The sequence below is a fragment of the Pelophylax lessonae genome (assembly GCF_965119305.1).
Source record: "Pelophylax lessonae genome assembly, chromosome: 1".
Taxonomy (NCBI): domain Eukaryota; kingdom Metazoa; phylum Chordata; class Amphibia; order Anura; family Ranidae; genus Pelophylax; species Pelophylax lessonae.
In genome coordinates this window covers 596,141,180-596,213,268 of record NC_138768.1, presented here as the reverse complement: position 1 = coordinate 596,213,268, position 72,089 = coordinate 596,141,180, and the positions used below count along the sequence as shown (strand labels likewise).

Genomic DNA, 72,089 nt, shown 5'->3' with positions numbered 1-72,089 from the left:
GTCAATTACCTGTAACAAGCAAGTAGAAAACAACTGCTGACTCTTCTCCAATTTTCTAATCTGCATTCTTGTTCTAGTAAAAGTACTGAAAGTATGGAAAATGAGTCAGCATGAAAGCCAAGTACACTATATTACCAAAAGTAGTGCTTTACATGCATATTAACTTTAATGGCATCCAAGTCTTAGTCCGTAAGGTTCTATATTAAGTTGGCCCACTCTTTGCAGCTATAACAGCTTCAACTCTTCTGGGAAGGCTGCCCACAAGGTTTAGGGGTGTGTGTATGGGAATGTTTGACCATTCTTCCAGAAGCACATTTGTGAGGTCAGGCACTGATGTTGGATGAGAAGGTCTGGCTCGCATTCTCCGCTCTAACTCATACCAAAGGTGTTCTATCAGGTTGAGGTCAGGACTCTGAAGGCCAGTCAAGTTCCTGCACCCCAAACTCGCTTATCCATGTCTTTATGAACCTTGCTTTGTGCACTGGTCCAAATCATTTGGTGGAGGGGGGGGGGGGGTTATGGTGTGGGGCTGTTTTTAAGGGGTTGGGCTTGGCCCCTTAGTTCCAGTGTAGGTAACTCTTAGGACAACAGCATTACAAGACATTTTGGACCATTTCATGCTTCCAACTTTCTGGGAACAGTTTGGGGATGACCCCTTCCTGCTCCAACATGACTGCGCACCATTGCACAAAGCAAGGTCCACGAATACATGGATGATTGAGTTTGGTGTGGAGGAACTTGACTGTCCTGCACAGAGTCCTGCCCTCAACCCGATTGAACACCTTTGGGATGAATTAGAGAGGAGACTGCAAGTCAGACGTTCTCGTCCATCATCAGTACCTGACCTCACAAATGCGCTTCTGGAAGAATGGTCAAACATTCCCATAGACACACTCCTAAACCTTGCGGACAGCCTTCCCAGAAGAGTTGAAGCTGTTATAGCTGCAAAGGGTGGGCCAACTCAATATTGAACCCTACGGGCTAAGACTGGGATGCCATTAACGTTCATGTATGTGTAAAAGCAGGCGTTCCAATACTTCTTGTAATATAGTGCATTTAGTATTTTCAGAAGGAAATCAGCTCAGCATTTAAGTGCTTAAGCTCAGCTTTTAGAGGCAGAAAAAAAAACCCTTCTGGATTGTATTTTTGGGAGCAGTTTTCTGGCAGAGAAAAAACACTAAACACAACAAAACGTGCCTAAACGCCTGTACAAAAACGCTTTGTATGAGCATTTTTTTCTGCCAAGGGAATTGGAGTTTTTTAGGTCCAGTGTGCATGGCATTCAAAAAAAAAACCCATGTGATTGCTCCCTGCACTGGACTTATGTAGATTAATTTGCGATTTTGGGTCCATAGACTTCATTGGAAAGAAATTAAAATGTAATGACGTGCGTTTTTTATGCATTTTGTAGCATGACAACAAGACACTTCCTCCTAACAACTACATCTACTCTACAGACTGCACATGACAGGGAAGTGAGAAGGCCACAGCTAATCCGGCTGGTGAGAGCATGACCTCTCGTCCATGACCCATACGATAATGTCGACAAAGATTGCACCAAGCGTGAGAGGGCATTGCAGGACATTGTAGGACATTGCCCGTGAGTTGGACGAGGATTGGGCAGTTACTCAATCAACCACACAGGAAAAAAAAAACAAAAAGCTTCCTCTGGGCATAACTTAAAGTCTGGGTTCACACTGATGCCATGCAAATGGGTGTGATTCTCATGCAGATTTTTGCTGGAGTTCAATGCGATTTTGCATTGCGATTTGTGCTTAGGACAGTGCCATTGTAATGCAAATGTTATGCTTTTTTGAACATCAGACAGGAATTGGTAAATGAGGAGAGGAGGAGCAGGGGGGGGGGGGGGGGGATATGTAAAAATCGACACAGAAAAAGCATTATTCGCACACATCTGAACACAAGATGCGATTTCAGTGCGGTTTCAATTAATGTCTATGGAGAGGAAAATCGCACCGCACCCCAGTAAACTTGCACAGGACCCTTTTTGTTGCCACATCGCATTGTAATCGCAACGCCTTGATATGAACGGCCATCATTGAACACATTGGGGTTTATTTACTAAAGTTAGAGAGGGACAAAAACCAGTCACACTTCTGCAGAGAATCCAATCAGCTTCCAGGTTTTAGTGCTAAAGCTTAATTAAACAAGCTGAGGATAGAAGTTGATTGGTTTCTCTGCAGAAATGTGACTGATTTTTGCCCTCTCTAGCTTTAGTAAATAAACCCCCAATTCGTTTTTGGATGACATGCGAATCTAGGCTTTTTGTAACGCATCAAATTTGCAACAAACTTACATCAGTGTGAACTGGCACTAAGGCCCCTTTTACACGGGCGTCATCCCTTCAGTAATGCTTTTGCAAAGAAAAAAACGGATTCTGTTTACATCAGTTTTTCATCCATTTTACATCTGTTTTTAATCCTTTTTTTGTAAATTTTTCATGCTGGATGAGAGTATATGAAAATATTGAAACTCTATTATAAAGTCACACTGTGTTACACTAGGCATAAAGGAGATACATACAATGCTTCTCCTCCTGCTTCTAACTTGAGCCCCGTACACACGCGTCTAAAATTGGCAGGGAATTTTCGTCCGATGACCGATCTGCTGATTTTCAGCTTGTTAGTATGATGCTTCCCACAACCAACTCCGACTTTTCGGCCGAAAAAAATCTGGTGTGCAGATTATAAAATTTTTGTTGGCCGTCAACACAACGGCCGATTTTCGTGCAGTCAGTACAGATTTGAACAGGGAAAAATCTGATGAGCAAGTCTGGCAGGGCTGGCCTAAGACATTGTGCTGCCTGGGTCCAAGAATGAAATGCTGCCCCCCCCCCCCGAAAAAAAATTCACGCCCTCCAAGAGGCCCCCACATTCTATAGGACTATGAAAGCAGTCAGAGGAGTGTGAGTGTGTACAGAGTGACAGCAGGAGCAGGACAGAGAAGTAGACACTGGGCAGATGAGTGCACCAGGCTTTCTACTGTCTATAGTGCCACACTGCAGGGCTGCGGGCATGGTACAGGAAAATGCAGTGCTGCGGGCATGGTACAGGAGAATGCAGGGCTGTAGGCATGGTACAGAAAAATGCAGTGCTGCGGGCAAGGTACAGGAGAATGCAGGGCTGCGGGCATGGTACAGAAGAATGCAGGGCTGTAGGCATGGTACAGGATAATGCAGGGCTGTGGGCATGGTACAGGAAAATGCAGGGCTGCGGGCATGGTACAGAAGAATGCAGGGCTGTAGGCATGGTACAAGATAATGAAGGGCTGCGGGCATGGTACAGGAGAATGCAGGGCTGTAGGCATGGTACAGGATAATGCAGGGCTGCGGGCATGGTACAGGAGAATGCAGGGCTGCGGGCATGATACAGAAGAATGCAGGGCTGTAGGCATGGTTCAGGAGAAGCTGGGTCAATTTCAGGACTGGATGGACAGAAATACAACCCATGCCTTATATCACTATAAGTTTTCTTTGCAGGTTAAAGAGGAGCTGTCCCTCTGTCTGTACAATGTCATGGTCCAAGTGAAGGGTGTGACTGTAATCCTCTGTGGAGAGGAGGGGTTGCTATGATTGTATATGAGAAGCACACGGTACAATGTGAAACTCCTCCACACACAGAGCCGCCAGCTGACAGGGACAGACTGGGAGCCCTCCATACACACGGGGTCATTTCATGGGGTGCAGCACACAGGGCTCTCCCGGGCCCCAACTAGCTGTATGTCTGTGAGGGGCAGCGCCCTCCACCACCCCAAGACCGACCACATTCGCCGCACACACCCCCCCGATCATCTCCTGCCATCTGTCCTACCTGAATTTTCCTCCGCCCGGCGGTGTTCTGCCTGTGATGAGCTGCCTTGCATGTTGACACTCTGTTGTCACTTCTCAGAACTCTTCCGCCCTTACTGGCGCTTTCTGCTCCTCTTCCGTCCATACTACTATAGTAAATAGCGACAGAACACCGGCGGCCGCGGACCTTTTTTTTTTTGTTTTTGAGCAAAAGCAGAAGAAGAGAAGAGGCGGCCTAGGGCCGCCCCTCCCTAAGTGCCGCCTGGGTCCCATGGTCCCACCGGGACCCATGGTAGGGCCGGCCCTGAAGTCTGGGCATGCTCAGTGAAGAAAGAACACAAAGAAAGCAACCCAACACATGACATCACTTCTGAAGTAGAATTTTGTTGGGCGAGAAAATTTGTGTGCAGTCTAGGCACATTCCAACCAACAAAACACAACTCTGGACAAAAGACTGACGATCGGTCGGCCGATAATCGTTGCGTGTGTACGGGCTTTAGAGATGACCAATTAGGTATTGCTGCCTGAACCACCTCTGTCCAGAGCTGTTGCTTTTTCACTCTATCTCTGTGGTCATGGAATGAGGTGTCCCCATACCTCCCAACTTTTTGAGATGGAAACGAGGGATACCTATTACCAAAATATATAGGCATAGGACACACACCCTGCCACGCCCACTTAAAGGGAGAATTATACAAAAAAAATTATTAGTTAAACCCGCAGGTCTTTTTTTTACCACTACTATTCCTTTATACTGGCCTTTGACATGTACAAATGCAACAGTTTAGAATTTGGATGAAATGTTTAGCACTGGGAAACACTTTTTGAAAGACAAATAGTGCATTTTATATACAACTATATACTATGCTGGAAAATCTCTCTGCAACCTATGTGGTGGAGCGGGCACAACGGGTACCAACAGGCCGGCGCCCCCCTGGTTCCCCCCCCCCCGCCAATTCCTTGTTCGGCTGCTTAACTACCGGGACCGGGACAGGATTTTGGCTGAAGCTCGGAGGCATGCAGAGTTGCCTTATGAAAATACCAGAGTGATGCTGTTTCCGGATTTCTCAGCTGAGGCGCAGAAACGCCGTAGATCTTTCAATGCCACCTCCGGGAGAAAGATATCAAGTACAGTATGCTATATCCTAGTCAGCTGCGGGTGGCCCATCAAGGAACAGTGCGTTTCTTTGAATCTTCTTCTGATGCCAATGACTGGATTGATTCCCTGGCTGCTGCTGCCTAACCTGCTCTCTTCTACATGCCTTTCTTGTTTCAGGGAAGTTGTGCCTGTTGTGTGCTGGTTTTTCTCTGTACGACTCCTGCTCTTTCCTGTGGCTATGATGGATACTGTCCTGAGTCTCCTTACCTGGAAGCTGCCAGTTAGGTCCCGGGCCCTTCTCCACCTCCGGTGGGGGTGGACGGGGGGGACTGGGACATCTTTTTCCTTACTCTGCCCTATGAATATTGTTGCCTATGCACGGAGCTTAAGTGGACTATGATTTTTTATTTTTCTTGTTTTTGGTTTCGCTGCTCACTGGCCCCTGCTGTGAGTTTGTGGACCTTCTGTCCTTGACTTTTACCTTTTTTGCCTTGCTGAACTACTTCAATTTTTTTGCTGGTGGTCTGGGGATGGGAGTGGGGGGTTTGTTCTCTACTTTGAGTTTCTGACCACCTGCATGGGACGTTGAGGCTATGCCCTGCTTTTTTTCTCTAGTTCTGGGATCAAGCTGCATGTATGTGTTAAGTTTTATACTGTGACAGGGGGGGGGGGTTGTTTTTGGGATGGGACTGTTTTTTGGTAGTGCAGTGGTTATTTTTTTCCTCCTCTCTGGGGGCCTGGGTTGGGTTCCTGTTGGGACGCTGCCCCTGTGCTGCAGTGTCTTCCCCCTTGCTTGGGGTTGGCTGATTTTCTTTTTTGATTTTTATGATGGCGGGTCCAGTGGTTGAGTTGGTGTCTTGGAACGTTAGGGGTCTCGATGATAAGTTCCGTCGGGCCCTGATGTTCCAATATCTCAAGTTAGTTAGACCCCATCTCATTTTTTGCAGGGGACGCATATGGATGGTAGTAGGATACTTGCTCTGCGCCGTCCCTGGATACATCGGGCACTTCACGCTACCTACTCCTCATATTCTAGAGGTGTGGCTATTTTGATTAGCAAGGCAGTACCCTGTACCATACATCGGGTTATTTCAGACCCTAAGGGTCAGTATCTGATCGTTGTTGCTGACCTCCACTCCTGTAAAACTGTTCTGGTCAATGTGTATGTGCCTCCCCCCTTCCAGGGCTGTGTGTTATATGAGTTACTGGATAAGCTAGCCCTTTTTCTGCACCTCTCCCTGATTGTAGCCGGTGACTTTAATGCTATTCTAGATGCGTCCCTGGATTCTTCCAACCCTGCTCGACCCACCTCTGTGGACTTACTGGTGTGGGCGGAGGCGGCAGCATTGACGGAAGTCTGGCAGTGGAAGAACCCGGGTACGAGATGTTATTCCCATTTGTCTAAGACCCAACGATCTTCCTCTAGAATTGACCTGGCCTTTGCCAGCGCCCCCATGTGACAACTTGTCAAGGGAGTCAATTATTTGGTGGGGGGCCTGTCGGATCATACGCCCTTGGCGGTCCATGTGGGTGTATCCTCTGGATCTCGGGGGGGGGGTGCATGGAAGCTTAGTCCTGGTTGGTTAGAGGTTAAGGAGGTGGCCTCTCGGGTCTCCTTGGCCATTGAGGGGTACTGGACTGATAATGAGTCTTCTGCTACTCCTCCAGTGGTCTGGGATGCCTTAAAGGCTTTCACTAGGGGCCAATATGTGTCTGCTATCAAACATGCTAGGAGGCAATTTAACTCAGTGTTGAAGGAATTACAGGACAGGGAGAGAGCATGCGAGTGAGCTCATGCGTCTGACCATTCAGATTCTACCTATGTGGCCTTATTGGAGGCTAGGCACCTTCTGGCTTTTCACTTTACTGGTCTCACGCACACTTCCTGGACTAGGCGGACGAGAATCTGTTTGAGAAGGGAGACAAGAATTGTAAGCTGTTGGCGGCCCTGGTGGCTGACCAGCGGATTCAAACTAATATCCCATGTGTCCGGGATGGTGGGGGCAGGGTTCTTATGGCCCCTGAGGAGGTCATGGATGCTTTTGTGTCCTACTATTGACAAACCTACTCATCACTCCCTCCTTATCAATTGCAGGACCTTGACTCCCTTCTGTGACCATTACAGCTTCCTCAGCTTATGAAGGGGGAGAGAGACAGCCTGGAGATGGACATTTCCGTTCATGAAATTGAGACAGCGATTAAAGCATTTCCACCGTGTAAGTCTCCTGGTCTGGATGGCTTGTGTGTGGAATGGTATAGGGCTCACATGGAGGTGGTGGTCCCCCAGATCTAGCGTCTGTTCCAGTACTGCTTGGAACAGGGGGCTCTCCCCCCTTCACTCATGGAGGATCAGATTGTTCTGATACCCAAACCGGGAAGGACCCCCTGGACTGTTCATCTTACCGGCCTATCTCTCTCCTCAACCAGGACCTTAAGATCCTTACAAAAATCCTGGCCACCCGCCTTTCTGGCGTTATCACCTCTTTGGTAAGTATTGACCAGACTGGCTTCATTCCCCAGAAATCGATGGATACCAACTTACGGAGACTGCATACTCATTTGCAGGTAGACCATATTACTGTTGGGACTCGGGTGGTCGTTTCCCTTGATATGGCAAAAGCCTTTGATTCCGTTGACTGGACTTACCTTCTGACTGTGCTCCGTCATATGGTTTTGGTGACAATTTCCTTAAGTGGATGACCCTGCTATATAGTGTGCCTATGGCTGCCATTCGTATTGGACTGGCAGTCTCAGAGCAGTTTGGTATTGGGAGAGTTACCCGTCAGGGGTGTCTGCTCTCTCCTTCTTTATTTGCTTTGGCTATAGAACCTGTAGCCGCGACCTTGCGGGCTTCGGCGGCAGTGGGGACTCTGGGGGTTGGGGGGCCCAAGAATCTCAACTTCCCCTTTAAAGTGGTTGTTAAGCCACTTTATACCATCCTGTCTAGTCTGTATAATAATCCTGTGTGCTTGTGCCCCGTGTCTGTGTTTTTTAAAAATAAGCCTTCTTTACCAGTTGTTAGAGTGTCAATTGCCGCTCATGTGACCCGCCGCCTCTCTCCTCTCCTCTCCTGTCTGACAGCTGCCTGCAGAAGGGGGGGCCGAGGATTCCCCATCAGTCAAGAGGGTAGAAGGAGAGAGGCGGCGGGTCAGGTGAGCGGCGATCAGGACTCTGAAAACTGGTAAAGAACGGCTTATTTTTTAGAAAACACAGACACAGGGGCACACAGGATTATTAAAAAGATAGTAGACAGGATATAAAAATTTAAATGAAATTACAGCGGCAGGAGGGGAGGAGGCTGGTCAGTTTACAGAGGGGAGGACATAGCCAGGCAGGATCAGCCAGGTATTTTAGGTGATAGAAGGGGCCAAATTACACAGCACAAGCGCTGTGCTGTATAACAAACTTTATGGGAACAGGATCAATATATATTTTTTTTGTTGATGTAGCACCCTACAAGGTAGGTGCTAGGTAAAGTGTAGTAGGTCTTGTCTGCTTATCAGCAGGGCCAAGATTTTCAGGTAGGCTGGCATGTGCTCCCAGGTGTGCCTGTTGAGTTGGGGAGTCTCCCCACTGTGTCTCAATGAGGGCTCTCATGTGGCAGTGGAGGAAACCTGACCAATAGCACACCAGGGCTTTTATCCATCCTGGAAGGGCAGATTCTGCGGCAGAGCATTCTGGGAGAGGATATACGTCTGTGGGGAGCACATGACAGATTGTCTTTGGCGAGAAGCAGAGTCCCAGGAGGGAGGGGACGGCTGTCTCTCCTCCTGGCAGGAAGGATCAGGTATCCCAGACGGCTTGACTGAGGGGGCACAGGGCTAAGCTGAGCTGCAGAGAGGATCCTGTGTGCTGAGGACCAGTGGAGCTGAGAGGGGATGAGTTTCAGAAAAGCATTCCCAGTCGTGAGTACTGCAAACTGCCCCTGGGAGTCTGCCTAGTGAGAGGAGAAAACTCCGGAGAAGGTCAGAGGGATCTAGGAGCTAGCTAGCCGGTGCAGGAGCAAAGTAAAGGGGGTGCCAGTGTTGACCCTGAAGAGTAAAAGGGGGTACCAGTGGTTGGGCCCTGAAGTGCAGAGTGTACAGTGCAGTGTGTACAGTGTTAAGAGTTGCAGCAGCATTACAAGAGGCTACCTCAGTCAGGAAGGACTGGAAGGAGCATTGTCAAAGACTTTTTAGCTAACCAGAGCATCAGAAGTTAGTCTTCAGTACAGTCAAGGATTTTTGAGCTAACCAGAGTGTCAGAAGTCAGTTTTCAATACAGTTCAGCAAGTCAGTGATTTCAAGCGCCAGCAAGCGTTGGTTGGCATCCAGCCGGCGTCAAGTCAGCACTGAAAGGCATTTTTTTCTCAAGTGTCCCAATTTGTACCTAGTTGAGCCAGAAGAGTATCCCACTCATTCCCTTCTCTCATCCCCATATAAAATAAACAAAACAAACCAAAGATGCAGAACTGTTCATCGTCTCAGTTATCACACTTGGGCAATCAACTTAAATGTGCTGTTGGTGTTACCAGTGACCATGGCAGGCCCACATCAGGCCCAATGCCTGGAAATATTGCTACATTAAGTTAATAAACGCTTTAAAAATAAATTCTGACATTTCCCCTTTAAAAATAAATGCTCAAAAATAAATATGACTAAGTCCCTCCCCTTCTTGACATTGTCTAAAAGGGGTGGAGCATGAGTGACCTTAAAATGATGCACCCCCCTGAAAACAGTTCACACCCATGCATCGTATAGGAGAGACAACCATTCTCACTAGGAGCCTCCTTTCTGATTACAGGTGGACATCTTCCCCCACAGGCACTGTTAAAGTCAGGGTCACTGTGGTATCTAGATCCATACAAATTTCATCCACTGAACTTTTTTTCTCCCCTCCTCCTCTTCTTTCTAGGCAGTATCCACCATCCCTCCTCTCCATCTCCAGAACTCGAGCTCCCAGGGGCTTGCACATAGAGGGACCCCCCTAGCACATTAAAATTGTCAGCATCGTATATACAGCTGTGGGAATCCATCGATGTGCAAGAGGCACCTGGCATCTGGCCAGCTGTACCCAATTGTATTCATGTTGTTTTGTGTCCTGTCTTAAGGTTATCAGGCAGAGATTTGTTCTGTCCACCAGGCTTTTATATACACGTATTCAATTGTAATAAAGCTACTTTGTATTCCTCACACATGTCCCACAGCCTACATTTTTTTGTCAGCATTATGGCTTCTTATTCCCTGTGTCTATACTGGCCATTTTTTGTATGCATTATTTAGCTATGCTGCCAAACACCAACAAGTGATGACAATGTTGGGATAATTTTGTCTCAAACTGGCCTGATTGCTACACTTTTTTTTATATTAAACATTTAGACAAGCCTGTGAAATACTGGGAGAATATAGTCTGGTCAGATGAGACTAAAATTGAACTCTTTGGATGCCATAGAACACAACATGTTTGGAAGTCAAATGGCACTGCACATCACCTCACAAACACAATAACAGCAGTGATATTTGGAGGTGGGAACATCATAGTGTGGAGCTGTTTTTCAGCATACGGTACTGGCAAACTTCCTGTTATTGAAGGAAGGATGAATGGAGAAATGTACCAAGACATTCTTGATACAAATCTGCTGCCATCTACCAGGATGATGACGATGAAGCAAAGGTGGACATTTCAGCAAGACAATGATCCCAAACACAAAGCCAGGGAAACTCTCAATTGGTTTTACAGAAAGAAAATAAAGCTGCTAGAATGGCCCAGTCAATCACCTGACTTGAATCCAATAGAAAATCTATGGAAAGAAATAAAGTTTAGAGTTAATAGAAGAGGCTCACGGAACCTTGAAGATTTTAAGACTGTGTGGAAGAATGGGCAAAAATCACACCTGAGCAATGCATGCGACTAGTTTCTCCATACAGGAGGCGTCCTGAAATTGTCATTACCAACAAGATCTTCTAGGTGTCTGTGAAGGTCTTTGAGTTGAATGGTGTTGGCATCTAAGGTCTGTTGTGCCTCGTGAATGGCAATGCCATATGGGTCAGTTGTTTCTTCTGCATCCTCCAGCTTAGTTGCTATCACCTGCATGTCTGGATGGAGATCAGAAAGTGCAGCTGAAAGCATGTCTTTTATGTCCGCTGCTACTGCTTTTAGGTAGTGGAAATGAAAGATTCAGGTGGCGATGTGTGAGCAACTGTTGTAGGACTCCTGCTCGCTGCTCGCTGCTCTGGAAGTGCCTGAGTACTGTGCAGAGGATGTCGCTTCCCGGGACTGAGATCTGAAGATCTCGGGAATGTTTTTGCCTAGCTGAGTGCCCGTGTCCCAGGGTGAACGGGAATGGGTAGCGGAAGAATTTCTCTCAGGTTTTCCCATGATAGTTGTGTTTTTCTCCCTCGAAGGGCTAAGATAAGGACTGCTGAATATTGGAGCGAGGAGATTAGACTGCTATCTTCTTCAGCGTCCAGCCCAACCCCCCCTGTCGTTATCAACAAAGGATTTTTTACGAACTATTAAATAAATTTAAATTAGCGTTTTCAATACTTTTTCCCAGTATCATTCAATTTTATTACAAATTACCTAATTTCTGAATTTATTAGTTGTGGTTTCTTTGCACGTATAGATTGGGTGTCTTGTTACTGACATGTGGTGAAAATGTAATCTCAATAGCAACTTTAGTAATATATTTACCTAGAAAAATGGTGACGTCTTCAATACTTATTTTACCCCCTGTATATTAGAAAAATGTACGTAGCAAAACCTCCCGAGGATAAAACGCTTTATTTGATGCTTTTGGTCTGCCTGTGCTGTTTTACCTTCCAAAACACTGGTCTAGTTGCCTATCATTTGAAGGTTACACACAGGCAACAACAAAGTAGTAAAGTGTTATGCATTAAAAAACTTTACAACATAATATATTGTAGTTTAAAAGATACGTTTACCTTTATTCCGGGTGTAACATGTTAAGAACAGACCTACCCCCGCACCTCCCTGATTCCCCTATCTAACAGCTAGGGGGTATCTTCTTCCCCCGCTAGCTGCCACAATTTAAAAAAAAGTGGGTTAGTGGGAGAATGGATTCGGCGGTGGTGCCGGTTTACCATAGAGCTGGCCTTGGACCCCAGATCTCTCCATAAAGAGGACCTGTCATGCCCTATTTCTATTACAAGGGATGTTTACATTCCTTGTAATAGGAATAAAAATGATCAAAAATTAAAGGGAAAATATTAAAAAAATAAAAATAAAATAAACAAAAAAAAGTAAAGTGCCCCATCCCCTCGTGCTCGCACGCAGAAGTGAACGCAATTTTAGGTCAACCTGCATATGTAAAGTGCATTCAAACCACACATGTGAGGTATCGCTGCAATCATTAAAGCCCAAGAAATTTTTCTAACACTAGACTTTCTTCGTAACTCTAAACCAGTAACCTGTAAAAAAATGTTAAATCATTGCCTAAGGAGATTTTTAAGTACCTTAGTTTGGCGTCATTCCACAAGTGTGCGCAATTTTAGAGCGTGACATGTTTAGTATCTATTTACTTGGCGTAACATCATGTTTTATATTGCACCAAAAAAATTGGGCTATCTATTGTGTTTTCTTGCATTAAAATTCATTAACCACTTCTGGACCGGAAGGATTTGCCCCCTTAATGACCAGGCCATTTTGTGCGATTCGGCACTGCATTACTTTACCGGACAATTGCGCGGTCATGCGATGCTGTACCCAAATAAAATTGATGTCCTTTTTTCCTACAAATAGAGCATTCTTTTGGTGGTATTTGATCACCTGTGTGATTTGTATTTTTTGCGCTAAAAACAAAAAAAGTGCGACAATTCTGAAAACAAAAAACACAATATTTTTCAACATTCCCAATAAAAAAAAAAAAAATGTAAAAATCAAATGTTTTCATCATTTTAGGCCAATTTGTATTCTGCTACATATTTTTGGTAAAAAATCCCAATAAGCGTATTTTGAATGGTTTGCGCAAAAGTTATCACATCTGCAAACAAGGGGAAAGATTTATGTCATTTTTATTCATTTTTTTACTAGTAATGGCAGCGATCTGCAATTTTTAGCGGGACTGGGACATTGCAGCGGACAGATCGGACCCCTAACTAACATTTTTGACAATTTTTGAGGGACCAGTGACATTACTACAGTAATCAGTGCTAAAAAATATGCAATGTTACTGAAATAACTACACTAGCAGGGAAGGGGGTTAACATTGTGGGTGATCAAGGGGTTAAATGTGAGCCTAGGGGAGTGATTCTAACTGTGGGGGGCGTGGCTTGTGAAATGATCATAGAGACCTGTGATCCTATATATAAGGATCACAGGGGCTCTGTGATCATTCCAAGGGGGTTAACTCAGGGGCGATCAAAGGGTTAAATATATGCCTAGGAGTGTTTTCTAACTGTGAGGGGGAGGTGCATGTGAAATCAACACAGAGACTTGTGATCCTAAATAGGATCACAGGCACTCTGTGTTCATTCCAGAGAGAACAACGGTCTGCTGTGTTTACAACAGCAGACCGTTGTTCTCTCTCCACGGGGAGCAACCGCGTGTGCCCGGTGGCAATGGTAGATCGGCTTCCCCGCTGCCTAATGGGGGCGCCCCCAGTAACGCTACTGCGAATCGACGTACCCATATGTCGGTTTGCGCAGCCGAGTCAGTTTGCCTGCAAGTTATCTGCGGCGGGCGGTCGGCAAGTGGTTAAAGTGTATTTTTTCCCAAATAATTGTTTGAGCAAAAATTGCTGCACAAATACCCTGTAACTTAAAAAATTGCAACAACCTCCATTTTATTCCCTAGTATCTCTGCTAAAAGAAAAATATATACAATGTTTGGGGGTTCTGAGTAATTTTCTAGCAAAAGAAAATGATGATTTTTACATGTAGGAGAGAAATGCTAGAATTGGCTGGGGTGGCAAGTGGTTAAAGTTAAAACGGTTTAAGTTCATGCTTTTGTCTGTGCTGTTTTACATGCCAAAATACTTATTCTGTGCAGCCAGTCTAGCTTGCTGTTATTTGAAGGTTACACACAGCCAACAATAAAGTAGTAAATTGTTATGCATTCTAAAACTTTACAACAGAGTATGTTGTTGTTTAAATGCAAAAAATGACTTAGACTTAAGGCATTTTTATAACAGTCATTTTATACATATGCAGTATTGCTATAAAACTTGTCTTTTTTATCTATACTCAATACACATTTATGAGAAGTGTATAGCTATGTTTGCACGCTCCACAGATTTTTGGCTCAAGGAACAGGAGTGCTGGGCATTTAGCCATTTCAGAGGGAGGAAAAAGTGGGAGGTTTATTGTGTAACCTTCATAAAAGGACAGTTGTTGCTTAAAGTTTATTCATTTACATTAAGGCAGAGGAAAAAAATACAATTAGGATGGCAACTGCTGGAAAGGTAAGTTGGCTGCTATAAAGCTAATTAACTTTGTTTAAAATATTCAAACATTTGTCAAACTTTTAGTATAGATTAGGATACCTTAAACATTGCAGTAAGTTTTTCTGTTATGATGAATTGCCTTCACAACTGCTGTCTGCTTTTGTTGTCATGCTTTTACTTTTGAGGTTTAGACCGCATTCACACTGAAGCGGCACGACTTCTGCACGACTTCGGGGGCGACCTGTGAAGTCCAGTGCACTGCGACTTCGGTGCGACTTGCACAGACTTCATATAATGAATGTCTATGCAAGTCGCTCCGAGGTCGCCACGAAGTAGTACAGGACCCTTTTTCTAAGTCGGAGCGACTTGTGTCGCTCCTATTAGAATGGGTCCTGTAGCACTGCATGGACCGCGAGGGACCGCGACTTTTCAGGCTGACAAGTCGCCTGACAAGTCGCGGTAGTGTGAATGGAGCCTAATGGTCACAAATGTATATACTTTTAGTACATGCACTAATCATCAGTATTAGGTGATGATCGATTGGGAAGTGCTTTCTTTGCCTATTCTATTTACAGAGTGAAAGACTTAAAGCGCTTGTTACCCCCCAAAAAAAACAAAAATGGATCCTGTTCCCTTAAAGCATGTTATACAGCACAGTGCTTGTGCTGTGTAATTTTGGCCCCCTGTATCACCTAAAAAACCTGTCTGATCCCACCAGTTTCTACCCTCCTCCCCGTACACTGACCATGGTGTATCATGGCTGCGGAGCCCTGACGCCGTGTTCAGCGTACGTGTGAATGCCATCCGCAGCTATCTGCTGCTCTCCTATGTCTCCCTTTGTCTTCCTCCCCCCTCCCCTCCCTGTCTGTCAGCTCTCACTGGTGCTGCTCTGCTCTCCTCCCAGCTGCTAAAAAATGATTTTATGTTTACCCCACCCCCCTCTGTTAGAGTACAACCTGTATCCTAGTGCCTGTGCTTTATTTAAATAAGCAGATTTCTACCTTTTTTTTCAGCGCCGCTTACCTCCTCTTCTGGGGTGTACTTCTCCTCTTTTGTGGGTGCCCCCATAGCAAGCCAGTTGCTCTTAGGGCACTAAAGCAGGCACTTTCCTTAGCCAGGTTATATGCATCCATAGACACACACAGCATGTCTCAGCCCTGTCCCCTCCTCATAGGATTTGATTGACAGCAGCAGGAGCAAATGGCTTCTGATGCTGCCTCTGTGTCCCGTGAGAAGAGGAAGAGGGGAGAGTGCAGACAGGCACAGCACTGGATTAAGAAAGGACTCAGGTAAGTGTAGGGAGGTGTGGGGTTGATACAATTACTGGGACATTTTTTTCTGCCCTAATGCAGGGAATGCATTAAGGTAAAAAATATCTTGACTTTAGAATCACTTTAATTAAAGCTGACTTTTAGTTTAAAACCATTTCTTTCTCTATGGCTCTAGTTACATTATTTAACTGTACATCCCACAGTGATTTCTCATGATGTGCTGGCTGCTGGATTCTGGAGAATTATTCATTGCAGGGCTGCCCTGTCCTCTTCCTGCTGTTTAGCTTCACAGTCTGTAAATGGAAGGAAGATTCTTATTAGTCCCAGGTTTCTCTTACTCATTCCCAGATCATGTAATCAGTTAAAATGAAGGGGAGGGTACGAGGGAGCATGTCCCCTTTGGATCATCTTTAGTGCATCTAAGCAGAGACCCAAAGCCGTTAACCCCCACAGCGCTAGAAGTTCAGCCGCAGGAAGAGGGCTGCAGTGAAAATTTCTACAGAATCTAGCTGCCTGCACATTGTGAGACAGGGATGTCAAACTCAATTTCATCATGGGCCACCTCAGAATTATGGTTGCCTTCAAAAGACTAGATGTCCAGAGCATCCCACCTCCCTTACAATCAGATGTTGAGAGCTCCCCCCACCATCAGAAGTCATGAGTCCCCCACACTCCCTTACATCACAGTGCACCCCCTTACCATTTGCTGCTGCCAGTAAGAAGCTAGGGGTGGAGCTGCGAAGCAGAAAGTCCAGGGTCTGGAGAAGGACCAGAGGAAGGCTGAAGTCAGCTGCCAGAGTCTGCTGAATACTTAGACTGGGGAGGGGGGGGGGGACTAGGGCGTGCCACAGAGAGGTGCAGGATCTCTAGGAGCAGTTCTGTCCTCTCTGCTACAGACTGCTGAGACAGTGTGGGGGATTTGGACATGAGCTTCTGTGCAGCTGCACGGAGAAGCGCAAGATCTGGCTGCCGACTGTTTAAACATGGTGGGGACAGAGATGAGGGGGGTGTTGTAGCTGCAGGAGAAGTGTGAGGGCCACATGAAATGGCTTGGCGGGCCGGATTCGGCCCCAGACCTTGTGTTTGACACCTGTGTTGTGTGACATACTTTATCACAAGTAATGTATATAAAGCATTTTTTTATAAACTTAACTTCAGCTTTAAGTAAAAAAATGAAAAGAACTGATTTAAGGAAAACGTATCTATGTAACAGTTGTCATACCTCTTAAATGTCATAGTATGGAGATAGGACAGAGTATACAAATATGAGTCAATATTTTCAAATTGTGCTATTACATATTATTATTCTAAAATATCTTGGTTTCATTATTAATATTGCCCTGAATCAATTACCAAAGTGTGGAATCCTTGGCCTTAATTGTGCTAGTTTTGCAACTGCCAACTGCCTTCATTATTTTGCAATTTATTACAATTTGGGAATGGGTGCACTTCACCTTGAGGTCAATAAAGACACGGATGAGCGAGTTTGGGGTGGAGGAACTTGATTGGCCTGCGCAGAGTCCTGACCTCAACCCAATAAAACACCTTTCGGATGAATTAGGGCTAAGAATGTAAGCCAGGCCTTCTCGTCCACATCTGTACCTGACCTCACAAATGCGCTTCTGGAAGAATGGTCAAAAATTCCCATTGACACACTCCTAAACCTTGTGGACAGCCTTCCCAGAAGAGTTGAAGCTCCAAAAGGTGGACCAATTAATTATTGATTCCTACGGACTAAGACTGGGATGCCACTAAAGTTCATGTGCGTGTAAAGGCAGGTGTCCCAATACTTTTGCAGGTGCATGTAATCAGGCCCTACCACAGGCCACTTATAAGAAAAAAGTCCAGGATTGCTGCACTCAAATCTTTAAAACAAAAATAAGTAATATATACAAATAGAAAGGCTGACTGCAAGTCTGCCTCAATATGTAGGAGGAGTCTTGCTCCATAAATACCTGCACTGAACCCTCTCACCTTGTCAATGTTACCTTTCCCGTTACTGGTTCCACTTTCGGGTTCCAGGCCTCAGGACGCTGACACTGCCACAAGGTTTCCTACACCGCGGTAGTCCACACGACTTTTCTACAAAAACATTCAAGTTTTCCCCAAATTGGGAATTGGTTTTGCCATGATTTTACGCAGGTTACTACTATCGGATTGCTTCCTCATTATCCATGCGTTAATGATCTCTCAAGCCTGTAGCAGGAAGGAGCGGCAATGACTGCAGGGTATGCTAAATTTTGTTATGAGAATTATTCCCCAAGGTAGGTACTTCAATTCTAGGTTACTGGCATTGTTACCCACGGCCCCCGACTGATTCTCAGATCAAACTAGATCCCGCGGCCTTATCCTATTTACACATGTGAGTCGAGTTCCTTCAGCGTTGGAACGGCATTGGCATGTTCATTCCTGCAGTGTCAGTGTCATCTCCCCGAGTTATTACCAATGCTGCAGCTACCAAAGGCTATGCAGTGGCACTCACTGGTTAGCAGGACTGTGGCCAGGCGAAAGTCTGGCTATTCCCAGGTTTGCACAAATGTCATCACTTTGAAATTTACCCTATAGTTTCCGCAGCACAGGGGTCACCAATGGACAGACAATCAGGCCACCTCCGAAATCATTAACAAAGGTAGGTCTAGTTCATTACTTATGTCCTTCGTACGCAGGTTTATTTGGTTGTCCCTCCAATACAAATTCTATTTTTATTGCAAATTCATCAACGGTGTAGATAATACAGCTGCGAATGCTTTATTACATTTTAATTATCCACTGTTTTACCAGCAGGTTCCAGACGCAGACGCCATTGCCACTCCAGCCCCCCGCTACTCACTGTTAGCAATGGATTAGATACTCACTGGGCCTGTGCGGTTGCATTGATTGACAAGTCAATATCAGCCAACACAAAAAAGGCGTACAATACTGCTTGGAATATTTTCCAGTCATTCCAGTCTCAGTATCCCAGTCTAAATTACTACAAAATGAAATACCTGCTGGCTTTTGTAGCCTACTGCCAATCCCAGCCTAAACTTTCTCACAACACCATCAAGACATTTGTCAGGAATTTAACACTTCCTTACTGCGTCCTTACTGCACCCTGATAGGCCCCCAGTTTTTTCGGCACATCCCATTAGGGCATATTAAAGGGGATTCAGAAGAGCAGTCCCCCTACTTTGACCAGCAGGCTACCTATTACTGGGCATATATTCTGCAACATGTCCAATATGCTTTCCAGGTCCCCCTTCGGGCTACTACCTAGCCTGGTCCTCAAGGCAGACATATACCTGGCCTTCTATGGGTTCTTAAGACCAGGCAAAATTACATGTACCGGTACGGTACTAAGTCTAATTAAACAGTTAATCAGATACCCTAACCACTTCCGATTGCATCTAGACGTCTGCACGACACAGCAGATTGAAGCTGGCACCAATATTATGTTTTTTGAGTCCCATACTTCTTGGAGCCCGGTAGCAGTCCTAGACCAACTCATGGCGCAGTTGGCAGACAAACCCAAGGATAGCCCGCTCCTTCCATTCCTAAGTACACCGCTTACTACAACGCAATTTATTAAACATTGTCACAAGTTATACACTGGCCATTCCTTCAGAATAGGAGCTGCTTTGGCAGCCTCTGGCCAAGGAGTTCCCGTTCACATCATTAGGAAGTTAGGTAGGTGGAATTCATCCTGCTATTCCAGGTATATCCTGGATCCAAACATTGAGATGTGTCACACATTTTCACGCTTGGCTGACCAGTCTGTTATGCAAATTGTTCAATAAACCCCTTTTCTCTTTCATCCTACTGTCTTTATTTTTGCACCCTTTTAGGCATACTGTCCATGTGACCACTGCACACCCCAGGTCAATATTCCCCTCTCCCTCCCTTACCTTTCCTGGACTATTTCTAAGAGACTCCAAGTACAAATAGGAAGGCTGACCACAGGTCAGCCTGAATTTGTAGGAGGGATCTCGCTCCATAAATACCTGCACTCAACCCTCTCACCTCGTCGACGTTACCTTTCACGTTACCCCACCCACCCATCCCTTTAATTCTTCTTTTTCTGATTACTTCTTGAGTATTCCCCCCTTTTTGGCATACTGTCCACTTGACCACGGCACACCCCAGGTCACTATTCCCCTCTCCCTCCCTTACCTTTCCTGGACTATTTCTAAGAGACTCCAAGTACAAATATACAAAAATAGAAAGGTTCCTTAACAATGGTTAAACTAAACCGTTCATGCCCTTCCTCAGGTTGGAACACAAACAGATAATTCACAATATCAATTTTCAATATATAGTCTTCTTATTCAGGGAACTAATTAGGCATGTAACTCTTTTAATACAAAAGCAAGTATCTCTTATCCTATAATATCCTGAATCTCAGATCGATGGCTGCATAGGCTAAGTTAGTTCTCTATATAGTTAACGAGAATTTCCTATTTCAAAACCTATTATTAAAACACACATATTTGTTTAAAACACTAATTACTATAAAAATAATTACAAAACTTACATATCGTTTACAAAACCCTGCATGCAATATCATTAAAAGTTTGCACATAAAATCCATCATTAGAAATGTTTATCTAGCGGCATGGCGACCACCGGACAAGATGGCCGCATAGTGCTGTAGCTCCTGTGTGTGTCCTGATCATTTCACAGCATCACCCCATCCACAGCCTCATTTGCGCCCTGCAGCCCGGCTTCTTAGACGGCCGAACACACGCACTACCGCCGGATGATGCGAAGACGCCGCTCCGGCCCTTTACCGGTCAAGAAAATGTTGGAGTTCTTTCCCTCCGTTCCGAGCGGTCTCCGCCAAAATGGCAGCGGAGCCACTCGCATCTTACATGCGGCCGGCCCTCTAGTGGCGGACCTACGTCATGGAGCAGGGACAGTCACAGACCAAGCCGTACTGCACACAGCGGCGGCGGAGGACCAAGCTGATGACACTTCCACTCACTCTGGAGCTTCTTCACCACCTTCACCATCCTCACAAAGCCCTGTGAAGTCTAAGCCAAGGAGGGAAGGCTCTCCAACCACCAACGAAGTGCCAGCAATGGAGGTGAGCAGGGACTCCCTCCCTCATGCCAATTTAACACAAGCACCTGACCCCTTCTCCTCCTTTCCCACAACTGGACAACCTGTCTCAGACACCACACTAAAGGACATGCTATTTCCGCACGTCTATAAAGAATGATATCCTCTCCTCTCTCTCACACTGCCAGAAAGAGATCCATGCCCTGGGAGACAGAGTTGACACTGGTGAGAACAAGATGTGCGAGTTCACTGCTCCTCACAATACTCTGGTAGACTCTCATAACTCCCAACGCGATGAATTAAACCGCATTACGGCCAAACTTGCGGATATTGAGGACAGGTCATGCCGCAACAATTTAAAGTTAAGAGGTATTCCCGAATCCGTCCCAGCTCACCAACTTCCACATTATGTGCGAGACCTGTTTAAATCGGTGTCACCTAACTTAACCTCTGAAGATTTAACCATCGATCAGATCCATCGCATCCCCAAACCTTCCTTTCTCCCTCAGCAGGTACCACGTGACGTTCTTCAGAGAATTCAGTTTTTTCAGGCTAAAGAAAAGATTCTGGAATCCTTTTGTCGCAGAGACCAACTCCCTGAGCAGGCGGTCTTGATTCAGGTTCTCCCAGATTATTCTCAATACACGTTACAACTCAGGCACAACCTCAACCCCATAACTAAAGCCATCCACAACAACAAAATTATTTACAAGTGGAAATTACCCGGCTAAGCTTTGTGTGACACACCAGGGACACTCCTCCACCATATCTACAATCGACAAAGGTGTTCGTCTTCTCCGCCAGTGGGGTATTGTCCCGAATCACCACGACTTGCAAACCTCCCGGGATCCACATCTGCTCAACCATGTCCAATCCGACTGGCAGATCGTCACCAGGAATCCTTGAGGCTCCGGCCGCAGGTCCTAACTGAGGCACCATCTCATTCTTCCAGGTCCACCGGGCCCTGCTGCTCCTCATGAGTTCACTTCATCGTACTCTTTTCCCCAATGCCTTTGCAGCACCTGTTGCCTTTTTGGTCATTGCTGACCTTGTTTTCTACCTATTGCCAGTTGTATGTTTTTTTTTGTTGTTTTCTCTCATTATTTTCTGCAGTCCTCCTACTGGAGAACCCGGATGGATCTTCTCTCCGTTGGCTGTCCATATGCCTCCAACAGGCCATAGTGCCATGTGTATCATTCATCAGCCATGCCCGGATGCCCACACTTTGTTTGTTTTTCATTTTCTATTCCTTCTCACAGGATGTCTCGTCCCACCAACGACTGAACTTTTTCCACATTGCCGATGACTTTACACCCTTGTGCTCCTTGTGGTGCCCAACTTTCCAGACCACCAAACTTGGCAGGTACTTATCTCACACCCTTTTTTACCCACATAAATGCCACCTAAATTGATGTCCCTTAACACCAGAGGCCTTAATCACCCAGCCAAGCGTTACTCCCTATGGACTGAAGCCTCTACTGCCAAGGCTGATATAGTTGCAGTACAGGAGACTCATTTCCAGAAAGACCATACCCCTCGGGTACACATGTCAATTACCCACATATTTTCATGGCCTCAGCTTCAGTTAAAAAAAGGGGGGTTATGATTGCAATAAGAGACTCTATCTCCTTCACCCCTTCTCACCTCCTGGTAAATTCTTGGCTCACAGACTGAAGGCCAGGAAAACTAAAACTAAGATAGATGCTCTTTCATCCATTTAGCAAAACCAAACTGCTTAACCCCCAAGACATAGCGGACGCCTTCGAAGATTATTACGGTTCCCTGTACAACCTTCGAAAAGATCCTACCACCCCACAACCTACAGACGTCAACATCCATCGCTTCCTGCAGCATCTGACCCTACCCACAGTCTCCCCATCCTCTCTGGAATTTCTTAATAGCCCCATCACTCCCTTGGAAATTAAGCACATGCTGAAATCCCTTTCATTAAACAAATCCCCCGGCCCAGACGGCTTTACTAATGAATATTACTCTTCCTTGACCGACATTCTCACTCCTTACCTACTTCACCTTTTCTCCAGCACCATAGCGACACAAAACCTCCTAGATGAAATGCTTCAGGCACACATAACCACACTCCCTAAACCAGGTAAACCTCCTGATACCCCAGCTAACTTTAGGCCAATATCCTTACTGAATACAGATCTGAAACTGTACGCAAAACTCATAGCTAATAGAATCGCAACAGTCCTCCCCTCCCTAATAGCCCCTGATCAAATGGGCTTCTTAAAGGGTAGGCAAGCGCCCGATGCCACCAGGCGTATAATCAACCTCATCCATCATGCTGAGCGCACTTGAACGCCTTCTCTGCTTCTCTCTATTGATGCAGAGAAGGCATTTGACCGCCTTCACTGGGGATACATGAAAGCAGCGCTGAAAAAATTGGGTTTTTCAGGACCCATCCTTTCAGCTATCTTATCCTTATACACGTCCCCATCTGCAAAAGTCCTTTCCTCCAGCCTCTTATTCAAATCCTTCTCCATAATGAACGGCACTCGTCAAGGGTGTCCTCTCTCACCCTTGATCTTTAATCTTTTGATCGAGCCACTCGTGGAATCAATCCGTATCCACCCCCTAATCTCCGGCTTTAAGTTCCACCGTTCACATCACAGCATTAGTCTCTTTGCAGATGATGTGATCTTAAGTCTCACAAACCCTCTTATTTCCCTCCCTGCAGCACACCAAATTATTCAATCATACAGTGCAGTGTCCTACTATAAGGTGAATTTCACCAAATCCTTAATTCTAAATATGGGTCTACACCCGACTACGCAATCACACTTATCAAATCTGTTGCCATATGCATGGGCAAATAAAGAAATCCCATACCTGGGCATTAATCTGATTTTCCCATCGTCCAAATGACTTCCTTCCAATTTAAAACCTCTTATCAACACTATACTTGAAGATACACGTAAATTTCAGAAAGTCGAACTATCTTGGGCTGGTAGAATCGCCACCTTTAAAATGACGTGCCTTCCCAAAATTCTTTACATATTTCGCACACTTCCAATCCACATTCCGAATCATTATCTCATGGCCCTATCTAAACCTCTTCGCATGTTTGTTTGGCAAAAAAGAAGGGCAAGATGCAACTATGCTCATACTGTGAAACATAGGACGGTTGGAGGTTTGGGTCTTCCTGACATATCTGACTATTACTTCGCCTCTCAATTATCGTCCCTGCGACACTGGTTCTCGAACCCTCAAAATATCCCTTGGATTAATGTCTAATCTACCTTGGCCAAAACGCAAGACCTTCACCTCCTACTTTTGGCGGATCTTTGGCGTCCCTTGCAATTGTCACCGCTCCCTCTCCCCACCCAAGCCACAATTAAGGCTTGGAGGATGTTAACCAACCACTTTGATGCCTCTGCGCCTTCCTCCCTAATTACCCTTCCATTGAAAACTCTAGAGATTTTGCTGCCCTTTGTTAATCTAGCTAAGTTAACGTCGGCCGGTATCCTCTCCATAGACCAATTATACTCCCAGAATTCCCTGAAAAGTTTCTCCACTCTCCAAACAGAATTTCAACTACATAACACAGCCGTGTACCCGTATAATAGTATATCTAGCCTCCTTTCCAAATAGCCCCCAACGAAGTTAGTCTTCCCCACTTCCTTATGGCAATTTTTAACCTCTCCCCAAGCCACCAAGAAAGGCATATCACTTTTCGATAACCTCCTTCACTCTAAATCAACCTTTGTTAAGACCAAACCCATGCTTAAATGGGAAGAGGAGCTACAGGTATATTTATTTGATTCTCAATGGAAATTGGCGATTCGCAGCACTTACAGTGCTTCTCACTGCGTGGCCCACTGGGAACAGTCTCAGAAAATACTCACTAGATGGTACTTAACACCTCTTCATCTGTCTAAATTTTATAAACACAGTAGCCCACTCTGCTGGCAAGATTGCGGCCAAATAAGTAGCATACTCCATGTTTTTTGGTCCTGAAAACGCATTACTAGTTATTGGAGATATTTGAGATCCTTTCTGACACCATTGGTGTAATTACCATTCCGGACCCGGCTCTGGCCATCCTGTACTTGGGCCTGGACCATATTCCTCCTAGTTTGAGGGTGGTGACAACCCACATTCTGCTGGCAGCCAAAATGGTGATTGCTAGACACTGGTCACAACCAACCCCACCCTCTCACTCAGAAGTAATCCACCTAATCAATCTTCAATTTTCACACGAAAAGGCTTACTCATACTCCATTTCCAAGAGTAACCTCTTTCATACTCATTGGCAACCTTGGTTGGAAAGCAAATACTACACTACCCCCTTATGACGCTTGCTAGTTCTCTCCTTGTGATGTTATCCTCTGATTCATTCAGATTCATTACCTTCTAATTTCCGCTGATGATGTTATTTTCACCCCTGATGATATATTAGTTTGTTCCTTGATATCCTGTTTGTACCAACGCAATATATTCTACAGTTCCGTTTTCAGTTTTATTTTATACCTGTGTGTTGCCATAATTGTACTATGCTTTGACTGCTGATTTTGTACACTTCTGTTGTTGTTTCTAAAAATTCAATAAACATTATTGAAATAAAATAAATGTTTATCTATATATACCTGTCAGGGACTACATGCACCTCACAAAAACAGGTGCAGATCAAAATCAGAATTTAACTTTCTAGGTTGAAGTATCAAGGTGATTAACCCAGTGAACTTCATGTTTTTTAACCAAGCCATCAATATGAGATAAGAGACACTGGCTTTTGTATTGAAAGAGTTAAGTGCCTAATTAGTTACCTGAATAAGACGATATAATGTAGTTTAATATTGTGAATCATTTGTATGTGTTTCAACCTGAAGAAGGGCATGAACGAATTTTAGCCAGAAGCCGTTGTTATGGAATTTGTATATATTACTTCTTTTTGTTTAATACATTTGAGTGCAGCAATCCTGGATTTTTTCATATTCATATATATATATATATATATATATATATATATATATATATACATATATATATATATATATATACATATATATATATATATATATACATATATATATATATATATATATATATATATATATATATATATATATATATATATATTCATATACAGTATATTCCACAATAGAGATTTAATTGTATATTGCACAGCAAATATTGTGAGTCAGTCAGCTGTTGTGTGTTACATGGATGCAAAGACCATCTAGCCAGTTATACCCTATAGCTAATTATCTCAGCTCCACCTAATGTGACCAAGTGCCCCCTACCCTCCCCAGTTTATGTCAATTTGCACAGTAATAACCCCTAGTATTGGTGCCAGTTTGCTCAGTTAAAGCTCCTAGTATTGATGCCAGTTTATGCAGCAATAGCCCCCTAGTATTTGTGCCAGTTTATGCAGTAATAACCCCTAGTATTGATGCCAGTTTACACAGTAATAACCCCTAGTATTGGTGCCAGTTCATGCAGTAATAACCCCTAGTATTGGTGCCAGTTTATGCAGTAATAACCCCTAGTATTTGGTGCCAGTTTATGCAGTATTAGCTGCTAGTATTGGTGCCAGTTTACGCAGTAATAACACCTAGTATTGGTGCCAGTTTATGAAGTAATAACCCCTAGTATCGGTGCCAGCTTACGCAGTAATAACCCCTAGTATTGGTGCCAGTTTATGCAATAATAACCTCTAGTATTGGTGCCAGTTTACGCACAAATTTAACAAAACAAAATAACTAGATTAATGAATCCAAATTAAACTGATTATTTTTAGATTCTAAATGTTCGAATTGATACATTTCAAATTTCAATTTAAATGCGGCAGCTGAAATGTTTACATTTAAGAAGTGTATTTTGCTTTCAGAACTGGCTGACTAGTACCTACTTAACTGAGTCTGACCAAAATTAGATTGAACCATCTATGGTCAGCTTTAGGGACTCTGGGTTGGTCTAGGTTGCATGCTTAAGATTGTCATGCTGGAAGGAAGGAGAACATTCAGCCCAGCCTGAGGTCCGGAGTGCTGTGTGTAGATGCGGAAGAGGCTTTCATTGAGTCTCAAACCATGGACCCTGAAAAGTCTACCTGTCCCAGACCAGTCTATAATGCTGCTGGAAAACACACACAACCCCACAGCAGGACACTGTCTGCCGCCACTATGCTTCACTGCTAGGATGGTATTGGGCTCGTGATGATGAGCTTAGACTGGGTTTCCCTTTTCTTGTTCCTTAGAGTCTAAGAGCCCTTCAGGTGTTTTTTTGAAAAATCAAAGAAGACTTTTATGTGTTTTGCAATGAGGAGAGGCTTACATCTTCATCTAACCACTCTGCCATAATAAAGGCCACATCAGTGGAAGCCTGCAGTGATGGTTGTCTTTGTAGTTCTCATTCTCGAAAACTGTCTTATCTACACACAGGTTCGCTGGAGCTCAGTCAGAGTGACCAAACATCTGGTTGTTATTTATACACATTGATCTTGTTTGTATTAATAATAAGTTTGTTTAAAATATGTGAAGTGTTCTAATTAATGCAAGTATTATCTTACTTTCAACATTTTACTATGTACAATACTGTGCAGAAGTTTTAGCCAGCTGAGAAAAAATAATGTCAAGTACAAATGCTTTCAAATATATATATTTTACTAGTTTCTTTTTATTAATTTTATCCTTGCAAAGTGAACAAACAAAAGAAAAATCTTTATCAAATGATTACAATGACTCCTAAATCACCCTTTGCTTAACAAAAACAGCATTATTTAAAAATGGTACTCTAATTATACAGTCGGAGATTTCAGCAAAGTGTTTAAAGTTCGAATCTGAAGTAAAATTTAATCCAAATTTCCGTTCGAACTTCGAAAATTCAGATGAATTTTATTTCATTATTTGGAGAATTGGTTTGTACTGTAATTCAGAAATATTCGGATATATCCTTATCTCCAAATAACAAAAATTGTGTCTGACTATTTATTCGGAAACAAAACGGTCGGCACGTGTCTAGTAAATGGCAATTTAGCCCAAAAGTCTCCTGAATCATATGTATTTCAATACAGGTAAAGTAAAAATGCTATTCTTTAAATATTTAGAACCCCTGTCAGATTTTTATGTCTGTCTATGTTGCTGTTGAGAACTTCTCTTCACTACTGTATCTGTCTTTTGTCAGCAGGACAGTAAGTCAGAGTAAATCTCTTCAACAGATTCCTGGATAGGAGGAAATCACAGTCAGAACTTCAAATCATTTCACACTCTAACCAAATGTAAAAAAAAAAAAAAAATAATAATATATACATTAATGAACCCCAGGCTATACCTAAATTTTTTGCAAAACAAAAATATTTGAGATTTAGAACAATGTTCACAAATAAATTGATCTTCTTGATCTTAAAGGTCATAAAAAATGTGGGGCCTTTAGTAATGTTAGAACATTTAATTTATCTAAAAGAATAACAAATGTAGTTATTATTTTATTTTACATGTTTTGTACACAGATAATGTTTTACAGGTTGGACCCAAATACAACTTACCAATGCCCTGGTTAGTCCCCTCTGGCATTACACACATTCCTATATTATGAAGATGCACAGACATGCTTGTTTTACATTTAAAACTGTATACGTTTTACTACACTTCAAAGTACAAGTAGGTAGCATTGTTATGCTGATCAAAAATATTGTCACATTTTATACATTTACAGGTAATTAAATGCAAGGCTGCCGTGTGTTGGGGACCTAACCAACCACTCAGCATTGAGGAGATTGAAGTTGCCCCACCAAAACGTCATGAAGTTCGTGTCAAGGTGAATTGAGTTTTGTTGTAAAAGTTGTAAAAATAAAATATTGTTGTAAAAAATAAAATATGTAAGATATTCAAACATTTTAGTCTAATAAAGGATTTATTTAGTGTAAAGAATTGTGAAATAAACATACAGTAAAGGTTCCTGTAAACAGATTTAACATCAGAACCAAGCCAAATGCAGTTGAGAGGCTTTGATTTGCCTACAAGTTGTGAAGTTGCTTTTAAATTCACATTTATTTGTATGGGTAGGGCTCAGACACAAAGTAAAGACTGTAAATACGAGACCTTGAACTTAAAGTCCAGATATGGATTTTATTGCATAGTTATATTGGCGCAATTTACTGTAAGTTCCCATGTTCCATTTCTGTGGGACAGCAATAGAAGTGGAGAATCACTGTGGTAGCCACCACTACTACAGTGATCCCTGCTGTCTTTTCAGTCCTGTGCTGAGCGACTGCCCTGCTGCATAGTAATCACAAAAGGTCACTTGCTCAGCACATGCGCCATTCACAAAATACCTAGCATGTTTCTTAACCACTTGCCGACCGCCCACAGTATATTTACTGCGGGAGTCAGCCCCTACTGGGCAAAGCGACGTAGTACCATGTCGCTTGCCCAGGAGCCTGCAGGGGGCCCCGCCGGAGGCCCGCACCCGCCCCCACTCATTCCCTAACATCCCCGCGCGAGTGACTGGCGGCTCCAATGTCCGCCGGTCACTCGCGATCTCCCGTTGGAGAGGGAGAAAGGCAGGCAGCTGATGTAAACAAAGCTGTCTGTCATTCTCCCTGGTGTAATAGCAGAGATCATACGATCCTGCTATGTAGGATCGTATGTCTCTGTGGTTACATCACAAGTCACGCCCCTTTACAGTTAGAATCACGCCTCTAGGGACACACTTAACCCCTTGATCACTAATAAAGTTAACCCCTTTCCTTGCCAGTGTCATTTTTACAGTAACAGTGCATATGTATAGCACTGATTACTGTAGTAATGTCACTGGTACCCCCAAAAGTGTCAAAAATGTTGGTCAGGGGTCCGATCCTTCCGCCTCAATGTCGCAGTCCCGCAAAAAAAAAATCACAGATCGCCGCCATTACTAGTTAAAAAAAAAACAATAAAAATGACATAAATCTTTCCCTTAGTTAGTAAACGCAATAACTTTTGCGCAATACAATCAAAATATGCTTATTGCAATTTTTTTTTACCAAAAATATGTAGAAGAAAACAAATTGGCCTAAAATGTTAAAAAATTTTGATTTTTACATTTTTTGGGGGGGAATTTCATATAAAAAAAATTTGAAAAATATTGTTATTTTTTCAAAATTGACGCTTTTTTATTGTTTATAGCGCAAAAAATAGAAATCGCACAGGTGATCAAATACTACCAAAAGAAAGCCCTGTGTGTGGGAAAAAAAGGATGTCAATTTCATTTGGGTAGAGCATCGCACGACCGCGCAATTGTCCATTAAAATCACGCAGTGCCGAATCGCAAAATAGGCCCTGGTCTTTGAGCAGGAAAATCCTCCTGAGCTTAAGTGGTTAATAAATGCAAATTGTTTTCTGATTGGTGGAGATTGTGGCTTTACCTCCCTGCCTCTTCGTCTTGTACAATCAGAGAATGTGTTGCATTCATTGACAAAAAAGACATGTAACTGTTATTGCTTTAGCTTAGAAGAATGTTGTTTTTTGTAAAGTAGTATTCATTCTGGTTGTCAAAACAACCAACCAATGAATAATTATGCAGAACAAACTTCAGATACCTGTTCCTGATACTTATTTAGGTTGTAATACTTGTTTGAACATGTTTGTATATTTGCGTTACTGTATGTGTCAAAACATTAAGGGCCAGTTCACACCATAGAAACGCAGTCCGAATGCGTTCCGGATGCTTTTTTGCATATGTTTTTTTGACGCATTTTGAATGCACTTAAGTTCGTTTTGATGCCTTTTTTTTCACCTTACATAAGGACATATGTGCGTTTCTGGTGTGTTTAGGTGCATTCTGGTGCATTTTTGATGCGTTTTACCACGTTCCAGTACAGTTCAGGGCAGACAAAATGCAACATGTTCTACTTTTTTTTCTGGAACTGAAAGACAATGGAACTAACTGCACTGGTGTGAACTATGCCATTGAAAACCTACTACCCATGCATTTTTGATGCAGAAAAAAAAAATGCACTGGACTGCATGTGATGTGGACTAGCCCTCACACATAATAACCACCACTTTACCTCTCACATCCGTACACCCCTATGGACAAAAGCAATTTTTACATCTCTGCTATGGACCTGCTTATTCAGCAATATAACTGTTAATGTCTAGGATAACAAAGTAATGCATTTTTTTAAATGTATTTATTGGAACTAAACTGTATCTAAGCACCACAAACTGAATATATTGAATTCATTTTTTTATATTGAAAGCAAGCTCATCTATCCCTTCATGTCTCCATGCTTTATTTTGTTGAAAATTTACTTTGAACACAGGCATCTTGAGGATGGGCAGATAATTCATGTAGCATTTACTTCCTTGAATCCATCTGCCATTACCTCAGGCATGCAGACAGGAGAGTGAGCTTAGCTGAGAAAGTCCATCCTCCAGATAAAAAAAAAGAGCCCATGAAGATGCCAGGTATGTATGACATCATATGCCAGAAACCAGGAAGCAGCTAAAGAAATGTAAAAAAAAAAGGTTAAAGCAAGTAAATATAATATGACTTCCCATGTATTTACTAAGGCTAGAAAGAAGAGGAGGACAAAAAAAAAAAAAAAAAAAAAACCCTGACATGGAATTTTGGCGTAGTAAAAATGTTTTCTCTTTTCAATTGTGCTGGATATGTTGTCATGCTGGATATATTTTAATATTTTTTTTATTTTTCTGCAGATTGTGGCCACTGGAATATGTCGCTCAGATGATCATGTAATAAGTGGGGCTATAAGTGACATGAAATTTCCAGTGATATTAGGTCATGAAGCTGCAGGGGTTGTGGAAAGTGTGGGAGAAGGAGTGACTAAATTCAAACCAGGTACACTATATATAATTATTAGTATTGGCTCTGTATTAAAGCTATGCAAAAACGGTGATGCACACTAAACTCTGTTTTTAGAAAAAATGATGTTCATGTATGCGTTCTTAGCTCAGAATGTCCCCTACTATTACTCTCAGCCTCTTCCAAAATCTCCAATCTCATGTTTTGCGGCTGTGATCCAACTTCCTAGAAAACCCAAAAAAACAAATGCATCTAAGGACTGGTAGTCTACAATATTTTAAGATTTTGCTTTTGGGTTTACATATGTTTTAAGGACAGATACTCCCATTCTGTGACTTGGCCTAAACTGTGGGGTACAAGTCCAACATTTATTTTTTTATGAGGAAATCTTTAATAGATATGAATAGATACAGTATACTGCAAAAGGCAGAAGAGCATACATGTCCTTGTCACTTCCTTATATGGAAGCACATAAAAAGACATGTTTTAAGTTCAGCCTATGTAAAAACCCTGGCTTCTTCCATAGATACAGAGGAGCAAAATGCATAGCCATGAAGGGACAGGACTTGTGTAATTTGCAGGTTCATTAGGCAAAAATAAAGGAAAAAAAAAAAAAAAAAAAAACAAATGCAGTTACCACATCTAAGGACTGGTAAGCTACAATATCTTTAAATTTTTCTTTTAGGTTTAGACATAATATAACTACAGACATTCCCATTCTGGGGCTTGGTTTATACCGTGGGCTACAAGTCCAACATTTTAATGTTTTAATATTAATAAGTACAAGGAACAAATATACTGTAAAAGACAGAACAGCACACAACATACAAGGCTACGTTCACATCTTTTGCATTACTCATTCAGGGTGTTAATAGAGCGGTATGTACTGGATCAAAGCCTAGATAATTCAATGTACTTTATGGTATAAGGAAGGATACAGAAGTAGAGGAGCTTACAATGTATTTGGGGTTAAAGGATGATACAGAAGATAGAAGGTATAAAGAATAATACAGCAGGTAGAAGAGATTAAGCAATACAGAAGGTCGAGTATATTATCTATTAAGGTATAAGGCAGGATACAGAAGGTGGAAGAGATTATAATTTATTAGGATGTAAGGGAAGGTGAAAGAGCTTACAATCTACTGATATATAAGAGAGGATACTGAAGCTGGAAGAATGTATAATCTCTTAAACTTTCCATACATTATACAATTTTCATATTCAATATCCTTTAGATTTACCTTCAACTATGTAATGCAAGGGCCTGTCTGACTGCATACAAATTGAAAGTGTTTAGGTTTGACCTCATATTATATGGTTTTGGTAAATCTAAAGGAAAATTTTACAATGTATGGGCAGCCTTAGGGTATAAGGAAAGGATGCAGAAGGTGGAAGGGCTTGCAGTCTATAAAGCTATATATGTATATTTGGGAGGAATACAGAAGCTGGAAACACTTACAGGTGTAGATTTACGAAAGCTGGAGAGTGCAAAATCTGTTGCAGCTGTGCAAAGGAACTAATCAGCTTACAGGTTTTATTATCAAAGCTTATGGCCCCTTTCACACGGCCTTTCCGATCAGGTCCACCTGTTTTTCAGGCTGATCTGATTGGATGCTCCATGCACCCCTGTGGAGCGGTGGATAGCAACGGTGACATGTCTGCTGATACCCGCTGCTATCCGATCCGATCCGATCCTTTCCGTGAAATCAAGACGGTCAGAAACCCTATTTTACATATCCGTCTGGAGGATAGGATTGGATAGGATCGCGATTAAAATGGACAGGCAGCCCATTTTCATTCAATCTCCCATAGAGGAGAGTGGGGATCTGACAGGTCTGTCTCTGCAAAGTAAGCAGAGACGGACCTGTCATCCACCTGCTCAGTGGGGATCAGCGGATTGATCCCCGCTGAGCAAAACTGAGTCCACCAGGCAGAAAGCCTGTGTGAAAGGACCCTAAATTAACACATTGAAGTTAGAAGCTAATTGGCTACCATGCACAGCTGTACCAGAGTGCTCCAATTTTAGTAAATCCTTCCCACAGTCTATTAGGGTATAAGAAAGTAATACAGAAGGTAGAAGACACTACAATATATTAGGGTATAAGAGAGGATAATTACAATAAAATGGTGCAGCAAAAATCACATGACTCTAAAATAATATGCAATAAAAATGGGTAAAGGAAAGTCCATATGTAGTAAAAGTCCCATGCACCATCAAAGTAAAGGAATCCCACGGGTAGTGCTGAAAAACAGGCTAAACATCCAGTGCTGATCTCCTCCACCAAGGGACACACTTATGCGCTCACCTCACAGTCTGATCCCTGTGTTACCAGCAGGTCAGACAAGCCAAACAGCAGTACTCCCAGATCCAGCCGCTGATGCCGCTTGTGCTTGCACTCCAACCAATAAGTAAGAGGAAAGACAACAAGCCTCTAAGTGAATACCGTAATATAAAATCAATCTTTAATATAAAATCACACTTACATAAATAAAGGATGAATGCGCAGATCGGTAACAGATGGTAGCGCTGCGGTCTCCACTCAGAGGCAGCATAACACACGGACGCTCCGAACAGCAGCGGGTGATGTCATCGGGAGGTGGAGTTGCCTATCGATGACGTCACCCGCTGCTGTTCTGAGCGTCCGTGTGTTATGCTGCCTCTGAGTGGAGACTGCAGCGCTACCATCTGTTACCGATCTGCGCATTCATCCTTTATTTATGTAAGTGTGATTTTATATTAAATATTGATTTTATATTATGGTATACACTTAGAGGCTTGTTGTCTTTCCTCTTACTTATTGGTTGGAGTGCAAGCACAAGCGGCATTAGCGGCTGGATCCGGGAGTACTGCTGTCCCCTGGCCTACCTATTTTGGAGGGATTTATCCATTTGGCTTGTCTGATCTGCTGGTAACACAGGGGTCAGAATGTGAGGTGAGCGCATAAGTGTGTCCCTTGGTGGAGGAGATCAGCACTGGATGTTCAGCCTGTTTTTCAGCACTACCTGTGGATTCCTTTACTTTGATGGTGTATGGGACTTTTACTATATATGGACTTTCCTTTACCCATTTTTATTGCATATTATTTTAGAGTCATGTGATTTGCGCTGCACCATTTTATTGTAATTATTATTATCTGGGTTGTTGCACTGTGTACCCGGGTCGGTGTTCAGCTTGCATTTCAGTTCTTAATTCATTTTACTGTCTGCGCTGATTGTTTCTGTTTATCAAATTATAAGAGAGGATACAGAAGATATAAAAGCTTATATTTTATTAGGGTATAAGCAAGGGAAACACCTGCAATCTATTCGAGTATATCGGAGCTCACATTAAATGGAAGAGTCTAGTCAGGGAGCTGCAATTATGCAGTAAAGGAGGCGTGGGGTAATGGGCCCTTTCTTGTTAACCTGCCTAGGGCCTTTCCTTTTTTTTTTAAATCTGGCTGTGATTTACAGTGTGCATTCTCTGCGTAGAACAATCTACAAATGCATGTTTGAAATATTTTAGCAGTGAACAGTGGATAAATGTGCATTGGCAAAGTGACCATGAAATTTAAAAAAACTTGCAAATTTGCAGTGAATACTTTACAAATATGCTCCTAAGTCAAAGTGAATTGGCCTATCAATGTTAGGTGATCATACTCTATCATTTATCCATTTATGTGACAAGCACAATTAAAACCTTTTTCTCTTTGTGAACAGATTTTGAATAATGGTTTTTAATTCCCGCAGGAGATAAAGTCATCCCACTCTTTGTGCCGCAGTGCGGAGAATGCAGATGTTGTAAAAATCCAGAAAGTAATCTGTGCTACAAAAATGAGTAAGTAAATAGATAAATGCTCAGAGGGTATAGCAATTTACATAAGATAACAATCTAGCCCATACCAGCCCAACACTATATGAATCCAAACAACAGAAAAATAATCTTTGTTGTGGCAAAATGGCTTTTACAGGAGGACTTTTTTTGGAGGTTCTTCCTAATGGGTCAGACAGCTGTGTACAATACAAGCTGTGTACAATACATTTTGGTAAGCATTTGCTACTTTACAGCCTATTTTCCTTTGTTCTAAAAGCATGTTTTACAGTTTTTCTTAATTTTTCCAATTTGCCATTTTGCCCACCATTTTCCAATTTTGTGCCATATTTTTTGAGAAATACCACATTTATATTAAGCTAGACATGAGATATAAAAGAACAAACATTTTCATGCTTAATACAGATTTGTTCCATTTGGCAAGTTTTACCCTTTATGTTTACCAAAAAATTATTAATTTTGGTAAAACATTATTAACTTATGGCACTTCAGAATATTCAGACAAACTCACTAGTAGTTGTCCACTTTGAGACTGACTTTCTGTAGATAATAGTCCAATTAAAGCCACATAAACTACATACAGAGAAAGGGAAGGCGGAAGGGTGACTCTCCTTTGATCATTCATCTGTGTGTTTTCTGAATCAAATAACACTCAGTTTAAAGCTCATTGTGGTAGATTTTAAATATTTATCTGCAATGGTGCTTAGTTAACTAAGAACATTTTTTTTTTTAAAATATATATTTATGAGTAAAATAAAGAAAATTGTCAAAACACTATACATTCCATTTACATGGAAGTCTTTTTTTCCCTAAACAGCATTGGCAAATATGATGGCGTGCTGTTGGATAAAACCAGCAGATTTACCTGCAAGGGAAAATCCATCCACAACTTTATTAGCACCAGCACATTCACTGAATACACTGTGCTGGATGAAATAGCTGTTGCTAAGATCCATGAGGATGCTCCACTGGAAAAAGTCTGCTTGATTGGCTGTGGGTTCTCGACTGGGTATGGGTCTGCTGTGAACACTGGTAAAGTAAGTACTAAACCACATTGCTAGACAAATAGTCAAAATATTCTTGATTCTTTACTGCATAATGATACCACAAGATGTTTTCAAGATCTGACTTTTAAGGCTGCTTGCACGCGAAGCATTTAGCCCGAGTGCATCCAATCCCGACAATTTAGTGCATCCAGGAGGCTCAGGTGCTGCATCCAGACCCACTGCCTGCAGCCTGTTAAAGTTTATTGCAGGCTGAAATACACTGCGGCTGGAGGGGGCTGCATGCTGTCCTGAGTGGTACTCATGTTTAGGGTCCTATGTGTACAGGGATGAATGTCTCAAAAATAGATTACTTGCACTCCACACATTTATCCCTAAATGCATAGGGCCCCAAAATCATTTTTAAAAACACCCCCTGGCATTTCTGGCCATGGCCATCTTGAATAAGGGCAGATGATTCATGTATGGGAATCCATTTGCCCTTAGCTCAGGGATAAGCTGAGCTTAGAACCCTCCCTCCCCTCTTGAAGACTGCTGGGATGTATGACATCATTTGCCTAGGCATAGAAACCAGGAAATGACTAAAGAAATGTTAAAAAAAAGTTTACAACAAGTAAATATGATATATATTCCTATCTATTTACTAATGCTGGCAGCATAAGGACTAAACATAATCCATGTTGACTGAGAGAGTGAAGTTCCGCTTTAAAGTGGAACTAAACATATCTTTTCCCCACTGGTCCCTCGCAATCACTACTCTACTGGTCCCTCGCCGACAGCAGCATCTGCTCCCCATTTCCATTGGCTGGAGCGAGATGATGAAACTCCAGGAGTCATTCATCCTGGCAAACAGGGACCCATGCCAATGATGTAAGCTAAGTTTACATGCTTTAGAACAAGGGTCTTCAAACTATGGCCCTCCAGTTGTTCAGGAACTACAATTCCCATCATGCCTAGTCATGTCTGTGAATGTCAGAGTTTTACAATGAATCGTGGGATGTGTAGTTCCGCAACAGCTGGAGGGCCGTAGTTTGAGGATCCCTGCTTTAGAAGACTGCGAGCAGGCAGGTAGATGTATTTTATTGCAGAAAAGACATTGCAAGTCTCTTCTGCAATTAACACAGTGACTGCTCACAGCCTGTTCTAAATAAACATTCAGTTCCACTTTAGGAAGTTTGTTTTCAAACTAGTAATATTCAAGTCACGCTGTGAATAATAACTGTCACAGTTGCTTGTGCTCTCAACTGAACTGCCAAACCTTTAAATGGCTGATGTCGTAACTGGTCACATGTGCAGCACCATGGCAACTGCAGATCAAAAAGAGGCTAAGATGGAAGTTTCCTTGGCTGTAAAAATCGGGAGGGTTTAGTTCAACCTTAAAGTGGTTCTAAAGGCATAAGGTTTGTTACCTTAATGCATTCTAGACATTAAGGTAAAAACCTTCAAGTATGGGGCCTACAACCCCCCCCCCCCCCCAACACCCTTACCTGACTCCTCTTTTGATCCATCACTGTGCCAAAGCTCTCTCTCCACCCAGGCACAATGGTAGCAGTGGGAACCATTGGTTTCTGCTGCTGTCTGTTAAATCTTGTGAGGAGGGAGTGGGTGCAGGGCTGAGCTGTGCTGTGTGTATATGGATACACAAAGCCTGGCTGGGGAGTGAGCCTGCATGGCTGCTCACTGCTATGGGGCAGGCACAGAAGAAGAGGATCCAAAAGCACCTGCGGGGGATCCAAGAAGAAGAGGTTCAGGGCTGCTCTGTGCAAAACCATTGCACAGAGCAGGTAAGTATGAAATATTTGTTGTTTTAAGAAAAAAAGCTGTGAATTTACAACTTTAATCTACATCGAGGTAAAGCGAATACAAACAGGGAACTTTTCTGGAGAAGAGAGGTAATATCAGAAACCCTGTGGCCCTTGCTTTAAGACACCAATTTTAGTTTTAGATAGTCAGGGTGGAGGAGAGATTCATGTTGTGCTGAACATACAGTACCCAAAAAAAAAAATACGCATAAAGCTGCATTCAAGCCAGATTTATACCTTTGCATTACCGCCTGCACAATACAGTGCATTCTGTGACACACATGCATTACTATAAGGCAGCCTATTCATTTGATTGGGCTGCCAATGCCCTGTAATACACTTATGTTTTTTTTATCTGATGCAGCACAATGCACAGATAGTTTACAATTGTGCTTTGTGATTGTGTCTCACTAAAATAAAGGGTCATTGTGATGGACTGGGCCCGGTGTTGGAATGTCATTCAAAACAAACTGCACTATGGTTTGTGCATTGTGTGGTAATGTGGGCATTCAACCTTGAATTACTGCAACGGTAATTTATACTTTAAGAAAATCAGAATTAGCAAGCTACACTTCTCCTAATCCAGATATAGCTTATTACACAAGCCTAAATCCCATACTTTTAAGCATTAGAAATTTAGTCAAGTGTGAACAAGCCCTTAACACTTTCTATTGCACCAGAATTGTGGGAGCCTTCCAGCCTTTTTAACACAAACAGTAGTTGTTTCTAAGCTGTTAAAAACTGACTGAAACCCAATGTTGGAGTCTATGTTCTAATCTAAACTTTAAGAATAAATAACTTCATATAAAAAGCAGCTAAAAAGCAGCTAGAGAGGTCAGGGATGGCTTGTTTTGAAGCTCTTTTACTGATCGCTGGGAATATGTAAAAAAAAGTGAATGTATATGAAGAGGGAGTCCAAACTTTGGTTCCGGCACCGCATGGAGAAGCTATAACCCACTACAGCTCCTCCAGATCAGCTTGAAAAAATTGCATACAAAGCCCACCCGGAAAGGCGCTGCTATCCGCACACCTGCTGGGATCCCGCTCTCATCATCATGGACAACTTCCTTGACAAAAGTGGACTACGATCCCACAAGCTGCTTTGTGCCCCCCTCTGTCGTCAACCAAGATCATCTTCATCCCACTTATTTTGGTCATGCAATTACATATCAACCTTCTGGAACCAAGTTATATCTTTCATTTATGAGATCACCCTGTTACAGCAGATCCTTTTTTCTTAATTTTTGGATACTGGGATGAACAACTCCTGACACGATCCCACAATGTCAACACCTAACAAAGATTGGATACTTATCGGTTTTCTAATGGCCCAGAGAGCCATCCTAAAAAACTGGACATCTTCATCTTGCCCAAAAGTCACACAGGTCAAACAGGATTTACTGCTGTTATTCCATAGGGAGAAAATGACCACAGACTTCAAACACAGCAGCTCAAGGAAACGCTTCTACCAAAGATGGCAAGCCTTCATAAACTCAACATTGTCCCAGGAAGAACTTGAATCACTTCACAGCTCTTTCTCCTGCTACATGGATCTCTACAAGCCATACACAATGGAAGATATCTCTTGAGAATCCTCTCGCTTAATTACCCTCTAGGGCATGGTTGTCCAACCTTTTGGCTTCTCTGGGCCACATTTAGTGTAGAGAAATTTTCCCGGGGCGCATATAAAATATATACTATAGTTAAGGTATATAAGTTTACATGCACCCCCCCCCCCCGCACTGATTTAACACAACTAGAGGATGATGAAATGAAATGGAATCAGTATACAGAGGTTTACTTCTTCTGAGAGGTATTAAAGGAACACTCTAACCACCATGACCACTTTAGTGATTTGAACTGGTCATGGTGGTAGGAGTCAGAAACACTGCACATGCTGAGATCCATGTCTGCATTTCCTCTGCTACAGTGGCGTAGCGTGGGGGGGGGGGGGAACCGGTACAGTCACCCTGGGTGCCACATTCAGAGAGCAGAAGAAATTAGTTTCGCTGCCTGCCTGTCCCCTGTGTGCTGGGTCTGATGGAGACCAAGCAATCAACTCTACTCTACAAACTCTTGGGAGGAGTGCAGCTCCAGGTGTCAAGGAACATATGCAGGTGTGTATGAGGCTGGAGTGGGAACGGGTGGAGCTATGAGGACTGGTTAAAGGAGGAGCGCGGCAGGACTGTGATTGCTGGGTTAGGGGAGATGGGGGGCTGTGGGGAAGTAGAAGGGACGTGTCAGGGGAAGAGCGAATCTGACAGGGGCAGAGGGGAGCCCCTGGCAGAAAGAGTTACCTATGCAGCTCTCAGTGACACCATGACAGTGTGGACACGAGCCTTTCGGCCTGGGCTCCTGGAGCTGTAGCTCCTCCTGCAGGATCACTGGGTGCGGAGAAGCTCACTGCTGCTTCCTTCTGACTACGGGGTCTCCCTCGTATACCACCCTGAAGGATAAGATGGCACTGTCCCACTGGTAACTGGCAGGGTTGCCATGCAACCTAGATGGCATCCTAAAACCAAAGCTCTCTCTTCACTAATGAGAATAGTTTGGGGTCTAATGGGGGATTACACTAATGCATTACTCTACACTATCATTGTCATTCAATAAGTTCAGACTTATGGCAAAGCGATTGCTGCAAAATACAAGTGACCCTCTCCAACCGAACAACAATTATCTTTAAAGTAATCAGTCACTGTTGTCCTCCTTCAGAAAATGTTCATTGCACGGCTTTCAAACTGACCATCTAGCTTCAAGATATTCAAATATTCTAGCTTACAACATGCATACATATCAGAAAACCATTGTATAGTTAGGTTATCTGAATATTTGTATTTGTGAGGTAGTGACTCAAAGTATGGAAGCAAGAAGGACAGCATGACAGCCATGCAACTAGCATTTGCAGGAAGCCTCCATGTTTCTCTCATAGAAAGTTACCTTTAAAAGAGAAGTTTGGATTTATTTTTTATTTTAGAATCATACTTACCTAGGTGGATGCATCTGTCCCCCGCCGGCTCTAAGGCTGCCTGAGAACTGAGCAATCAAACTGCCAATCGTTTAGTTCTTAGAGCTCCCTGAGCAGAGAGCTGGTGACTCTCAGTCACCGCTGTCTGCTCTGCCTCTCCAGTGCTCATTGGAGTGCTTGATTGTGGAGGGGCGGGAGTGGCCAGCTCAGGCTATCAGCGGCTCACTGAGAGGATGAGTAAGGTGCTGGTCCAGGCATGTGGGTGGATTCTGACCATATGGTTGCTATCTTTCTGATGAACTGCACTCCTGTACTTCTTCTTTAAATATGTGTTTATAAGGTCTACATCTTCAGAAAACTCAGTCAGCCTCCCCTTGCTGCTTGTTCAATAAGCCTCCTGGTGTTCTGGCAGCTTAGATCTATACAACGGTAAAAATATGTTTGTATTCCATGCTTTTATTATTCTTTATATGTGTAGCACCCTACAGGTAGGTGCTAGGTAAATTATAGTGGGCCTTGGCTGCCTAACAGCAGGGCCATGATTTCAGCTGGGCTGTCATGTCTCCCAGGTGTGGTTACTGAGAGGGGAGTCTCCCCACTGGCTCTGTAAGAGGATTCTCATTGGGCAGTGGAGGGGACCTAATAAGTGGCCCATTCAGGCCTGTATCTACCCCAGAAGGCAGATTCTGCCCCAGAGGATTCTGGGAGTGGGTATAAGTTTAAAGGGAACGCATGATTCAGCATCTTTGGTGGGAAGCAGAGTCCCAGGAGGGAGAGTACGGCTGTCTCTCCTCCTGTCAGAAGGATCGGGTGTCTCGGGTGGCTACCTGAGAATACAGAGGGTGCTGAGCTGAGCTGCAGAGGGGATCCGGTGTGCCGAGGACCAGTGGAGGAAGCGGGGTACAGTTCCAGGAAAGCCTGCCAAGGTCGTGAGTACTGTGAACTGCCCCAAGGGGTCTGCCTAGTGTAGAGGGTACCACTCCAGTGAAGGTCCCAGGGATCCAGGAGTCAGCTAGCTGTAAAGGGGGTGCCTAGTCAGAGGACCCTAAAGTGTTAGAAGGGGTACCTAGTCAGAGGACCCTGAAGTGTTAGGGGGGGTACCTAGTCAGAGGACCCTGAAGTGTAAAGGGGCGCAAGCAGTTGGGCCCTGAAGAGTCACTGTACAGTGTGCAGTGTACAGAGTTAAGAGTTGCAGCAGCACAAGCATCTACAAAGAGCTACCTCAGTCAGTGAAGGGCTGAAGGGAGCTGTTCAGTGACTTTTGAGCTACAGCAGTGTCAGGAGTCAAGTGTTCTACAGTCCTGGATCTTCTGAGTTAACAGTCAAGTTAAAGTCAAGGGTTCAGCACAAGTTCAGTATCACAGTATCTGTAGGCACCAGGAGGCATTGGACCGGCATTTAGCTGGCGTCGGGACAGAGCGCCAACGGGCATTTTTCTGTATAGTGTCCCAGACAAACCTATTTGAGCCAGAGGAGTATCCCACTCATTCCCTTCTCCCCTCCCCAAAATACAATAAACAAAACATACCAAAGATGCTGGAATGGTTATTGTCTCAGTTCTCACACCTGGGTTCACAACTCAAATGTGCTGGCAGTGTCACCGGTAACAATGGCAGACCCACCTCAGACCCAATGCCTAGAAATATTGCTACATATGCATCCTAGGATTTTCTGTGTCTTTGCAGCAGCAGTATTATAGGTAGTATTGCTGTTTGTCACCTGACTGTGTGTAGAATTTCCTATTCAGCTTTCCCAAGGTACATTGTTCTCTTGTAGAACCATCAAATACTGTGTTATGATTATCTTATTAATAGGGGGTGGGTCCAGGCCGAGCTGTCTGAGGAGACTCCAAACCTCACCTAGGAGCAGGAACTGGTGATGCTGAATGGGCTCAGCAATGGCCCTGAGCCAGACACCCCCTGCAGGAGACCCTCCGGATGGGCTCAGGCTGTGGCTCTGAGTTGGGTCTGTGCAGCTCGGGAGCCTGCTACCCCCTGGAAAGCCCAGAGCCACTGTGGAGGGTTCATGCAGTGAAGTCTGGCAGGTTAGGCATCCGTATAAAAGGCAGCCAGGAGAACAGGATGCTGGTCCTCATCTCCAAGATCTTTCTGGCACTGGGCAAATGCCAATCAGCGGACCTTTTTTGGTCATGCCCCTTCCACAGAAGCTGCCCGAAAGATGGCTTCTGTCAGACCAGCTGTCGTACACACAGGCTAAATGTCAGCTGGTTTTTATTGAACCAGTTGATGCTGCCTGATATTCAGTCTGTGTGTTCAGCCCTTTAGGGGGTGCAAATTTCTTGCCTTGCCTCAGGGGCTGACAACCTACGCTACGCCACTGCGTGCCACCATGTGCAGGTATGATGGCATTGGTAGGTACCAGCTTTTCCAGGTTCAGCTGGCTGGCCTACTGATGCCGCTTGACCTGCTCCCTTCCTTCTTTACTGAATGGAGGGACAATGCCCCCTAGGATATGTGACTTGCATATCCCAGGAGGCAAAGGGTGCACAGTGCACGCCATTCCTCAAGGCGAATGACGTTCCCAGGGGGGCAGGCCAAACACATTTGAAAAAAAGGTAAAAAAAAGCAAAGGTAAAAAAAAAGACTGCGCTTTTTAGGGATAGGAGAGGAGGAGGTCGGAGAGGAGAGAAGAGTGCCAAAAGGTGAAGAGCCACTTAAAATTGAATAGTCTTGTGATGAGGTAGCTTATTGTTCGGTTTAGTCAATATGAAAAAATTCCTAGGGCTGGCAGAGACTAAACTTTGGCTCCTAATCTCATTACTATTATTATTATTATTAATCAGCAATGAAAGATTAATAAATACTTACATACCTGAAAAGATGAGCAGAGTTCTTTATAGTAAGCTAGAGAGGTTATTCTTTATGGTTATCTAGATAGGTTATTAACTAGGCGGTAAGTAAATGGTCTGTGGAATGAATTGTGTGCATTCGGGTTTCATTTCTATCTTTGTAGAAAGGTACCCTCACAACCAGAGCCATGGAGTTCATCACTGTGGCCCTTTGAAGTACAATGTCTATAGCTGCCTGAACGTCTTTCTTTGGAAAAACCAGGAAAAGGAAATTCATTCTAAAGAGGTCAAGGATTTTTATGTAAACTGTGTCTCTAAATTGTTATTGAAAATGATGGGATGAAGTGTTCGGGAAAAAAATCTTATCCCTGCGATTTTCCAAGTCATTTGCAAAAATGTCTGTACACCTATGCGGGCATCCATTATTCCACAATAAATTTTCAATGCTTCATGTTTTACAGGTTAAGCCTGGATCCACATGTGCAGTATTTGGTTTGGGAGGTGTTGGGCTCTCTGTGATAATTGGATGTAAAGTTGCTGGCGCCTCCAGGATTATTGGAGTAGATTTAAATAGTGATAAATTTACAACAGCCAAGGAGTGTGGAGCCACTGAATGCATCAATCCAAAGGACTACAATATTCCCATCCATGAGGTCTTGGCAAAGATGACTGATGATGGTGTAGATTATGCATTTGAGGTCATTGGAAGCACTACAGTAATGGTTAGTAACATAAAAAAATCTAATGTGTAGTAAAATGATTACTGCAAGTAAAATTGTTGTTTTCTATTATTACATGCATACACTATTAAAGACTTGCTGTTGAAGAGATACAAACACACATAGAAAAAGACCACTTGAGGCACCCTTAAGGGTAAATTGGTGCTCAGCAAACCTATTTGTATTAAAAATGTAGGGATTTTGATTTTGGCAATTTGCAGCCCACCTTTCTCTCTCTCTGACCAACCAAAATTTAGAGCAGTAGGTCTTCTGCGCTGGGTATCCAATATGTAAAAGTAAGCAATTTAATTTAAGCAAGTTCCATTTTGACCTTATGTTGCCTGATTTGCTAATATTTGAGGTGGGGAACAACAAAAAGACCAATATGAGCCTTGTAAAAAAAAAAAAAGGAAAAAAAAACGAATAAATGTGAGCTATCCTCTATTACTGACAAGATTTTAAAACATTGGAAACTGCCATCACTGTTTGTTTTGAAGGCTCTTTATTACATTGCTTTTCTGCTGAATATTTAATCTAGCATTTGGTAGTCTTTTTATGCTCCTGGACCAATGTGTCTTTTTGTATATTATTTATTTATGGGGGACAGAATGTTCAGCAGAATCAGGTGGTAGACAGGTTAGGTGACTCCAATAGGTTGCATACACAACATTTCTATAACTTTACTGTCCAGAGAGGTGCGAAAATGCTATCATGTTTTTTTTTTTTTTTTTCCAATAAAAGTTTTATTTTATTCAAATTAAATGAACAACAATACAGCAATAATCAACATACATCAAATGTTTTTTCAGTAGGGAAGAATACATATCAATCTGTCTGGGAAGCATGATTTCATTTTTAAAAGAGTTAGAGCCCAACTATTGCCAAAACCTCTCCTATATACATAAATAAAAACCTTGAAGACCAACTGTAGGATAAAAGTAATCCCCCTACCTCTTCTCCCTCCCACCCCCTCTGAGGACTAGTTTAAAAAATACTAAATCCCTGTTTAGTTATCCCATTCCCCGCAGGTGAAGACTGTATCAGCGAGGATCCTGGATGTAGGGACTCACTCATAGAACTCGCTAATGCCTGTAATTACAAGTGGAGGCCGCTGTCACATGAAATCATCGTTAAGGCAGCACTCTGATTTAGAAGCGAGTATACTTTACTTGTACAGTTAACCCTTTGTGTATGTGTCACTTTCTTGTTACACACACCTTATGTTGGATGCTATGTAACTTCTCCCAATGAATGCAGCACTTTCAGGTGGGTACCATAGAGCCTGTACCCACTCCACCAGCACAGCCTGACATGTCACCTCACCCTCGGTGACATTTTGAGACTTCTCCTTTTCTAAAGCCTCTTTCTTCTTCTGCGACATCTCTGGCTAGGTACAAGAGAGACACTGTGCTGTGATATTGGTCCCTGTATGTAAGGCTCCAATCGCCGAAAGGGAGGGGGGGGGGTAGGTTTGCAAAACCCCTCTCTTCTAGTGCTCTTCATTACCCATGCTGTGTCACCAAGACTCCCGCTGGCTGGCTGCTTCAGCACCTGGTATTACTCCAGTTGCTCCTAGCAACAATGACATAGCCCCCTCTCCTTCCACTGCAGGTTAGGTCTTTGTAATGTGTCGGCACTGACTTCTTCTAAGTCTTGTGCTTTGATGTGGCACGCATGCTCCCTTTTAATGACCAGGCAGTCTGACTTGATAAAGTAAAGGCAAAGCCTAACTAACTCTTAACCTACTTTCAACCACATTCTAAGCCTAATTTATCTAATCTTGTAAAGAAAAAATTCCTATACTTACCTGTTCTGCATCTGGTCCGTTCCCACGCTGAGCTGTCAGCAGGCGCCTTCAGTGTGTAGACGTATGCAAGAGAGGCACTTGACAATGGAAGCCCCAAAGTAAGTTTATGGGTGACGTCACTACCCAGGCATTTCCCAGCCGTTGTCGGCTTTCTCCTGCACACAGAACAGGTAAGTATAGCATTTTTTTCTTTACAGGGCTAGATAGATTAGAAGAGTAGGTTTAGCGTTAGTTAGGTTTTGCCTTTACTTCCACTTTAACAATAAAGTTATTTTACTGAAGTAGTTAAATATAACAGATGAATAGCTATAAGCAACATCTTCCAAACACATTCCTGTACATACTCTTCTCAGTGCCCTTTACTTTTCTCTGCTCTTTAGTGATGCCTCTAGTGCTAATTTCTGTCCCATGAAATAGTCATACCTTAATTAGATAAATAAAGTCCATCAGTTCATAAGTCCATTTAGTGGAAGAGTCAATTGATTTTGCCCACATTTGGGCTTTTCAGTAAAGACATTCTAAACCTTCCTTAACCATTTGCCTACAGTGCACTTTCACCCCCTTCCTGCCCAGGCCAATTTTCAGCTTTCAGCGCTGTCACACTTTGAATGACAATTGCGCGGTCATGCTACACTGTACCCATATGACATTTTTATCATTTTTTCACACAAATAGAGCTTTCTTTTGGTGGTATTTAATCACCTCTGGGTTTTTTATTTCTTACAAAAAAAAAAGAAAAAAGACAGCAAATTTTGAAAAAAAAAAAAAGTTTTTCTTATTTTATGTGAGTAAATTTTTAAAATAAATACATTTTTCTCCTTCACTGATGTGCACTGATGAGGCGGCACTGATAGGCTGCACTGATGGGCACTGATGAGGTGGCACTTATGGGCACTGATGAGGTGCCACTGATGAGGAGGTACTAATATGCCGCACTGATGGGCACTGATAGGTGGCACTGATAGGCAGCACTGGTGAACACTGAGAGGTGGCACTGACGGGCGGCACTGATGGACACTGACGGGTGGCACTGATGAGCACTGATGGGCGACACTGATGGGCAGCATCATCAGTGCCCACAATCAGTGCCCAAAGTGCTGCCAGTCAGTGCCTATCAGTGCCTAGATGAGCAGGCACTGATGGGCACTGATTGTGGGCACTGATGGCTAGCACTGTGGGCACTGATGCTGGGCAGTAACTGGCACTTTATTTACATTTAGTGTAATCAGGGCACTGATGATCAGTGCCCTGATTACTTGTATTTGTCTCCCCTGTGAGGAGGAGCAGCTGATCGGCTCTCCTCGCCTCACACACTGATAGTGTGAGGCGAGGAGAGCTGAATAACGGCACTTCCTCATTTACATGTGACCGGCTGTGACTGGATACAGCCGATCACATGGGTAAAGAGTCAGGTCATTGACTCTTTACCGAGATCACGATTGCCGCGCCGCACGAGAGCGAGGATGCTCTGGTGCGCTGTCATATGACGGCGTCCCAGGATAATAGCTACACCGCTCCGCCATCATTTGACGGTGGGCGGGTAGTAAGTGGTTAATCTTCTAAAAAAATTATACATTTTTTAAACTTTTTTTCTTATTGCAACCAGTGTCCCCATTGGTGGGGTGATTTCATCTGAAATAGAGACTCACATTAATAAAATAGAGTTTGTAATTTTTAATTACTCTATACAATAAAGCAAAAAAGTTTTGTGCAGAGTTTGCTTGTGGAGAGTGGGGATGGAGCTTAGATAATCTGTGTTGCAACATTAAATGTGTGGATGGGAAATCGGGTCAGTTTTTTCATTCAGCCCACTGGTTGAACATAAAAAACTGACCCATGTATGGCCAGCTTGAGTTTTGGTGTTAATACTTCGGACAGTGTTGGCCCTGTCCAGATACTTGCAAAAGTATTTACACTCTTTTTCCACAGATAATTCTACTTAACTGAATAGTTATTTGTTTTTGTTAAATTTCATTTTGTTTATTGATTTTCTAACAAATTCCACATTTTTGGAAGATTCAAATTCGGATCGATTGAAAAACGATCAACCAATTTGAATGCTGTATGAAGAATAGCAAGGTTGTTAAACAGTGGGCCAAGACGCCGGCCATTGCATCCTTAACAGCCGATGACTCATTAACTGTCAGCCGGCTTCCCCACTGAGAGCTGAATAGTAAACGAAACAATGCTGGCAATAGAAAATTCCAGAAAAAAAAAACAGCGTGTGGTCCCCCCTAATCCATACCAGGTCCTCTGGGTCTGGTTTGGATTTTAAGGGGAATCCCACGCCAAAATAAAAAAAAAAGAAAATGGTGTTAACCCCACCAAAATCTTTACCAGATCTTTATCCGAGCATTCAGCCTGGCAAGCCAGGAAAGGGGGGGAATGAGTGAGCACCCACCCTCCTGAATCATACCAGGCCACATGCCCTCAACATGGGGGGTGCTTTGGGGCAGGGGGTCTCTTCCCCCCAACCCAAAAGCATCTTATCCCCATGTTGATAGGGACAAGGGGCTCTTCCCTACAACCCTAAGCTGTGGTTGTGAGGGTCTGCGGGCGGGGGGCTTATTGAAATCTAAAAGTCCCCTTTAACAAGGGGGTGCTCAGATCCCAGCACCCCCCCCCCCCATATGAATTAATATGTGGTACAATATCCCTACTTATTCACCAAAAAAGTGTAAAAAGTTTATAAAGACAGTACACACGTTTTTGACAATTCCTTTATTAAAAAACAATGTCCCCCGATGTAGATCCATCGTCATTCACACTTCTGCTGTCACAGTCGGACCTGAAGAAAAAAAAAACGGGAAAAAAAATGGCAACCTCTTTGAATGCTCCCTGCCAACTGCTTGCTCCTCCATCTGACATTTCCTAAATAGCTAAGGGGCAGAGTCACCCGATGATGTCAGCTGGTGACCACGCCACCTTGTGACGTTACCGACTGGGGCATGCTGGGCTGATGTCACAAAGGGACAGGATCACCCACTGATTTCATCCACCCCTTAGTTATTTGAGAAATGTCAGAAAGAGAAGCAGGCAGTCAGCAGGGAGCATTCGCCGAGACCAGAGTTTTTTTTTTTTCTTTTTTCGGGTCTGGCAGTGGCAGCGGGCAGCGTGATTTACGATGGATCTACATCTGGGGACATTGTTTTTTATTTTTTAATAAAGGAATTTTCAAAAACTCATGTACTGCCTTTATTCACTTGTTGAGGGCACGTGGCCTGATATGGTTTGGGGAGGCGCTCGCTCGCCTGCTTGTTTGGATAAGAGTCCGGTTTTTTTAAATTTTGGCGTGGGATTCCCCTTAAAATCCATACCAGACGTGAAGGGCCTGGTATGGATTGGGGGGGACCCCACACTGTTTTTTCCCTGAATTTTCTATTGGTTATTATTGCCATCGGTTATTAAGGATGAGGCGACCGGCTTCCCGGCCTGCTTCTTGACAACCAGCTATTCTTCACACAGAATTCAAATTGGTCGATCATTTATGGACCGATTCAAATTCAAATCGTTCTGAAAATTCAGAATTCATTATAAAACAAAACAAATTTTAATGAATTTCAACAAAATTCATTACTATTTTATTTGTAAATTTGGATACATCCAAAAATTTGTCCGAACTTGTATTTAAACCGAAACAAATTGCACACGTTAAATGGATTAATCCCTGGGACAGTATAATAAATAGGTTACACTGGTAAAATTACATTTCATTCAACAAAAGACATGGATACTTTTTCTCTTGGTAGTAAAATGTAATAAATATAATAATACTTGTAAAAAAAAAAAATAGACAATTTTGCATAACAAAATAAAAATAGAGTGTTAAATAAAGTGGTGGGGGTAAATCATGATTAATCCTGAGGATTGCATATTGTGTCATATTCATAAAGAATTTAATCAAATATTTTCCACACATATGCTCTACATTTTATTAACATACAAACTTATTATAAGCATATTTACCATATGTTTGCCAAAATCACTGAAAATGATAAACAGCTGCTCTTCACAAGGGGGCAACAAGGGCTGAGGCAATTACATGCAACATACTCAGACACCATGAAGTTGTACTTATTTTAGCAAATTATTTTGCAGATATGTCAACATTTGATGCAGTACATGTTGGCTAATGTATTTATAAATTGTGTTTCTGTTTTACAATTATGCTTAGTGAATATTGATTGTGTGTTAAATTATTAGACCTCTGCCCTTACATCCTCCCACTTTGGCTGTGGAAAAACCGTCATTGTTGGCTTGGCTCCTTCAACTGCTGTGATGTCATTTGATCCCTTGCTTATTCTAACCGGGCGCACCTTGACCGGAGCAGTTTTTGGAGGTAATGTACATTTAAGAATCACATTATATTTGGTTAATTTTCAACCACTATACTATATTTATTGTAGAGTGTAATGCATATTTCTCAATAAACAATTGCTGGTATACATTGTAAATGTGAAAAAATACAACATACACACATACATTTACTTTTTTAATTTATATTGTTTATGTGTATGTAGGTTTGTGTGTGTGTATATATATATATATATATATATATATATATATATATATATATATATATATATATATATATATATATATAAATATTGTACAGGACACTGGGAATGTGTCCTGGATGGCACCCTTACTTTGGAGGAGCCTGACCCCTGTCTGGGACCAAAGACTAGCGGTGAGCCTGCTGCTTAATTACCAATACCAGGATTTGGACTGTTTGTTTACTTTGGCTGAAGTAAGCTGTCTTTTGTTTAGCTGTGATTAAAATATATGAACTGTTTTGCTTTCACCAAACTGGCTGGCAGTGATTCCAAGCTACCCCAGGTTACATTTGGTGGAGAATGCGGGCAGAGTGTAGCCGCAAAAGCCATTTGGAAGCATTTAAAGAGCCAGTACTAGGACCCACAGTTGCATGTCCTGGGTCAGTAGAGCACAAGTTCTGTAAACCTCACAGGGTGACATGGAGGAGGTGATAAAAGCCCTGGTTCAGAGCACTATAGCCCAGCAGCAGGCCAACTGTCGCCACGAGGAAACTACTTGCTGCTCACCCAGTTCACAGTTCAGCAGCAAGCCACTCAAGCACGGGTGATTGCTTTACAGGAAACAGTGCAGCATCTCATACAGGGACAGGAACACACAGTTGTTGCCCCTAGCAACCAGGTAGCTGTAAGGGCCAGCCACTACCTGCAAAAGTTGACACCTATTGATGATGTGGAGGCATTTATGGCTACTTTTGAGAGAACAGCAGAAAGAGAGGAATGGCTCCCAGACCAGTGGGCTGGTATTATTGCTCCGTTCCAAACTGGAGATCCCCAGAAGGCCTATTTCGAACTGTCATCTGCTGATGCCAAGGATTACAAACGGCTAAAGGTAGAAATCCTGGCTTGCCTTGGGGGTAACTACTGATATGCAGGCCCAAAGGGTACACCATTGGTGGTACCACCTGGACTGCCCGCCAAGGGCTCAGATGCATGACCTGAGTCAGCTGGTCAAAAAATGGCTGCAGCCCAAGGTGTTAATGGGTCCCCAGATGGTGGAGTGGGTTGTGTTAGACCAGTACCTGAGGTCACTGCCACATGACCTTCAGCGCTGAGTGAGTCATGGGGACCCCAAGACAGCAGATGAACTAGTGGAAATGGTTAAGAGACACGCTGTGGTGGAGGATCTACTGGGACCTGTCAAGCCTCGAGGACCCTTGCCAGTGAGAAGAGCCAAGCCATCCATAAACCAGGGAGTAAGCACCCAGGAGAGTCAAGGAGCGACCACCCCAGCATCCCAGAGCTCTGTTCCGGCATGCAGGAATGAGGGCGTGCTGTGCTGACAGTGTCAATCCTGGGGTCATATCCAGACCCACTGTCCCCTGCCAGGGGGACCCATGGAGTGTGGTGCTCTATGAAGGATGTCGCTTTATGCCCAGATGGTCTGTGCTGCCCACCTGGACCTAACTGAGGGGTGGTTTGAATGTGACCTTTGGGTGAACCAGCTTCATGCCTGAGCTCTGTTGGACTCTGGAAGTATGGTGACACCTGTGGGTACCGGGGTAGCTGGGTAGGTGAGTCCGGGAGCAAAAACCCTGAGGGTGGTATGCATACATAGGGACACCAAGAAATACCCACTGGTATCAGTGACAATCACCACGGCCTGTGGCACAATGGTCCAGGAGGTTGGAGTGGTACCCAACCTCATCCATAAAATCATAAGAAGCGACTGCCTGTTATTTGTTGAACTATGGGACTACGTGAGCCAAGGACTACCGAGACAGCTGGACTGCTCTGTTCCCTTTAAGGGGCTGGACGCCAACCACGATTGTGTTGCATCTGGAGCAGATGCCCCCCCCCGCAAAAGGGACCCGAGGGGGGGGACCCACTCTTATGCAGATCATAGCTGGAGAGAACATAGAGGAAGCGTAACCTCTGCAGTTTATGGCCATCCTGATCTCGAGGTGTCACGGGGTGCATTTTCTTCTGCCCATTCCTGGGAACAGGTTACTGTAGTTAATGGGGTGTCCCAAGTACCTGAGGCCGGAAAAAAGTTTACCCGCTTTGTGGTCATTGGTGAGCTGCTATACAGGGTTACCGAGTTTTGGGGAGAAGTGGTCCACCAGTTACTGGTTCCCTAGCCTTTCAGACGCACGGTGCTCGACCTAGCTCACAATGACGTATTGGGCGGTCACCTGGGGGCTGACAAGACCGAGACACAAATAACAAACCGGTTCTACTGGCTGGGAGTGACAGCAGAGGTGTTGTTGCCCATTATCGAGGTACCATTTGAGCACATTGGGATGGATTTGGTGGGCACTTTGGTGAAATTGGCTCAGGGCCACCAATACATCCTCGTGGTACTCGATTATGCCACCAGGTATCCAGAGGCAGTTCCCCTAAGGCAGACTACTTCAAAAGCAATTGCCAGGGATTTGTTTAATATGTTTTCTAGGACAGGATTCCCAAAGGAAATCTTGACAGACCAGTGCACCCCATTCATGTCTCTGGTGATGGCAGATCTGTTCAAGTTGTTCCAAATCAAACAGCTGCAAACATCTGTCTATCATTCACAGACAGATGTACTGATGTGGTTCTGTTCAATAAAACTCTCAAGTCAATGCTTAAAAGGGTTGTGCAACAAGATGGTAAAGATTAGGACTGTCTACTCCCAGCATTGATGTTTGTTATTAGGGAAGTAACTCAGGCGTCCACAGATTTTTCCCCATTTGAATTGGTGTATGGGCAAATGCCACAGGGACTGCTTGACTTAGTGAAGGAAACGTAGAAAGTGAGTCCTCTCCTTATAAGACAGTTGTAGAACATTTAAGAGAGGATTACTAAGGTGATGCTTCTGGTCAAGGAGCACATGCAAAAAGCGCAGGAGGCACAAAGAAGGGTGTACAACCGGTCTACTAAACTTATTTACAGACTGGGGATCCTTTCGTCTGTGCTTATACCTACAGTGGAAAGTAAGTTCTTGACCAGAGGCAGGGGCCCTTTGCAGTGGTAGAAAAGGTTGGGGTGGTAAACTATAAGATACACCAACCTGGGAAGAGGAAGCCCTATCAGATTTACATATACCATGTAAATCTCCTGAAGCCTTGCAAGGACCATGAGCAGGAAGTTGCCCTGGCTGAGGTTAGTCCTAAGCCCCAGGTAGGGGAGAACTCGGTCCCAGTTTCCACCTTCCTAACCAAGCCACAAATGCAGCAGGTAAAGGAGTTCTTACAAAGGAATAGAGAAAGGTTCTCAGGACTGCCAGGCCTTACCAGGGTTATTAACCACTTTCAGACTTTGGATGCTCAATGACCAGGCCCTATTTTGTGATTCGGCACTGCGTGACTTTATTGGACAATTGCGCGGTCGTGCGACGCTGTACCCAAATGAAATTGACGTCCTTTTTTACCACAACTAGAGCTTTCTTTTGGTGGTATTTGATCACCTGTACAATTTTTATTTTTTGCGCTATAAACAAAAAAAAAGGGCAACAATTATGAAAAAATAACAATATTTTTCACATTCTTTTATATGAAATTCTCAAAAAAAAAAAAAATCCAAAAATCAAAATTTTTTAACATTTTAGGCCAATGTGTTTTCTGCAACATATTTTTGGTAAAAAAAAAAAAAAAAAAAAATCGCAATAGGCGTATTTTGATTGGTTTGCGCAAAAGTTATTGCGTTTACTAACTACGGGAAAGATTTATGTCATTTTTATAGTTTTTTTTTTTACTAGTAATGGCGGCGATCTGCGTTTTTTTTGCGGGACTGCAACATTGCAGCAGACAGATCGGACCCCTAACTGACAGTTTTGATACTTTTGGGAGTACCAGTGACATTACTATAGTAATCAGTGCTAAAAATATGCATTGTTACTGTAAAAATGACACTGGCAGGGAAGGGGTTAACAGTATGGGTGATCAAGGGGTTAAATGTGACCCTAGGGGTGTGATTCTAACTCTGGGGGGGCGTGGCTTGTGAAGTCATCACAGAGACATGTGATCCTATATAGCAGGATCACATGACATCTGTGATCACTTCAGGGAGAAGTACGGATGGCTGTGTTTACGTCAGCCATCCGTCCTTCTTTGTCAGCGGCGGGAGATCGCGAGTGGCCAGCGGCCATCGGAGCTACCTGTCACACGTGTACGGGACTTTACCTGGGAGAGCCAGACTTCCGTCGTACATCTGCAGCGTGCAGTCGGCAAGTGGTAAAAGATGATATTGTCACGTAACCTAATGTGAAGGTCAGAGTGAAACCCTATCGCATCCCCGAGGCTCATTGGAAAGCAGTGTCAGAAGAAGTCCAGCAAAAGCTCGAACTCAATATCACTGAGGAATCGCAGAGCCAGTGGTCGAGCCCGATTGCGTTGGTACCGAAGCCCAACAGGACTCTGCATTTATGTTATGATTTCAGGAAACTCAATGAGGTATCGAAGTTCGATGCATATCCGATGCCCCGAGTGGATGAACTGATAGAGAGGTTGGGACCAGCCCGATACATCACTACCTTAGACCTCACCAAAGGCTACTGGCAAATACCTTTAACTAAGGAAGCCTGAGAAAAGTATTTTCTACCCCAGGTGACCATATCCAGTGAAAAAAAGAATGCCATACGGCTTGCATTCCGCTCCAGCTACCTTCAAGAGAGCTATGGATAAAACCTTATGCTCACATCGGAAATACACTTCAGTGTATTTAGATGACAATGTCATCTTTTCTACTGACTGGGAATCCTATCTTCTCTGAGTGCAAGCAGTCTTAGATACTCTGAAGAAAGAAGGATTTACTGTGAACCCGGAAAAGTGTGCCATTGTTTTGGAAGAAACCAAGTACTTGGGGTACATTGTAGGTAGAGGGCTGGTGAAGCCACAGATGAACAAAATAGAGGCTATCCAGGCCTGGCCCTGCCCAGTCACGAAGAAACAGGTGCAAGCCTTTTTGGGCATCGTGAGGTACTACCACAGGTTTGTCCCCAACTTTTCCACTATTGCTGTACCTCGCACAGACCTGACAAAGGGTAAAAAGTCAGTTATGGTGAAATGGAATGACAAGGCTGAAGAGGCTTTCTAGGAGCTTAAAACAACCTTGTGTCATTATCCAGTGCTGGTCGCTTCGGATTTCCCGAGAGAATTTTTTGTTCAAACAGATGCCTCCTGTGAAGGCTTAGGAGCTGTTCTGTCCCAAGAGGTCAATGTGGAGGAACACCCCATAGTTTTTATGGGTATAAAATTGACAGCCGCCGAGAGAAAAAACGCTGGGGTGGAACGGGAGTGCCTGGTTATTAAATGGGTTCTGGACTCACTACGCTATTTTCTCCTCAGTAGGAAGTTTCACCTGGTGGCAGACCATGCCCTATTAACCTGGGTGAGACAGAATAAACACACGAATGCTAGAGTTACCAGGTGGTTTTTGGGGTTGTAAGAGTTCAAATTTGTAGTTGAACACAGACCAGGAAAGCAACACCAGAACGTGGACGCTCTCTCTGGGGCACATTGTAGGGTGTCCCACAGTGGCTCCGACACCTCCACGTCAAAGCGTAGGGGGGGGGGGATATATACTGTATAAATATACATTAGAGAGAGAGAGAGAGAGAGATATTGACCTAGGACTTGTGTAGAATCAAAAAATTAGACTTTTAAGGCACAACATCCTTATACCTAAAATACATTATTTATTAATTTCACATTAAAATATATAGATATTACATAAAAACATTTTCATATTGCCATATATGATCAAAAACAGCCAAAGTTGTCAATATAGTGTATCTTATCCATAAATGATGATCGTAGCACATGCCTGCCCAGTAGTCACGTAGATGCAGTTTTGGTCAGGAAATCTTGCGATAATATGAGATGCCCTAAGACTTCTGGAGTCGATGACATAGATATCCCAGGAGTCAATGGGCCAGGCTGCTGACATTATTCACCTAGGCGAACGTGACTGGAAGTCAAGGGGAAGACTATTAAAAAGGTACGCGCTTTTTTAACTATCCAAACAGTACGGCACTATAGGTGGACATAACAATGAGGCTAATTATTAACTACTTGGCGACCGCCGCAGGTACATATACTGCGGCGGTCAGCCCCTCTCTGGGCAAAGCGACATATCGCTACATCGCTCGCCCACGAGCCTCTAGGGGGGGAGCGCACGCCGCCGGAGGCGCGCTCCTGCCCCCGCTTGTTCCCTGACATACCCGCGTGAGTGACCGGCGGCTCCGATGTCCGCCGGGCACTCGCAATCTCCTGCTGGAGAGGGAGAAAGGCAGACGGCTAATGTAAACAAAGCCGCCTGTCATTCTCCCTGGTGTAACTGCAGAGACTATACGATCCTGCTATGCTATGCTAGGATCGTATGTCTCTGTGGTTACATCACAAGCCACGCCCCTTAACAGTTAGAATCATGCCTCTAGGGACACACTTGACCCATTGTTCACTAATAAAGTTAACCCCTTCCCTGCCAGTGTCATTTTTACAGTAACAGTGCATATTTATAGCACTGATTACTGTAGCAATGTCACTGGTACCCCCAAAAGTATCAAAAATGTCAGTCAGGGGTCCGATCTGTCGCAATGTCTCTGTCCCACAAAACAAAATCGCAGATCGCCGCCATTACTAGTTAAAAAAAACCAAACAATAAAAATTACATAAATCTTTACCGTAGTTAGTAAACGCAATAAATTTTGCGCAAACCAATCAAAATCCACTTATTGCGATTTTTCTTACTAAAAATATGTAGCAGAAAACAAATTGGCCTAAAATGTTAAAAAATTTAGATTTTTACATTTTTTGTGAAAAATATTGTTATTTTTTTCAAAATTGTCACTCTTTTTTTGTTTATAGCGCAAAAAGTAAAAATCGTACAGGTTATCAAATACCACCAAAAGAAAGCTCTATTTGTGGGAAAAAAAGGACGTCAATTTCATTTTGGTACAGCGTCGCACGCAATTGTCCGTTAAAATCACGCAGTGCTGAATCGCAAAATAGGCCCTGGTCTTTGAGCAGCCAAATCCTCCGGGGCTTAAGTGGTTAAAAACTAGTGGAACTCCACTTTAAGTATAAGGATGTTGTGCCTCAAAAGTCCAACTTTTTAACTCTACATGAGTTCTGAGTTGCTATGCTATATGGGAATGTGGCACTTTAAACTTTATATATAGATAATGTGTATGTATACATATATGTATGTATATACACTGAACAAAATTATAAACGCAACACTTTTGTTTTTGCCCCCATTTTTCATGAGCTGAACTCAAAGATATAAGACTTTTTTGGCGTTTCAGAGAATTTGGCAGTACATCCAACTGGCCTCACAACCGCAGGCCACATGTAACCACACCAGCCCAGGACCTCCACATCCAGCATCTTCACCTTCAAGATCATCTGAGACCAGCCACCCGGACAGATGCTTCAAAAATCAGTTTGCATAACCAAAGAATTTCTACACAACTTGTCAGAAACTGTCTCAGGGAAGCTCACCTGCATGCTCGTCATCTTCATTGGGGTCTCGACCCGATGGTAATTCATCCTCATAACTGACTTGAGTGGGCAAATGCTCACATTCGATGGTGTCTGGCACTTTAAAGAGGTGATCTCTTTATGGATAAATCCTAGTTTTCAATGTACAGGGCAGATGGCAGACAGCATGTATGACCTTGTGTGGGTGAGCGGTTTGCTGATGTCAATGTTGTGGATCGAGTGGCCCATGGTGGCGGTGGGGTTATGGTATGGGCAGGTGTATGTTATGGACAACAAACACAGGTGCATTTTATTGATGGCATTTTGAATATACAGAGATACCGTAAAGAGATCCTGAGGCCCATTGTTGTGCCATTCATCCACGACCATCACCTTATGTAGCAGCATGATAATGCACGGCCCCATGTTGCAAGGATCTGTACACAATTCCTGGAAGCTGAAAACATCCCAGTTCTTGCATGGCCAGCATACTAACCGGACATGTCACCCATTGAGCATGTTTGGGATGCTCTGGATCAGCGTATACAACAGCGTGTTCCAGGTCCTGCCAATATCCAGCAACTTCGCACAGCACAGCCACCTAAAAGGAGGAACATTTCACAGGCCACAATCAACAACCTGATCAACTCTATGCGAAGGGGATGTGTGCTGCACTGTGTGAGGCAAATGGTGATCACACCAACCAGATACTGACTGGTTTTGGGACCCCCTCAATACAGTAAAACTGTACATTTTAGAGTGGCCTTTATTGTGGCCAGCCTAAGGCACACCTGTGCAATATAAATGCTGTCTAATCAGCATCTTGATATGCCACACCTGTGAGGTGGGTGGATTATCTCAGCAAAGGAGAAGTGCTCACTAACACAGATTTAGACAGATTTGTGAACAATATTTGAGAGAAATAGTCATTTTGTGTACATAGAAAAAAAGTCTTATATCTTTGAGTTCAGCTCATGAAAAATGGGGGCAAAAACAAAAAAGTGTTGCGTTTATAATTTTGTTTAGTGTATATGTGTATATATATATATATATATATACACACTGTATCTCACAAAAGTGAGTACACCCCTCACATTTTTGTAAACATTTTATTCTAGCTTTTCATGTGACAACACTGAAGAAATTACACTTTGCTACAATGTAAAGTAGTGAGTGTACAGCTTGTATAACAGTGTATATTTGCTGTCTCCTCAAAATAACTCAACACACAGCCATTGATGTCTAAACCACAACAAAAGTGAGTACACCCCATAAGCGAAAATGTCTAAATTGGGCCCAATTATCAGTTTTCCCTTCCTGGTGTCACCTGACTTGTTAGTGTTACAAGGTCTCAGGTAGGAATGGGGAGCAGGTGTGTTAAATTTGGTGTTATTGCTCTCATTCTCTCATACTGGTCACTGGAAGTTCAACATGGCACCTCATGGCAAAGAACTCTCTGAAGATCTCAAAAAAAGAATTGTTGCTCTATATAAAGATGACCTAGGCTATACGAAGATTGCCAAGATTCTGAAACTGAGCTGCAGCACTGTGACCAAGACCATACAGCAGTTTAACAGGACAGGTTCCACTCAGAACAGGCCTTGCCAGGGTCGACCAAAGAAGTTGAGTGCACATGCTCAGCGTCAAATCCAAAGGGAGACTATGGTAAATAGACCTAAGGGTGTTGCCAGCATTGCTGCACAGGTTGAGGGGGGGGGGGTCAGCCTGTCAGTGCTCAGACCATACACCGCACACTGCATCAAATTGGTCTGCATGGCTGTCGTCCCAGAAGGAAGCCGCGGTCTGATGAGACCAAGATAAACCTATTTGGTTCAGATGGTGTCAAACGTGTGTGGTGGCAACCAGGTGAGGAGTACAAAGACAAGTGCCTTGCTTACAGTCAAGCATGGTGGTGGGAGTGTTATGGTATGGGCCTGCATGAGTGCTGCTGGGAGAAAAGACAAAAGAAAAAGGGGGCGCACCGACCTAGTGCATCACCACTAAAACCATTTATTAAAATATTAAAAAGTATACAATATACTCACAAAGCAGGTGTGATAATACACACATCAACATCGCATATACAATCTCCAAGGTAGCCAAGGTCCCTTACGTAGCAAATTGGCATGCAGAGTGTCACATGGGGCTGCTGTGGCTGGGCTGACGCGTTTCAGGGGCGAACCCCCTTGCTCAGAGCCAGAAAAATTGCTGCTGGTCCACACTCCGGAAGGCCAAGGAATAAATGGGAGCTGGGGAAAGAGGAGGGAACATGGAAGGGGGGATAGATGTACAAATCCCACCTGGACCAGAACCCCCACCCTCCGAGGCCAAGCCAGACTGTGTAATCAGCAGCATAAAAAGACAGCAAGTGAAACACTTAATTTAAATCACAGAGGGGAGAATAAAAAGCCAAATGCAACAATAATTAGACATTGCAAATAAAATGTTCACATTCAATAACATGAGTACATGCAGATTCAAATGGATATTCCAAAAGCTCATTTTCATACCTTCCATACAGCAGCATTGATGAGTGCTGCTGGACCTGGGGAGCTACAGTTCATTGAGAGAACCATGAATGCCATCATGTACTGTGACATACTGAAGCAGAGCATGATCCCCTCCCTTCGGAGACTGGGCCGCAGGGCAGTATTCCAACATGATAACTACCCCAAACACACCTCCAAGATGACCACTGCCTTGCTAAAGAAGCTAAGGGTAAAGGTGATGGACTGGCCAAGCATGTCTCCAGACCTAAACCCTATTGAGCATCTGTGGGGCATCCTCTAACGGAAGGTAGAGGAGCGCAAGATCTCTAACAGCCACCAGCCCTGTGATGTCATCATGGAGGAGTGGAAGAGGACTCCAGTGGCAACCTGTGAAGCTCTGGGGAACTCCATGCCCAAGAGGGTTAGGGCAGTGCTGGAAAATAATGGTGGCCACACAAAATATTAACACTTTGGGCCCAATTTGGACATTTTCACTTGGGGTGTACTCACTTTTGTTGCCAGCAGTTTAGACATTAATGGCTGTGTGTTGAGTTATTTTGAGGGGACAGCAAATTTACACTGTTATACAAGCTGTACACTCATTACTTTACATTGTAGCAAAGTGTCATTTTTTCAGTGTTGTCACATGAAAAGATATAATAAAATATTTACAAAAATGGGAGGGGTGTACTCATTTTTGTGAGATAGTGTATATGCAAATATTGAATACGATAACATTGCCTAATATTCAATATTAATATATTGAACTTATAATGTATATAAGGTACTAAACTTTTCCGTAACCCTACATCTTTACGTTGTTTCATTATCTAATATTTATTGTTCAGGGCTTCCCAACAGGGGGGGAACTACAATTTAATTACAGTACTTGTATTCATCTGTTTTTTTTTTTTTCCTTTCTGAAGGGTGGAAGAGTAAAGATGATGTACCAAAACTGGTATGTGACTATCTGAAAAAGAAATTTAATCTTGATCCCCTTATAACACACCATATGCCATTTGAGAAGATTAATGAAGGATTTGAACTCCTGCGAAATGGAAAAAGGTATGTCACCAACTCCCTCGATGTAAACCTTACTTTAAGAACAAAGGTTTAAATAATTTCTCTGCAGATACCAGGCAAACTAGATGTACAAACTGGACTCCCATAGCTTTAGGATCACGAGTATGAGAGGCCCAACAATGATGATATCAGACAAAATACCCTTTAATATTGGTCTGGTACTTTGGAGCGTGGCCAGGTTGAATGGGTAAGGGTTATAAGGGGACAATGTTGCAATAAGAGGCAAATATGTTGAAATTAAGTGCCCTTTCTTCGTGGAAAAGTCCTGTGCCTATTAGCACTGGCAATTTGAGGGAGACATTTTTTTGGCTTGGGACCCCAAACACACATCATGTAACAGCATGATGGCCAGGCTGGTGTCCTGGGGAGAAGGGGATTATTGTTTTTTATCCAATTTTTGCACAAAATATAAAAAAAAATAAATAAATAAAAAGAATCAGTTAATAAAATACTAGTCCTGATCAGAGGTGGACCGCGTCATGAAAAGAAATTGGGCAGCATTAAATCAACCTATTTCGGGTCACATTTTACACATTGTGGATTAAATAGGGTCAAATGGTTAAATGTATAATGTGTATTACCCTGTTCAGCCTTTCACAAAATTCATAAAAAGCAAAAGCATGACAATAAGCCATGTGATATGCACCACAAGATATAAGAGTGGAATAATTGATAAATATCCTGTACTGTACATGTGAGTGTGTATATTGGTAGAACACTTAATTTTCCCAGTTCACCACATACAGTATGACCCAAGATCCTTGAACAGCAGACTGGGAGAAGAAAGGGTAACTGTGACTCCTTATGGGCTCTGTGCTTTACACAGGGCTGTCAATCGAACACTGAAATCCTGCTCACAGGAGGAAAGCAGAATGATAAACTTATAAGAGTTGTGAAGCATCTTTGGTGTATGCCTGGTGATCAGCTTTAGGTTATGTTACAACTATATACTAGGATTCTTGGCAGTCTCTAATAAAATGTTTGATAATTATAATTCATGTTTACCTATCCTGTTTTTTTTTTTGTTTTTTTGTTTTTTCTAGTATTCGCACAATTCTGACTTTCTGAAGCTGTATGGTCCAGAGATTGTCTGATAACAAACTCCTAATGACTTCAACAAAGAAAAAGATTCAATAATAATCATTATGCTTAACCTTTTCTATACTCCATACATGATTGTGATTTAACATATAGGAATGGTCTGTACTTCGTCCTCTGTATTTTTTTATACAGTGCCTTGAAAACGTATTCATACCCCCTGAAATTTTCCACATTCTGTCATATCACAACAAAAAAAACGTAAATGTATTTCATTGGGATTTTATGTGATAGACCAACACAAAGTGGACATAATTGTGAAGTGGTAGGAAAATGATAAATGGTTTTCAACATTGTTTACAAATTAATATCTGAAAAGTGTCGCGTGCATTTGTATTCAGCCCCCTTTACTCTGATACCTCAGTATAAATACAGCTGTTCTGTGAAGTGGTTTGTTAGAGAATCTTAGACAACAAACAGCTTCACGAAAGCCAAGAAACACACTAGACAGGTCAGGGATAAAGTTGTGGAGAAGTTTAAAGCAGGGTTAGGTTATAAAAAAAAATATCCCATGCTTTGAACATCTCACAAAACACTGTTCAATCCATCATCCAAAAATGGAAAGAGTATGGCACAACTGCAAACCTACCAAAACATGGCTGCCTACCTAATCTGACAGCCCGGGCAAGGAGAGAATTAATCAGAGAAGCAGCCAAGAGGCCCATGATAACTCTGGAGGAGCTGCAGAGATCCACAGCTCAGGTGGGAGAATCTGTCTACAGAACAACTATTAGTGGTGCACTCCACAAATCTGGCCTTTATGGAAGAGTGGCAAGAAGAAAGCCATTGTTGAATGAAAGCCATGAGAGGTCCTGTTTGCAAGTTGCAAAAGGCCATGGGGGGGACACAGCAAGCATGTGGAAAAGGGGAGCTCTGGTCAGATGAGACCAACATTTAACTTTTTGGCCTAAACCATAAAAACATACAGCCAAAGCTACAATGGAATAGTTTAGATAAAAGCATATTCATGTGTTAGAATGGGCCAGTCAAAGTCCAGATCTAATGCCAATTGAGAATCTTTGGCAAGACTTGAAAATTGCTATTCACAAACGCTCTCCATCCAATCTGACAGAGCTTAAGCTATTTTGCAAAGAAGGATTGGCATAAATGTCACTCTCTAGATGTGCAAAGCTGGTATAGACATACCCAAAAATACTTGCAGCTGTAATTGCTGCGAAAGGTGGTTGTACAAAGTATTGACTCAGGGGGCTGAATACAAATGCATGCCAAACTTTTCACATATTTATTTGTAAAACATTTTGAAAACCATTGATCATTTTCTTTCCACTTCACAATTATGTGCCCTTTTGTGTTGGTCTATCACACAAAATCCCAATAAACTACATTTTTGGTTGTAACATGACAAAATGTGGGAAATGTCAAGGGGTATGAATACTTTTTCAAGGCACTGTATCCCCTAGATGCAGTATTATGCATAACTATGAACCTTTGTAACAACTTTATATAGAAATATATTTTCTTTTTATCAAGAGGTTTAAATCAGTTGTTTTTTTCATTGTCAGTGTGACCATAAAAACAAATGCTTTAAGATGGTTATAAAAACATCAAGAAAATTGAAAGTGGAAGTAAAGGCTAATTTACCTAGGGATTAAAATGCTATTTCTGCTCTCCTCATACCCATGCTGCCTACAGTTTGTAAAACAGGTCTGTGTACAGTAAATACTTTTCAATACTTCACTGCAGTTGCATAATCTCTGAGCATTTTTGCTTTGCTAAGCTTACCCATTTTCATTGGCAACATTGAAGAATTTATACAACTGCTCTGCAAATATGCCATAAAAGCACCCATCATGGTGGTGAAGAACATAGCATTAAGCTTCTCTGAATGTTATAGGCTCCATGCACACTGGGCTTAAAAAAAACGACAGTTCTTCTGGCAGAAAAAAATGCTCATAAAGAGCATTTTTTGTACAGAGTTTAGACAAGTTTTTGAGAGTTTTGGGTTTTTCTTCTGCCAGTAAGCTCCAATCAGAAACGCAAACCAGAAGGTTTTTTTTCCTGCCTCTAATCGTTGAGCTCAAAATATGCCTCTAATCTTCCTAATATGCATGGACACAGGATAACATTGAGCTGCTTTTACAAGCAGAACATAAAACTCCTGTAGCAGCAAATTTTAAGCCAGTGTGCATGGATCCATAAACTTAACATAAAGACTTTGTTCAGATCGGCAGCAGACTTCATGTCTATGTAATGCTGTTAATGTTATGGCTGGTTCCAATATCTACCAAACTTATTTATTTTTTCCTTTTAGATTAGCCTGGAGAGTTAGGAGAGTTTTTCTCCTCTTGCTACACTCTGCATAATGTAAAAACGTATATTAAAAGGCATAAAGGACACCCTGTAATGGCCATGGAAGTTAGGCAGGGTTGGGACTTCACGATTAGAAGCTGTCAGATAACTCCTATGAACTGTACCTATTAGGGATGCACCGATACCACTTTAACACTTAGTACGAGTACCGATTCATTTTTGCAAGTACTCACGACACCAATTACTGATACCTATCCCCTAAGAAGAGTAAGTAGGGGGGTGGTTTAGGAGTGGGTTGTTAGGGAGTTGGGTGAGGCTGGGGTGAGGGCAGGGTGGGAGAGGGGAGGGAGTAGAGGGGTAAGTGAAGGCAGGGTAGTAGAGGGTGGGGTGAAATAGGGATTGTGGGGTAGGAGAAATGGGATGTAAAAGGCTGCGATCACTGGGGAGAAGAGAATGAGAAATTGATGGTCATTGGGAAACATGGAGGCAGAAATGACAGCTGGGGGAGAGAACGAGAATGCAACACAGGGTGGGCAGGAGGACACAACACAGAGAGGGTACAGTACAGGCGGCAGGAGGGCATGGTACATGGGGTTAGGAGGGCACAGTACAGGGGGTTAGGAGGGCACAGTAAGGGAGTTAGGAGGGCACAGTACAGGAAGTTAGGAGGGCACAGTAAGGGAGCTAGGAGGGCACAGTACAGGGGTTTAGGAGGGTACAGTACAAGGGGCTAGAAGGGCACAGTAAGGGAGTTAGGAGGTCACAGTACAGGGGGTTAGGAGGGCACAGTACAGGGTTCACTGCTGACTGTGCACTAGGCAGAGCTCTGTGTCCCATCCCTGCATTGTATGCACCTTGAATACAGGCAGAGCTCCTGCTCCCCACACAGCACACACTGGAGCTAAAATCCAATTCTCTTACAGCTACAATGTTCAAAGTGTATAGCTAGCTACTGGTTGCAGTTCTCACCTGTGAAATTCCATGGTAGGAATGGAAACTTAGTTGCAGTAGCTAGCTATACACTGTGCACATGGCAGGTGTAAGGGAATGGGATGGGAAGGAGGAGCCAGCATCAGGGGTGGTGGAGGGCTTGGAAGGGTGGAGCCCACCCCTTCCCAGTAACCCCCCTAGATCGGGGCATGATCTTACCACTGCTGTGCTCAGTGCTGGAGGAATGTTTACTGCTCGGTACTCCACTGCCGGAAGGGAGGGGGAGGCGTTCTTCTCCTAAGCGGACATCACTTCTGTTATCGGTTTGAGGTATCGGAGAATTTTGGCGAGTAAAGATACCGATAAATTTGAAACACAAAAATATGTTGGTCAATAAAGTATGTTATTTCTAAACTGTCTTCATTAATCTAAAACTGCCTTTATCAATTCAATTAAGCTAATTATTTTGTTATTCACAATTAATAAAATATTACTAATAAAACTTTCAGACTCTTGTATTTGATCATGCTTAGAACAAGTGAAGGAAGACAGACAGCTACATTAATAAAAAAAAGAAACAAGCGGCAGCTTCTCTTTTCTCTGTTTCACTTACAGCTGCAACTGATGCTGGCTGAGCATCCTCCAGCAACACCACTCTAACACATTCTGGGGAATTAAAAAAAAAAGCATTTACAACTATTTTCTGCTGGTATCTCCATTTAAAATGTATAAGGATGTGTCTGTGTGTATTATGGGCACAGTGGCCAGAGAGGGAGCACACTGAAGAAGACGTGTCCAGTATGGACTCTCCACCCCCAGTGCCAGCCTTTGACAGAATCATGTACCTGTTCATGACAGGTATGTGAATCTGGCGCAAGTACAGACATTTCAGTGTGGAATCCCAATTAAATTATATACTCCCTCCCCCAGGTCTTCTCTGGCTCACCCTTGAAAGAAAGGTGTGAACACAGTTAGAGAGTGCACTAGTACATCTGCATAGCTCCCAAGTATCCCTGATTTCGAGGGACTGTCCCTGATTTGGAACCATGTCCCTCTTTCCTCCTCATTTGCCCCTCATTTTGGTCTGATCTATATAGATGTATATATAGGTAAAATTAATTATTTATCTTTTGAAAAGTGTTTCGCAGTGCTAAACCATTCATCAATTTTCTAAATTTCTGCATTGGTAAATTTCAAAAGCCAGTATAAAGGAATAGTAGTGGTCCTGTTAGGGGGAATGGCAGGGTGTGTGTCCTATGCCTATTTACTTTTGCTGATAGGTGTCCTTCATTCCCATCGCAAAAGAATTGGGAGGTATGCATCTGGTGTGTCTATGACAGCCTAGGTTCACAGAAAGTGGGTGAATGATGCTGGGAGTTATTCAATCTAGAAGTGAAGCAGTGACCCAGGGAAAACGTAGAAATGGCGTGTTCTATTTTTTTTAAAAAGGGGATGGGGCACTGGAGTTGGGGTTTAAACTTAAAGTGGCTGTAAACCTCTGAAAAATTAACAAAGAATATATCCCTCTATCAGGGGTGTATCATGAAATTAATGATTTAAAGATCATATTACATTAGGGTGTGCACCCAAAAGCTCAAACACACATGTATGCAGGTGAGGAAGAGTCTATGACAGTGGGTAGTATGTACAGGAGAGGAGAGTGGAGAATATGACAAGGGGGAGTATGTAGAGGAGAGAAGTGCAGAGGGTATGAGAGGGGGCAGTATGTAAAGGAGAGGAGTGTGGAGGGTATGAGAGGGGGCAGTATGTATAGTAGAGGAGTGTGGAGGGTATATGAGTATGCAGTATGTACAGGAGAGGAGTGTGGAGGATATGACATTAAGCAGTATGTATAGGAGAGGAGTGTGGAGAGTATGACAGTAGGCGGTGTGTACAGAAGAGGAGTGTGGAGGGCATGACAGCGGGCGGTATGTACAGGAGACGAGTGTGGAGGGTATGACAGTGGGCGGTATGTACAGGAGAGGATGTAAAGGGTATGACAGTGGGTGGAATGTACAGGAGAGGAGTGTGCAGGGTATGACAGTGAGCAGTATGTATAGAAGAGGAGTGTGCAGGATAGGACAGTGGGCAGTATGTACAGGAGAGGAATGTGGAGGGCATAACAGTGGGCAGTATGTACAGAAGAGGAATGTGGAGAGTATAACAGTGGGCAGTATGTACAGGAGAGGAGTGTGGAGGATATGACAGTGAGAAGTATATATAGGAGGGAGTGTGGAGGGTATGACAATGGGCAGAATGTACAGGAGAGAAGTGTGGAGGATATGACATTGAGCAGTATGTAAAGGAGAGGAGTATGAGGGTATGAGAGGGGGAAGCATGTATAGGAGAGGACGTTGGAGGGTATGACAGTGGGCAGTAAGTACAGGAGAGGAGTGTGGAGGATATGACAATGGGCGGAATGTACAGGAGAGAAGTGTGGAGGATATGACATTGAGCAGTATGTATAGGAGAGGAGTATGGAGGGTATAAGAGGGGCAGTATGTACAGGAGAGGAGTATGGAGGGTATGACAGTGGGCAGTATGTACAGGAGAGGAGTGTGGAGGGTATGACTGTGGGCAGTATGTAAAGGGGAGGAGTGTGGAGGATATGACAGTGAGCGATATGTATAGGAGAGGAGTGTGGAGAGTATGACAGTGGGCGGTATGTACAGAATAGGGGTGTAGAGGATATGACAGTGGGCGGTATGTACAGGAGAGGAGTGTGGAGCACATTACAGTGAGCAGTATGTACAGTAGAGGAGTGTGGAGGGTATGACAGTGTGCATTATGTACAGGAGAGGAGTGTGGAGGATATGACATTGAGCAGTATGTATAGGAGAGGAGTGTGGAGAGTATGACAGTAGGCGGTATGTACAGAAGAGGAGTGTGGGGGATATGACAAGTGGGCGGTATGTATAGGACAGGAGCGTGGAGGGTATTACAGTGGGCAGTATGTACAGGAGAGGAGTGTGGAGGATATGACTGTGAGAAGTATGTATAGGAGGGAGGGTGGAGGGTATGAGAGGGCGCAGTAAGTACAATAGAGGAGTGCGAAGGGTATGAGAGGGGCCAGTATGTATAGGAGAGGAGTGTGGAGGATATGAGAGGGGGCAGTATGTATAGGAGAGGAGTGTAGGAGGTATGAGTGTGGGGAGTGCCTGTGGGTGGAGGTGAATCAGTTGGGGAAGAATGACTTTCAGTGGGGGTGTCTGGATTTACCAGGGAGGAATGTTAGGGAGGTGGGGGATGAATGTGACTATGGAATAATGTCTTTCAATTGGGGGGTAGGAAGAGGCTAGGAGTGTTGCCTGTCAGCTGAAGGTATGGAGAGGCCGTTGGTATGTATGTATTTATGCTGTGGGTAGGAAATGGTTGATGAATGGTATAGGCCATTTGTGGGTTGGGAAATGGTTGGTTATTTATATAAGTTGGAGGGGGGGAACATGGGAAGTAATATTCTGGGTAATGGTGAGTGTGAAATGGATGATGTGTGTCAGCGTTTGGGTCTCTTTCACACTGCTGACTGCTGCAGGGAAACTGAGGCGGGGGGAGGAGCTTCAGGACCCAACACATATTGAATGTCAAGGGTATGAGAGGGGGCAGTATGTATAGTAGAGGAGTGTGGAGGGTATATGAGTATGCAGTATGTACAGGAGAGGAGTGTGGAGGATATGACATTAAGCAGTATGTATAGGAGAGGAGTGTGGAGAGTATGACAGTAGGCGGTGTGTACAGAAGAGGAGTGTGGAGGGCATGACAGCGGGCGGTATGTACAGGAGACGAGTGTGGAGGGTATGACAGTGGGCGGTATGTACAGAAGAGGATGTAAAGGGTATGACAGTGGGTGGAATGTACAGGAGAGGAGTGTGCAGGGTATGACAGTGAGCAGTATGTATAGAAGAGGAGTGTGCAGGATAGGACAGTGGGCAGTATGTACAGGAGAGAAATGTGGAGGGTATAACAGTGGGCAGTATGTACAGGAGAGGAGTGTGGAGGATATGACAGTGAGAAGTATATATAGGAGGGAGTGTGGAGGGTATGACAATGGGCAGAATGTACAGGAGAGAAGTGTGGAGGATATGACATTGAGCAGTATGTATAGGAGAGGAGTATGGAGGGTATGAGAGGGGCAGTATGTACAGGAGAGGAGTATGGAGGGTATGACAGTGGGCAGTATGTACAGGAGAGGAGTGTGGAGGGTATGACTGTGGGCAGTATGTAAAGGGGAGGAGTGTGGAGGATATGACAGTGAGCAATATGTATAGGAGAGGAGTGTGGAGAGTATGACAGTGGGCGGTATGTACAGAAGAGGAGTGTGGAGGATATGACAGTGGGCGGTATGTACAGGAGAGGAGTGTGGAGGACATTACAGTGGGCAGTATGTACAGTAGAGGAGTGTGGAGGGTATGACAGTGTGCATTATGTACAGGAGAGGAGTGTGGAGGATATGACATTGAGCAGTATGTATAGGAGAGGAGTATGGAGAGTATGAAAGGGGGCAGTATGTATAGGAGAGGAGTGTGGAGGGTATGACAGTGGGCAGTATGAACAGGAGAGGAGTTTGGAGGATATGACAGTGAGCAGTATATATATAGGAGAGGTGTGTGGAGGGTATGGCAGTGGGCGGTATGTACAGGAGAGGAGTGTGGAGGATATGACAGTGAGCAGTATATATAGGAGAGGTGTGTGGAGGGTATGGCAGTGGGCGGTATGTACAGGAGAGGAGTGTGGAGGATATGACAGTGGGTGGAAGGTACAGGAGAGGAGTGTGGAGGATATGACAGTGAGCAGTATGTAAAAAAGAGGAACGTGGAGGGTATCTCAGTGGGCAGTATGTACAGGAGAGGTGTGTGGAGGATATGACAGTTGAGAAGTATGTATAGGAGGGAGTGTGGAGGGTATGACAATGGGTGGAATGTACAGGAGAGAAGCGTGGAGGATATGACATTGAGCAGTATGTATAGAAGATGAGTATGGAGGGTATGAGAGGGGGCAGTATGTATAGGAGAGGAGTGTGGAGGGTATGACAGTGGGTGGTATGTACAGGAGAGGAGTGTGGAGGATATGACAGTGAGCAGTATGTATAGGAGAGGAGTGTGGAAAGTATGACAGTGGGCAGTATGTACAGAAGAGGAGTGTGGAGGGCATTACAGTGGGGAGTATGTACAGGAGAGTAGTGTGGAGGATATGACAGTGGGCGGTATGTACAGGAGAGGAGTGTGGAGGTTATGACAGTGGACAGTATGTAGAGAAGAGTAGTGTGGAGGATATGACAGTGGGCGGTATGTACAGGAGAGGAGTGTGGAGGGTATGAGAGGGGGCAGTATGTAAAGGGGAGGAGTGTGGAGGATATGACAGTGAGCGATATGTATAGGAGAGGAGTGTGGAGAGTATGACAGTGGGCGGTATGTACAGAATAGGGGTGTAGAGGATATGACAGTGGGCGGTATGTACAGGAGAGGAGTGTGGAGCACATTACAGTGAGCAGTATGTACAGTAGAGGAGTGTGGAGGGTATGACAGTGTGCATTATTATTATAATACAGTGGGGAGTATGTACAGGAGAGGAGTGTGGAGGGTATGACAATGGGCGGTATGTACAATAGAGGAGTGTGGAGGATATGACATTGACCAGTATGTATAGGAGAGGAGTGTGGCGAGTATGACAGTGGGCGGTATGTACAGGAGAGGAGTGTGGAGGGCATTACAGTGGGGAATATGTACAGGAGAGGAGTGTGGAGGGTATGACAGTGGGCGGTATGTACAGGAGAGGAGTATGGAGGTTATGACAGTGTGCAGTATGTACAGGAGAGGAGTGTGGAGGGTATGACAGTGGACAGTATGTAGAGAAGAGTAGTGTTGAGGATATGACAGTGGGCGGTATGTACAGGAGAGGAGTGTGGAGGGTATGACAGTTTACAGTATGTAGAGAAGAGTAGTGTGGAGGATATGACAGTGGACGGTTTGTACAGGAGAGGAGTGTGGAGG

General features: G+C 43.4%; 1 protein-coding gene across 1 annotated transcript; it reads left to right on the top strand.

The window, feature by feature from the left end:
* Window positions 1–14,195: 14,195 nt before the first annotated feature.
* On the top strand, window positions 14,196–61,837 carry LOC309544535 (alcohol dehydrogenase 1; the record flags this gene model as incomplete). Its single annotated transcript, XM_082243436.1, has 8 exons — window positions 14,196–14,307; window positions 28,272–28,373; window positions 31,256–31,397; window positions 35,091–35,178; window positions 35,990–36,209; window positions 44,214–44,474; window positions 50,482–50,617; window positions 61,647–61,837. The coding sequence occupies exons 1-8, from the start codon at window positions 14,290–14,292 to the stop codon at window positions 61,835–61,837; spliced, it is 1,158 nt and encodes a 385-aa protein (XP_082099562.1). The 5' UTR covers window positions 14,196–14,289.
* Between the last annotated feature and the right edge of the window lie 10,252 nt (window positions 61,838–72,089).